This window comes from Vanellus vanellus (assembly GCF_965231255.1).
Source record: "Vanellus vanellus genome assembly, chromosome: 7".
NCBI lineage: Eukaryota > Metazoa > Chordata > Aves > Charadriiformes > Charadriidae > Vanellus > Vanellus vanellus.
The window spans coordinates 21,218,444-21,290,532 of record NC_138912.1 but is presented as its reverse complement, the minus strand read 5'-3'; the positions used below and the strand labels follow the sequence as shown (position 1 = coordinate 21,290,532).

The 72,089-nt window shown below is 39.3% G+C and overlaps 1 protein-coding gene across 1 annotated transcript; it reads right to left on the bottom strand.

The window, feature by feature from the left end:
* Positions 1 to 13,292: 13,292 nt before the first annotated feature.
* Positions 13,293 to 71,721, bottom strand: FRMPD2 (FERM and PDZ domain containing 2; the record flags this gene model as incomplete). The annotated part of the gene is made up of 43 exons (XM_082486287.1): positions 13,293 to 13,364; positions 14,203 to 14,265; positions 14,529 to 14,744; positions 16,241 to 16,575; positions 17,818 to 17,908; positions 19,661 to 19,809; positions 21,808 to 21,923; positions 24,353 to 24,435; positions 26,531 to 26,607; positions 28,444 to 28,615; positions 28,997 to 29,158; positions 30,688 to 30,752; positions 31,182 to 31,268; positions 33,174 to 33,211; positions 34,372 to 34,582; positions 35,674 to 35,848; positions 36,488 to 36,646; positions 37,558 to 37,846; positions 38,778 to 39,142; positions 40,346 to 40,444; positions 41,640 to 41,854; positions 42,927 to 43,074; positions 43,272 to 43,357; positions 43,838 to 43,931; positions 45,301 to 45,405; positions 45,995 to 46,230; positions 46,706 to 46,822; positions 46,951 to 47,058; positions 48,199 to 48,297; positions 49,299 to 49,402; positions 50,325 to 50,535; positions 53,091 to 53,247; positions 54,126 to 54,311; positions 56,547 to 56,699; positions 57,627 to 57,765; positions 57,862 to 58,012; positions 58,757 to 58,931; positions 59,602 to 59,673; positions 61,271 to 61,421; positions 64,637 to 64,721; positions 68,775 to 68,906; positions 70,702 to 70,828; positions 71,689 to 71,721. 43 exons carry the CDS (start codon positions 71,719 to 71,721, stop codon positions 13,293 to 13,295), a joined length of 6,108 nt encoding a protein of 2,035 aa, XP_082342413.1.
* Between the last annotated feature and the right edge of the window lie 368 nt (positions 71,722 to 72,089).

The following is a 72,089-nucleotide window of genomic DNA, read 5'->3' as shown; positions in this document are numbered from 1 at the left end:
TATTCCATTTGATCTGCATGAAGATGCATGTGAAAGAGTTTTTCCATTTTTTTTCTAGATCTTTTTAATCCTGTAAATATATGCACTATTGCCTTTGCTGTCATTTTTGCAGTTGTGCTTTTTGGATTTAGGTGTACAGCATTTGTGGAACTTCACAAGATAGAGGAACTAATAACCAACACATTTTTCTCCCACTGTCTTTTAAGTATTAGAACAGAATGTCCCCTGAAAAACAAAGGATTTCCTACATTTGCTAAGGGTTTTGTGAGGCCTTTGATAAAGGGAGAAGAGTCTGAAATGTTACCAATCAATCTTTTCTCCTTAATCCCTTTTTAGGATTTTTAATGGGAAAGAATTAGAAGGAGAAAATCAGTAAAATGATGGTCAAATTTTTCAGAAGTGATTGTGAAGGCTACACCAAAGATCCAACTACTACTGAGACTCCAAAATGTGGATACGTAGCACTTCCTGAAATTCAGCCCCTCTTGAAGAATGCTGAACTGGGACCTTAAAGTCACTGATAAGTTTAAACAATCACAGCCTGTTGCTGCAGTCTATTTGTCTTTTCATCCTTCAGTAAGAAAGGGTTAGGTTAGAGGACAAAGCAGGGTGGATTTTCAGGGTGAAATCCATCAAATCTAAAGCGGATATCCTCTTAGCTACTTAGGTTGCCTGCCTTGAGTGCCTCAGACCTCTGCCTCTGTTCCCATACCAGCTTGTCTTTGCAGTGATATCATGACATGTAGTACTACTGCTGGTAACCTTATTAGCAGAGCCAGTTGTCCAAAGACCTTCATATGGGAGGCTGCTTTCCATTGTATGAGCTCTGGCCCTATTGTTTATGACAGCACTAGGTGACCTAATTCACTCCAGTGGACCCATCACACATATCCTCACAGGTTGATTTTCCCCTCTGACGGGCCATTTTCACCATTCCTCCTGCTAGTACTCTACTAGCCCTAGCCTCGTGTTCATGCAAACACAAAACTACACACAGATGGGGCCCATACTGAAAGCTCACCTAGTTGTTGGATATTAACATGGGCATAGTGAGCACAGGGCATGAGCCTAAAGCTACTTGGACAGACTATATGGAGTCTTTGGAGTTTAATGTTAGGTAAGCCCATCATTTTAGCTTTCCCGACCAGCACTAGAGCAGGAAATAGGTCTGCTGGTACGGAGGTGTTCATGGTACTATTATGGTGCAGTGATAAGCTGTTAAATCCATACCCAGAGGGAAAGTCACGTTCACCACCATGCTAAACACGTGGCATCTTTGGGGGCAGAAAGATTCTCCTGCACAAAGCACAGACAGGAATGAAGACAGAATCCCCACTGACAAAATCTCTAGTAGCTATAAAGGGGCACTTAGTTGAATGTTTTTGATTCTGTTCTGTAGAGAGCAGTGTTACATACATGCATACTTGTGCACTCACACACAAACACACACGTTACTGTGTCTTAGGTTGAGGGATGAGCGGATGTCTTATTTTAGAGTAGATTATTCTGTGATTTGCCAGAGGGTTAGAACAAAGAAAAAAGGACATTACTCCAAGGAGTTAAAGAAAGGTGGGAATTTTCCCTTCCTGCCCTATTTCCTGCATAATTTGTTAGCAGCCTGCGTCTATCATCAGCCGGCTCCCGTGGCATTATAGGCTGATGGATGCATCCACACCAATGTACATGCCCTTCCCAATCCTGCCAATTTTCTCCCAAACCAGTAGAGACTGTGTGTGTTTATAATATGAGATGGACTGCTGTGGTGGGTTGGCCCTGGCTAGATGCCAGGTGCCGACCAAAGCCGCTCTATCACTCCCCTTCCTCAGCTGTACAGGTGAGAGAAAAATATAATGAAAAGCTGTGGGTTAAGATAAGGACAAGTGGTAACCTAGACTGTAGTAAGAAAGTTTATTGTCTGTTCTGAGTTCTGTGTGTGGATTGCTTTTTGAAGACTTCCCAGGGAGCTGACCTGTGTAATGAGTTTGAGGCAACTTATACTGAAGCTACAGAAAGCAGCAGCTTTGATAAAATTTTCTCTTCCCACCCAAGGCTGTAGTTGCTCCAGCTGGCTACAGACCATTGACCAGTGCAGTCCCAACCACCTGGAGGTAGCCTAGCTGCACTTTGGAATACTCAAGGGCTTTACAAAAATCTGAGAGTCAAGGTGCACAATCAGAAGTGGGGTGTGCAAACCTGTTGCCCGGCTAACTGAACAACTAAGAAGGGAGAACAGTTAGGAAGGAAGAAAAGTTTTATTTAATGGATTTTTTAAACATATTTACTTGTTGGTGTTGCTCTCAGCTTATTCTGTGTCCTTCTCATAACTCCAAGGGGATAACTGAGTTTCGCCAGATGCTTTGATAGAGCTCAAACCAGTGTTATTTAAGTCCCCAGGAGGACTCCTTCGATAATTGAACCTGACCTTTTGAGCCGCTGACAAAGTCTAGCAGAAGAGCATAACCCAGCAGCCACCCACACTCTTAGCTAGGGATCTAAGTGAATGTTGATGAGAAGGCAAGTAGGTGGAGAAGTCTACATGAGATTGAAAATCTCAGCAGGAGCTGGCACAGAGTGCTTTGGAAGGAGCTGCTGTTGCCTAGAGCCATGTTGCTCCGAAGGAGTTGAGCATTTGTATTGAGCTGAGAGGCGTGGTCATCCTACTGCTTCTGGCATCCCAGGCTTTGTCCAGATTCTGATTATGGAAACAGTTTTAGATCTTTTGATCTAAAATTGCCGTTAAGCAAAAGGAATGATGCTCAGTCTGTGCTAAGTGGCTCGAGTTAGGTGATACTAATAGAATTTCTAGCTGTGAAATAACTGCTTTGTTCCTACTTGCTGTTAAAATGATACATTAGCACTCTTTCCAGGGGACAGGCACATGCAACGGAAATAGCTCACAGTCATGTGAAATGTTTCCCTTAATGAAGCAGCACAAATTTCCTAATAATAGAGACAGATGCTCGCTAGTATACCCTAACTCACACACAGTGGTGGAGGGGAATGTGTAGTAACTGAAAAGTGCAAGCATGAAGCATATTTTATGCTTTGTATCATCTTTTCCTTGAGTACTTCCATGACACTTCACAAGCATTACCTGTGACTCATGCATCTCCTCTAAGACAGCAAAACCGTAGACAAAGAAAGTGAGGCATAATACTGTTAAGGAACTTGTCTTACAATGAATAATAGATATGATGAAGAGAGGAACCCAGGAATTCTGGAGGAATATGTGTAGTGCTATTCTAAGTTAAATAAATTAACTTCTTATTTCTTTTATCCACTGAAAGCTGAAATTCCCCAGGAGTCATTCAATTATTTCAGCTTAGGATTCCAAAAAGTCAGAAAGCACTGTCTGTATTGCTACTGAATACACAACTACCAGTTTTGTCTGATTTCAGTGGGTAAAATAGGTGTGAGGTAGAGGCAGGATAGTTTAGTGAGAACCCAGGGTTCAGTTCCTGCCTCTGGAACAATGGCAGCCTCTTTATCACCATGAGATTGTTATCAGTAGATGGTTCCTTTGATGACGTGGTGCTAAACATGCAGTAAAATATGGAGCCAGCTGAGTGAGGTTTGGGATTTACTTGCAAAGATTCAACAGGTTTGGATCTGTTGTTTCACCCAACATTTCCAAAAGTGTGTGAGCCAAGTTTCTGTCTGCTATAGATGTTCTACTGGTGTGTTACTGGTTGTGGCAAGACTGCGGGCCAGGTATGCTCTCTCCCGATGCTATAGCCCAAGTTCCTGCTTTATCAGCATTTTTACATATACAATAATGGCAGTTTCCTTGCACTCATGGTGGGGATTTGCTTTGGGAATACTAGTGTTGCTATAGCTACCTTTCCCTAATGTTTATTATTTCCCGTAGTGTCCTTGTCACTAATCCAAGGATGTTGGCATTAAGCAAGCTCACAGCATGTAATTTCTGCTTTGGGAGCTATTGGTAGGTGTAGTGAATAGGCCAAGAGGTCCTGCAGCTAGTGCTTCGCCTGGGTTAAATCTACTTCAGCCATGAAGGAAGTGATCAGGGAAATAGGAGCTTTTTCACAGCAGTGGATGGGAAAGGAACGCCTACAATCACTAGCGTGCCTTTCCAAGAGGGTTGAACAGGAAGGAGGAGAAGGATTTGTCATCTCTCAAGATAACAAATGCAGAGAAGGGAGGGAGCACAGGAAACTTCAGTTAATTACTAGGTTGTGTAATGAGCTGGGGTGCTGTACAGCTACTGTATAGACTCCATTGTGTCTGTCGCCTGGTTGGGGGTGTACTGCTCTCGGGCATTTTAGCTGGTTTTTGTTTTTTGGTTTTGAATGTTTTAATGAGCAAGCTAAATAGCTGTAAAATTCAGAGCAGGATCTCAAAAAGTTCACTGTCCCTCAGGCGTTCATGTGTATCTGGTGCTGTGCAGAAGGTACAATGATTTCTAAACAGCCACCTAGTTCCTATGAGAGGGAGCTATGTACAGAACTCAGTTAGACAAAGAAAGACACCAAAGAGTTAAGACTAGCTAAAAAGTGGAGCTGGTCATTGGCAGATCTTGCAGACTGACATCCAAGAGAGAACTCAAGACTCTGCATCTTCTCTTAAACTCTCATATTGGCTCCTCAGGCCTTGATCAGTGCATAAGTGGTATTAAAAGAGCAACTCTCTCATGCCAGTAGGCACCAAAAAACTGTATCTCCTAATTTCAGTAGATATGCAGCTGTTAGATGGAATCTTGTCCTCTCTGTGAATCAGTATTAGCATATTAAGGCCACTGAGATGATTAAAAATTGGAATGTCTGTCATATTCCAGGAGAAGCTGAGAGAGCTGTCATTGTTTAGCGTGGAGAAGAGAATGCTTGGGAGGGATCTTATCAATATGTACAAATTCCTAGATGGGAGGGAGTAAAGAAGTAAAGAAGGTGGAAACAGACTCCTATTAGTGGATGCAATAGGCATAAATTGAAATACAGAAAATTCCATTTAAACGTCAGAAAAAGCTTTTTTACTCTAAGGATGGTCAAATAGCAGAACAGGTTGCCTAGACAGGTAATGGACTCTCCATCCTTGGAGATATTCAAAACCCAACTGAACACAGTCCTGAGATGTAGATGACACTGCTCTGAGTTGGGAGGTTTAGACTAAATGCTCTCCAGAAGTTCCTTCCAATCTCAACTTTTCTGTGGTTTTGTTGTTCTGTGGTTCCATGTTGATTTTTCCATGCTATTGGGCCTGGAGAGGTGTGAAGTATGAAGTTCTGTTACTCCTCGTGTGCGTTAAATAATTGACCAAGACAAGAAAAATGACAGCTGTATGGCACTACAGAACACCCTTCTGGTTTCACAAGCTTCTTCCTAAACCTACAAAGCTACCTCAGTGCACCATTATGTGTGAATCACACTTTACTGTTGCACATATCTTTGTAAGTGCTGTGCCCTTCCATTACACACATTACTGGACATTTAAAAGATCAATAGTTGACTGTCACACTCAGTCTGCTTAGACTACAAGGGTGAGCTCTCTTTTCAGTGTAGACATCTCAGCTGGCATCTATTTTTTGTAGTATTGCAATAATATTCAGTCATCTTTGCAAGCAGTAGGCAGGCAATCTTTGTGTTTAGCCCAGCTTTGTGATTTAACAACTGTGAAAAATAACGTTGTCCTTCATGGTAACAGAGTTTTGCAACTGGAGGTGCCGTACCATTATAATTCCAGTAAGAAAGACACTCAGACTATGCAAAGTATCATTTAAAGTACTATTTATTAGTGCTAACACTGTGAAAGAAGAGAGGATAGTATGGGTAATCTTATATCCCTTCAGATGCAGGGAACTCCAAGTTGTGCAGCATCAAATAGGCATCTGATCTGCGTGCAGCACACCGTGCAGGCCCTGTCTGTGGAAGGGTTACCCTGTTTTGGTCATTTGAACTATTATATGATTTTCTCACAAGAAAACAACTCCATTCAGCATTTCTACTGTCTAACAGAAAGAAGTTCCCATGAGAACTTCTTGATACACCTTTAGGTAAAGGCAAGAACTCACAGGCGTTATTATCACCAGTAGCAAGTGGGAGCTGCCTACAGGCTTTCTGTTACAATTAGCTGGCTAAGTTTATTCTGTGGCTAAGAGATATTCACAGCACAACACAGGCCTGAGGACTAAGCTGTATGTGCAGCACAGCACGTACAGGTTAACTGTTATGTGGATCACATTCCTCTATGTGCAATGATCAGGATCATTACACTGAGATATGTGACTGTCCTGGTTTCAGCTGGGATAGAGTTAATTTTTTTCTAGTAGCTGCTGTGTTTTGCATTTAGTATGAGAAGAATGTTGATAACACATACTGTTTTAGTTTTTGCTAAGTGATGTTTACATCAGTCAAGGACTTTTTCAGCTTCCTGTAGAAGCTGAGAGGGATCATAGGACAAGCTAGCCAAAGGAGTACTCTGTACCATAGACGTCATGCTCAGTATATAAATGGGGGTTGGCAGGGGGGCAGGAATCCACAGTTGCTGCTTGGGACATGCTGGCCAACCCATCACCAGGTGGTAAGAGTGACTTGTGTTATATCACTTTAATTTGTATATTCTTTTACTGTTATTATTATTGTTGTTGTTATTGTTATTTTCCTCTTCCATTACTGTTCTATTAAACTGTCTTTATCTCAACCCATGAGGTTTTTTCCTTTCCCCTTCCTTTTCTCCCTCTCCCCTACTAGGGGCTGGGGGGAGAGAGTAGCTGCATCGTCCTAGTTGCTAGCCGAGGTTAAACCACAACAGTGACACTGTCTCCTGTCCTCATTCTGCAGATGAATTTGCAAGATACTTGACAAAATAAACCAGTTTACAGGGATTATTTTACACTAAACATACCCCAACCCAATTAGATTCAGCTGCTCACAGTGTTTCATAAAACCAGTTCTTGTAAAACTCCAGAAGGATTTCCCATTATTCCTAATTTTCAGTAAATGAACAAAGAGTGCTTCATTCCAAAAGCACCCCTGCTTTAAGGTCAAGAGCAAGTTTATTCATAAGGTAGGCTCTCGTCAGATTTGGGCAGATCCTGTCAGATTTCTAGATACCCTTTCCTGCAGCCGACTGAATACTTCATTACCATTATTTTAGGACCAGCAGCAGTATGGCTATATGGTTGTCAGCAGCGTGCAGCACCTGCCTGGCCAGACAGGCACTTGCCAGGCTGGAGCGAGAGCACTGCATCCTGACAAGCCCGTCTTGGTAACATTTTTGAATGAACCTCAGTGAAAGTTCATGGAGTGGTTCTGTACCAACAGCACGAGTGACTAATTGCCATAAATGCTGTTGCAGTAGTGATTTGCCCACAGATGGCAGTATTTGCAGTTCTTTTGCAGGACTAACGGTATTTGCATTTACTGTATTTGTTCCATCACAGAAGATTCTGTTGTTTAGTAACGCCATAAACTTCACCCAGAAAGACAGTTAGAAAAAACTTACTGACTCATCTCTCAAGCTTTCTAAGAAAATTAAAAGGAAGTGTGATTATTTTAGTACGAGTTGTAAAAATACAATTTGGTACTTTTTAAAGTCAATTATTCAAACTTGACAATGTTCTTTTAGACAATAGCACCCATTTGGCATGTGTGGATATTTTAAGGTATCTTATCATTGCAGATGGGATATTAGAGTACACAGACCCATCAGCATGAAACACAGAACTCAATGAAGATGTTAAAGAAAAGAATGGAGACAGTGGTTTCCCCCTACTCACGTGATTTTGTAACAATAGCTATGAGATGGTTGTCCTTGCTATATTTGCTTTCAAATTGAGATAAAATGGTAGATGTAAAAAACTTAGCAGCAGTCTCAATGGCAGTAAAACTGTCGCTTCCCCAGAGTAAGATGACAAGATGTGCTGTTCTGTGGACAGAACTACTGTCTGAATGAGGTTTTGTGCTACACTGTGAATCTGAGGACTAGCAGATGTTCACTTGTTTTGAGTGCTTGTTATGGCAGGCACTGTCTCTGACAAATGTGTCCTTTTTGTTTGCATTTGTATTGCAGCTTGTCCTGGGTGGTGACTAGGTGGTAGGATAACACGACTTAGAAATACAAGTAGTGATCTCAGTGCCGCTTCTGAAGTAAGCAGTGTGACCACAGGCATAGACTGAGGTTCTGTACCATAATAAATCTCTTGCATGTTAGGATGTGTGCAAGTTCCGGTCAGCCCACTTTACATGCTAAATAATATCTTATCAGAAATGGGCCAGAGCAGTAGGAGCCTGTTTGCTGACTGAGGAAAGATACTTCTGTGTGTAGGCACAGAATCAGAGCTTGTATCGTCTGAGTTTAGTTCCCAAGTTTTCCAAAACCTCTGTAGACCTTAGACAAATTACCAACCCCTGTCTCACTTCCCTATGACCGAAATGGGACAGTAGATCTTCCTTTCTTTCCAGTTTAGCCTGACTTGTCAAGTAGTTTGAGCTCTTTAAGGAGTTGGTTATCTCTTGTTCCAAATGAATGCACATCAATGAGCCCTGCTCTCCATGGGAGTTTTGCATGAATTAAGAACACAAAAGTGGGACTCTCATTTGTTCTACGTATGGGGGAACATGGTGTATGAGCTGCTGGATGTAACCAGATTCCCCTATACTTAAATGCTTCTTAACAGTCTTCTAGCTGTTTTCAGTTTATCTGCACTTTGAGCTCAGTGGCCCCATCTATAAAAATTACGAGTGTACCCCAGCAGTGCAGTGTAAATGAAGAAACTGAAGGACTCGAGGGGCAGGTCCAAAGTGGCAATGCTCATGCCACTGCAACCAACTGGGGAATAAACTGTGACAACCAGAGCAGCACCAAATGCCCCCTAGCCGCCTCTCAAGATGAGAACCAGATCAACCACCTCAAGTATGTGTATACCAATGCACACATGACAGGGAACAAACAGGAGGAACTGGAGCTCCGTGCCCAGTCGGAAAGCTGGGATATCATAGGAATAACTGAAACATGGTAGGACAACTCACATGACTGGAGGATTGTGATGGATGGCTATACGCTGTTTCGTAAAGACAGGCAGGGAAAAAGAGGAGGAGTAGTTGTGGTCTATGTTAAAGAGAACCTTGAATGTGTACAAGTCAACTACAGTGATTGTGGAAGCCCTATCAAATGCCTCTGGGTCAAGATCAGAGGGTTCGTCTCTTGGATTTCTCCAAGGCTTTCGGCATGGTTCTCTACAGCCTCATCTGAGAGAAACAGATGTGTTATGGTCCAGACAAGTGGTCTGTGCGATGGATGGGGAATGGGCTGACAGGCCGCACCTAGAGAGTGGTGGTAAATAGCTCCTTTTCAAACTGGCAACCTGTTACACATGTGGTCCCCCAAAAGTTGATACTGGGCTCAATGCTGTTTAATATCTTCATAAGTGATCTGGATGATGGGATCAGTTGTACCCTAACTAAGTTTAGTGATGACACCAAACTGAGTAGGGGAGTAGACGCATTGGAAGGGAAAGCCACCCTGTAGGAAGACCTGAATAGGCTGGAAGAGTGGACTAACAAGAACCTTATGAATTTCAACAAAGACAAGTGTAAGGTCTTGCATCTGGGAAAACATAATCCAGGAGTGCAGCACAGCCTGAGATCTACCCAGCTGGGGAGGAGGTCTGTGGAAAGGGATCTGGGGGCACTGGTGAACAACAAGCCTAACATGAGTGAACAGTGTGCTGCTGCGGCAAAGAATGCCAGCAGGATGCTGGGTTGCATCAACAAAGACATCACCAGCAGAGGTAAAGAAGTCATTATCCCACTTTACTCTGTGCTTGTCAGGCCACACCTGGAACACTGTGTTCAGTTTTGGTCCCAGCTATACAAAAAAGATGTGGCCAGGCTGGAGAGGGTCCAGAGAAGGGCTACAAAGATGATCAAAGGCCTGGGAAGCCTGCCATATAAGAAAAGGCTGAGAGAGTTGGGTTTATTCAGCCTTGAGAAAAGAAGGCTTAGGGGAGACCTTATCACCATATTCCAATATCTAAAGGATGGCTACAAAGAAGATGGAGACTCCCTTTTTGCAAGGAGTCACATGGAAAAGATGAGGGGTAACAGGTACAAGTTACTCCTGGGGAGATTCCGACTGGACACAAGAGGAAAATGTTTCACAATGAGAACACTCAGCCATTAGAATAATCTCCCCAGGGAAGCAATGTATTCCCCATCATTGGACACTTTTAAGATTCAACTGGACAGGGTGCTGGGCCATGTTGTCTAGACCGTGTTTTTGCCAAGAAAGGTTGGACCAGATGATCCTTGAGGTCCCCTCCAACCTGGTATCCTATGATTCTATGGTTCTGTAAGGAAACCTGTGAAGCACAGAGAATCCTGTATAAGTGGTTTGGCTTATTCAGGAAGTCTGCAGCAAAGCTGGAAATTGAATCCCTGAATCCTGCCTTTAAAGGGAAGCTGAGAACAGATGGTTCCTTGGCATCTCCAGAAGAGCATATACAGCAGCCACATCTGCTAAGAACTTTCTGGTGATGACTCATTGTTTCTTTCTCCAAACATGGTGTCTACTGTAGGAAGAAGCTGTGTCTATCATTTCAGTCCTTCCCTCCTCAAAATTTAATTGTTGTCTAGGCTGTCTGTCAGCAGTAGAGCTTATGAGTGGTACTAGTACTGAGGTGACCAGCCTTTAGCTTCAAACATGTGCAAGAACCCTTGCAAGTCTGCAGTTTTCTTAAAATGTTTTCAGACCATGGATTGAGAGACTTGCTCTGTGGGATCGCTGTGTGACTGTGACAGGTGGAGGGCCTGTCACCCAGCATGTGGTAAACTGTGTCTATCTGGCTCCGCTCAAAGTTGGTTTGGGAGGCGCTGAGATTTTCTGTGGGTGAAAGTTTCTTTGGTATATAACAGATTAGGAAATATCTGGAAGGGCAGTTCTGCTTTATCTTACTCTGCTAGCAGCCTTAGAGGACTACATCTGTGTAAAAGTGTATGTCTCATCCAAAACAAAGTTCAGTCTGAGTGAGGATGTCGTTAATGGGGATCATAACCATAGTATCTGTTTAAAAGCATATAATTATTATATTCCTAGAGGATAAGAACATGGGATATGGTAGAATGTCTCAAAGGGCAGTAATACCTGCTTCAGGGGAATGTATAAAAGGTACCATGATCACAAAATCTGCCTTTAGAGGAATTTTAAATATAAGCCCCTATTAATAGAAGATTATTTTCCCTGGAGCTCTTACTGGTTATTAGTTAAATATTACAGCTGCTTTTTCATAAAAAGGAATTGAAAGGAAACACAATTCAGTGTTTTCAGAAATCTTTTTAATATCCCTGTAAAACAGGAAGAACTGTCAAACAGCAAACACTTCTGTCAAACAGCTGCAAAGGTGATGCACAAATGTGGAGGAACAAATAGTGCCATGAAGATTGCCTTCTAAATCCAGAGTTCTTGTTCTAAACCACAGAAAAAACACCTTTGCTTTAAGTACAGGAATATTTTCACTGAGAAGCTTTTTCAAGTTGTTGTGGTAAAAAAAGTGAATTGTGCATTTGTGTGCAGTGTAGTGCATTCATTGCGTAGCAGTACATGTGCAGTAAATAAAATCAAAGTGAAAGGCCAAATACCAAACGAAGGTAACAAAGTTATGAACAAAAATTTGGCTGATGACACTTGACAAAACTGTGCAAATAATCCTTTATATGCAACGTAAAGATAGTAAATGCAGAATGTATGGAGAGTAATGCTTCTGGGAAGGCTCAAATTCAATAACTTTAAGACAAAACATTGAATTCTATTTATGTTTATACCAATATAAGTCCAGGGTTACTCCACTAATTTGGCATTACTCTGGATCTCTATGGATCAATATGTTTGAAATTAGCATCTGGCTCACATCATAAATTTCATTTCTCTTTTTTCCTGACTTCCAGCAGACTATTGGAAGGCAGAAAGAAAAAATGGCCCTTGGCCTTAATTGTAGTTGCATTACAGTGGCTTTTTCTAAAAGTCATACTTTCAATTTGTATTTAATCCCTCATTCTTTCTGAACCATAAACCTCTCATTCTTAATGAAAATAAACAGCTATTTTATTGTCTTGTTTGTACTGCAGTTTTATATTCAAATGCCTCTTAACATTTTCTCTTTCCTGAAATCAAAGAAGTTTTAAAAATATATACAATTCAGATAAATAAATGCTGTTACATTTTCCTATGTTTACAAGTTACTCTTTCAACACACATCTAGCAACTTCACTTCCATATACATCACCTTCTAGATAAAGGACTTAGAAATAGCACTATGGAAACAAGTACAATCTTACAAACTTGAACAGCAGATTTCTGCTCAAATCCACTCAAACTCACACTAACAGAAATACATTTTACAAGAGAAATAAACTGTACAGAGTTATTTATTCTAATGTAAAGATGTGATTCAGCCCCTACTGAAACCAGTGGGACTTCCCATAGATTGGTTCACATTCTAGATATGAATTACAAGATAGTTCATCAATGGAAAGGATCGGGGAAAGATGAAATGTATATGTGTGCCACAATGCACACACAGTCATTTCATCCAGCTTAGTATTGCATTCCTTTTTACATGGATGCAGAATGAAAGAATACTGATGCTATCTACAGCTGTTCATATTGCTGGGAAAAAATAATATTCCATCCAATTATTAGAATTCTCTTCATACTTTGAAGAGAACCAACCAGGCTTTAAAGGCATCCTATTTTTCTATCAGTTTCTTGATTTAAGATGTCTAGTGATGGTGGTATAAATTCCTGGGCTGGAGCGATGACTGGAAATGGTTCTACATTGTTCAAGCAACCAAAGGTAAACAAATTGAGTCCTTCCACACAAAAGCATAACTACTGTAGAAAATACTGATTTGCAGTCCAGAAGCCAATAGTGCAGAACAACATGTAAGGACAGCTAATCTTCCACCAACACCATCAGAATCTTAGATCTTTGTAGTTACCCTCTGGAAAGAAAAGCTAATTCCAAAGGCTGCTATGCCCTTGTCACAGCCCCAAAATATTTTCCTAACAATTAATACGTTATTACACAGAACACGCAAATTGTCCATGGCAATTTAACAGCAGTGTTGCAGTGCTGGCTGGCTGTTTCTCCAAACTGTGAGCAAGGATTTAAATGACTTCCCTAAGACATGTCAAGCAAGGTTTTGAAATGCCTTAGAAATCAGAGTGATCTAAAAAAGCATGTAATACAACACTTGTCTGTGCTGGCTTGACATCTCTTTAAAGCAATTTCTGGGTGGTCTCTGGAGTCCAAGGGAAATAATGACAGAGTCGTATTGCAGTCAGTAGGAATCCATTGCTTGAAGGTTCTGAAGGACTTCCAGCACAACTTCATAACAGAATAAATACTCATCCTGTATGCAGAGACACCAATGTGAAACACCTGGTTACATTAAACATAAATTCTAGGCAAAGAAGTGCTGTTTATAACACCAGGATCTTTGCAACATGAATACAAAAACTTAGCTATTTAAGAGCATCCTTGTTCTTTTTGTTCCATCACTTGTAAAAATTCAGGAGCATTTTCTTATTCAATGCAGTACCTGTATGCATGTGCTCAAGTCCCATTTAGGTCAGTGAAGGTTATCTATTTTAATCACATGCTCAGTCACTACCCTGAAGATAAAGGTATCAAAGCGTGTGTTAAAATATTTGCCAATAGGAAGAACTTATCCTAGTCTTGTCATGCTTTTCTTCCCACTACCTGGTTGCTCTAAATTGAGTTAGCTGTATCTTGTCTTTTCCTGTGTGAAAACTCTTTTCAGGGGTAGGTTTAACTCAGCAGTAGAAGGGTTTACTGAGGTGATGATAACTCAGCAACAGCAAGAATTCAACAGAAGGCTGCAATTTCGAAGAGTAGAGTTTATGGTATCTCACCAGGTTTGTTGTTGATCCATGCTTTTCTTTTTGCTTAAGAAAGGGGGGGGGGGGGGGGGACACGGACACGGGGAAGACGGGACACTGACACTGGCGTCTGTACTATATTGGTGCTTTGCTTTTATTTCAATGAGTTAGTAAGGGCCAGACCTTTCATATTTAAATCTAGACACCACTTGCCTGGAAGACTGTTATTTTCCTCAAATGAGAAGGCTAAAATTATGCTTTAAGCCCCAGATTTATAAAAGCGTGTGTATATGTACCACTAACTGAGGCTTTTAAAAATCATAATCTAGTTGAATATTGAGAACTTACCTTAGTTTGGATCATGCCAAAACGCTGAGCTCTCAAATCTCTCACTATCTGCTTGATGTTGAACTATCAGAAGAGAACAGTTTTTTATTGACATGCAAGTTATAAAGAAAGATTTAAGCATGTTCAGATGGGGAAGCTGTGACTCAGTTCTTTTACAAACGGTATATTTTTAGTTATTATCTTTCTTGTTCAAAACAATAAAAGCTGGGTTTATTCCATTTTGTTAGGGTGAATTCTACCAGGAATTACTCTGGTCTAAGATAACCCCACGTTGTTGACATCCATACCAGTTTGTAATACTTAACAATGATCTATTTGATACTTACATGTAAATCTTTTTCTATATAGCTGAGCAGAATTTCAACACACAGCAAAACTCCACTTTTTCCAATGCCAGTGCTGCAGTGAGCAACAATAGGTCCTGTACTGTGAGCTTTTCTCATGTAAGAAATAAAATTTACAAGGTGCTCAGCCAGTTTGGGAGTATTGTGGTCTAGCCAAGTGGTAAACTGCAAATGACTTATAATGCGCTTCTCTTCTGTCTGGAACAGAAAGACCAGAAATGTTAAAAATGATCAGTCCTAAGCCAGATATTCAAGGAATTCCACTGATAAATTTTCCTTCAGCCTCATTCTTAGTCAATTTTTTGTCTATCCTACAATTCTGCAGATTTTTGTACTTGATCCTATTAAGGATTCTTTTAGGTTTTCAGAAATGCACTCAGAAGACACAGGCCTAGGAAATCTACTTCATATAATTTTGATGAGACGCTGAAGTTACTCTGTTGCCCCAAAAGGATATAGTTATCATATTTGTTGGGTAGAAAGGAAAAGCAAAACCATTTGTTAAATTGGAACATTCCAGTACAGTTTTCTAAAATTGTTTTTGTAACTGAACTAAGCCATACTAATCAAAGAGTAGTAATATGATAGCCACAATAGTAAGATTGCAAATGCTATTCTGGCTATCAGACAGATTAGATACCGTAACATACAAGCCAAATCAACTAAAAAAATGCTTACGAGAATATTCATAATGTAGATTTAAAAAAGAGTATTATTAATTGAGTGGTCCTGAGACAGTACTTCTTGTTGCCAGCTTGCCAAAGCACGTCAAGCTGAATGCAAAAGAACTACCTGGATTCTTACCATCAGAAGAATTTGAATTCATGTCTGGATTTCTGCTGAAGTAAACCTGTGGCTTTCTGTAGTAATTTGATACTGGTCGAAGACAAACATTGCAAAAATAACATGTTCATTGAAACAATCACATATAATGGCCCATCTTCCCATCCTAATAATCTTTTGGGAAGACTCATATCAAATGCTTTACTGTGCTTCACACTCAGGGACATAAGGTGAATTGTGTTTTCTTCATATAAAGATATTGTTTTCATGATGGAAAAAGACACCAAGTTAGTCCAGCGCAAGTACAAATTTTTTAATTATTCCATTAATTAATATGTCCTGCAAAAGTTTTTGCAAAGCCTTACTTAATATTGAGGCAAGACTGATGGACTTATAGTTGCCCTGATTTCCATGTTCTTACACCTGGATTCTGTATTTGTTAGTTTTCTAAAAATTAGCTCCTGTATTTGTAGTTTCGTGTGTATTCATGTCTTTTCATGAATGAAAGAAGTATCATTTGTTCTAAATTCTAGGATTAAAACCACCTTCTTCCCCTCTTTCCTTCCAGCTACCATTACAGAATATGAATCCATTCTGGCAGCCCTTTGATTTGATGAGAACAATAAGCAATTCTTCAAAACGCTGAACACAACAGCTTTATGACCATTAAAGGACTAATTTTTGGAAATTCTTGTCCAAATGTATGTAACATTGGATCCATTACTTGCGCAGTGAGCAAAGAAGTAGCATCTCATTAACCCTAATTTCATGTCTGTTATTCAGATTTTTACATTCCTAAAAAATACTTAGCAAATATTACAGAGGAAGCAAACAATAATACTAGTAGTTACTTACGTAAAATATGTAATCAATTTCATCATATATGGAAGTATTAAGTATACTTAACTTACCTCCTTGTTGATAATTTCTATTGTTCTAATTATGAAGTACTCCAGAATCTGGTAATTGTCTAGCCTGAGATGGAAATTAGCCAAGTCCATAGAGTCATGGGGAGGTTCAGGCCAGTATCGGTGACATTTGACTTGCCCTAGCTCCACTTCTTTTGTCATCATGGCAATCACATCTGATTCACTCTCCCAGACCATTTGCCAGAAATCAGCCGTAGTGGATGGCAGAGGCCCTTGGGTTATAATATAGAAATGTTCCTCTTCTCCAACTTCCATTCTAATGTAACTTGCATTAATGTAGCCATTCTTTTCTCCCAGAGGAACTCGTGTCTTATCATCTGTATGGAAACAGAAAGTTGCTATTTCAGCTGTAGATCTGAAACAGAGTTCTACCGTCTCTGGCACTCAGGAGATGGGGAACCTCAGCCTCTAGCAGCAAAGTGCCTCTGGATTTTAGAATAAATTTGGCTAGTAGCACTAATATTAATCACTGCTAATAGGAATTCCCACAGATAAGTTTTATGGTTCACTGCAGCTTTATTTCTCTTAAGATACTTGTGTAACACTCTGACAAACCTTCTAATTGCCATAGAATTATTTGGCAGCAATTCAAAATAGTGTATCCAACACTGCTTTTAATGTATGGCACAGGAGCATTATCACTGGGTATTGCTGTTATAAAACAGAAAACTTCTGAGAATGTATACTGTATCATTGATACAGAGAGGTAACTGTGCTACAAATTTTGCATGTGTTGTCCTGCTGCTGCAGTTTAGAAAGATATCAAGGGTCCAGAAAGTGTTCTCCCTCTGTCATGATACCTCTTGGGGAATCACTGAGCAGTATATTATTTTATGGAAATTCTTGTAACAGCAAGTTCAGCTCTTGGACTCAAATCTTCCTTCTAAAATGAGTTCTCGTGAGTGATGAAACTTTTCTGACTCAGGTCAGAGCTGAGCAGCTGAAAGCTCTGGTTGGGCATTATGCTTTCAAATACTTCTGAAAGAATCTTTATCTTTCCAAGACCTACATAACGTTGTGATTTCCACTGTACTTTTCAGAATTCCACTGTTTTCACAAGCAGTAGATGTAACTGTACATTTAAATACATTTAAAGAACTGCTATTATAGTTCAAGGTACACACGCCCACAAAAATGCAGATCAATATCTCTGAGAAAGAGGGAAGAAAACACCAAAACAGCTGGCCCCCTACCAGAGCAAGTCCTGCCTTGTGGAAGATGATACTTCAGAAGATTACATATTGTGCAATGCAGACATCCTTGCGTGAACTCTGCATCTTTTAGAAAAATCAGAGAATCATAGAATGGTTCGAGTTGGAAGAGACCTTAAAGATCACCTAGTTCCAACCCCCCTGCCATGGGCAGGGACACCTTCCACTAGACCAGGTTGCTCAAAGTCCCATCCAGCCTGGCCTTGAACACTCAACACATTTCATTATTAGTGGAGCTCTCTGTGACTAAGGATGTGGTGGGATTTGCACCTCCTGCACCTCAGTTATAACTGTTTTTCTGTTGTCTTTGTTCACTGAATGTATGTTCTCATTAATGTGCACACTTACATGGAAGGATATCTCGGTATCTGTTTTTATCCTGGTTTTCTGGTGCTTTGCCAGTTCTGCAGTCATCTATTGGTTTCACATGTTCTAAAGCCTAGATCAAAGAGAAATAGTCAATCCATGTTGTTCACATCCTTTATAGAGAAGCTTTACAGAGTCAGTGTGAGCAAACTTTACTGCTATATGTGACCCAAGACTGGCAAATAGACTTCTTACAGCAGAGAATCAGTACATCATTCTCTAAACTTCTAGGCAAGGAATTCAAATTGCTTTGCATTTCCTTCAGCCTGCACAAAATTTCTGGGGTTTTCAAGTGAGATTTCCAACCCATATCCTCAGCTCTTGTCATTACAAATCCCTGTTGTATATTGCTGTAAAATAGATGTTTGGAATAGTGCCTTAGCCAAATGTCAGCATTCATAATTGATAACATACTGACTAAAGCACCAACTATTGCACTGTTAACAGGTAGTGAACATCAGTGAACACTTTTCAGTGATGGATAAATTGATGGATATAGGGAACAGCATCAATGATGTTAAGTGCAAATCATATGGTCTTTAAGTACTTCACAGCAGATTTAGGGGGACAGAATGCAGTGTAGCTGGAAGCAGGATTATGCAAGTTAATTTCATTTACAGTTTTAAGTTACCTTCACTTTTCTTTAGTTTTTTACCTCTTTGGTATGCATTGCACAATGTTCAGCCATCACGTTATGCCACTATACAGTGTATATGGACAGAAATACATGTGACAGTTCTTTAACATTTTCATCAGTGTCCTGGCTTGAGGTAGACCAAACCATGACAATCAGTTATTGCAGCTTTTACTCAGGTAAAATATCCATTGGCTTTGGTAATCAGTGCTTTCCCTATTAGATATTTATGTTTTCTGTGCAGATGTGCGACGCAGCTCATAGTATGCTATGCCTACATCAGTAATGGACTGGAATGAATGGAAATTAATAAATGCCCTTGAGCCTTCACAGAAAGTCAGCAAATCCTATACACTTGAGCCTGTGGGATTTTGTACCCAGAAAGTCAGAGATATAAAGGCAAGTGAAAGAAACTGATAACGTTGTAATTACTATGGAAAAGTGGTAGCAATCTATTTCACTGGTGATGAGTACATCCTTTAAAGGAAATTCCAGTACTGTACTGAAGAGTTATTAAATAATCTGTTCTTTGGCAATTTGCTGATAACTGAGTGCTCTGTTTATATCCTGAAACAAGAGAATTTATATGCTTTCTAATTTTACACTTTTTCATGATGTATATGCCATCAGATGTAAGTATGTATTTTCATTATCTGTGGAGGTATGTTACTTTTTCTTTTTAATTTCTTGAAGTTCCTGACCTTAATAGCTTCTTGTGGCAATAAGTTCCATGGAATACTGGAGCATTATGTGAAACGTTTTCCTTTCATCAACTAAGTGTTTCAATACTAGTGAATCCCTAGCAGCATGGATTTCTTGCTTTAATGCGGCCTCTAGAATAGTTCTTAGGCAGATGTTCAGCAGAGCTGAGGGGGTAATAGAAAGAGGTCAGTCTAAGAAAAAGTGATTCATACTCTACTTTTGTGTATTATTTATTTTTCATTCCATGTAGGCAGTATCTTTCAACAGGGAACAATGTAAGCCTGACCTGCGTGGAAAGAGAGAGTCAAATACTGTAGCATCACTCAAACAGCAGAGTAGAAGCCTCATTCTGGCTGGAATAATTGTCTGAGAAAGTTGAGTCAGTAAAGATGTACAAGTCAATGTCCCATACAGTATGCAGAAGGCTGCTAAAAGTAACTTTCTTAGCTCTGCTAAACGCTCAGATCTTAAAAATGGATCACACTTTACCATAAACTCCTTTAACACCTCTTGATTCTCAATCCGCAATTGAAGACCTCGAATAAGACCTGTGACACCAGTCCTTGCACCTACTTCAGCGAGTGATGGTTTAAGGTTGATTAGCTGAGCCAGTTCATCTCCAGAAGCAAAGGTTCTGCCTACATATCAACAAAAAAAAAAACCAAAGGAGTTTGTAATTATTATTATTCCTAGTGCAAAGTCTTGAATTCAAATACTAGGTGGCTGCAGTACTGAAGTACATTTTGATCCTTATACTGCGGAAGTGAAATGTGAAAAAATATTTTTGACTTATGTTCACAGCAGAAAGAATAAGGCAGCACCATAGATACAACCAGCACCTCATTTCATGTAATTTGGAAGCAGATCCAACTGTTGCAACTTATTGTCTCATACAGTCTCTAAATAGTCTGTACCAAATAAACTGTTCTTACAGAATTGTAAAATTTAATGCTGGCTTATATTGGTATAGGAGACTGTGGTCACATCTTCACAGGGAATCATCTTCATGTTTCCAACACTTTCCTGAAAATTAGTATTGCCACATGCTACTTCTAGGAATAATCACTGCAAATTCTTCCTTCCTGAAATAAGAAAATATCTTCTGTTCTTTTCATCTTACCTCACACTCTGCTTCAAGAACAAGATGTGAAATATCTTTGATGCATGAAAATCAGGGTTCAGTTTTACTAATTAGCTCATCCTGAAATATAGGTTCTGATCCAAAACTTGAAGATTAAGAAGATGGATAAACATTTATATCTCCAGAAATGTCACTGCTCTACTGGAGCAATTGAAAAACTTTTGTTACCATGTAGAGTAAACCCAGTAGCTTGTTTGGTAAAAAATATTGGATTGAGGCAGAGGAATTACGGAATTTCTACTTTAAGTCATAGGCTACTGTTTGCAAAGAATAACATGCCAGCTGTCTCAAAGACAGCTTAATTTCCTATATGAACAACTAGGCAGATTCTTTCTGTAAAGTGTCTTGTGATATCAGAGGGGCTTTAGCACCTGAGCTGTGAAAGTGCTCCAATATGTGTTTCAGTACATCAGTTCTAGAGGTTTTAATGAAGTTATTACACGAAGTGAAATTCGGTGATTCTGGGAACCAAGTCTTGAGATAGAATGTGGACCTTCATTCTACTTTTTTGTGTAAGCGTTTTATTTACTTTTTTTGAGGAGTTGTATGGGAACAGTAAGGGAGAGAGGAGAATGATTTCAAAAACCTATTGCATCCAGTAATAACAAGCAAATTTTGTAGTATGTTCCTGGAATTGGTTCCATTAGTTCTCAAAGCCTTCTTTGTCATTGTCTTTCATATATGAAAAAGGCCTTCTATTATATCCAGTCTGTTTACTGTATCCCTTGTAAGATAATCCATCTATTTTTATGTTATTCATTTTCATTTTATTTATTTTGGGACAAACTTAGAATTTTGATTTTTTAATTATGCACTGGGAAGCTCCCACAAAATTGCTTCTAATCCAATTTGCAGTGTTCATTTGTTTTGTTCAGCTACTGAGACAGTGTCATTTCTTTGCACTATCCAATAGTGCATAATTTAAACAAATGTCATGATGTTGCTCAAATTAATTCAAAAATTTTCTTTTCCTCATATTTGCTCAGTTTGTAATTGACTATAATCAAGGTATTCAGAGATTTTCCTTTGGGGAAGGTCATGATATGTAACATTACCAAAAAAAAAAAAAAAATCCCAACAAAAATCCAACACAAAAGACACACAAAAAAATCACAAAAATAAAAAGTTGCTCATCCTTTTGAAACTGGAGTTCCAAAGCAGAGGTGCTCAGAGCAATGGCAATGGGTGATGGCCAGCAGAGCTGCCCTCCCTGGGTTCAGTTAACTACATTCAGACTCATGTTCCTTCCCTCTAGCAGTTCTCCAAAAGAGTTGGAGAGCTGCTGATATAGGTCTTCTTCTTGTGGATGTTGCAAAGGTTTAATAGCCTTCATATGTATCAACAGTAAAAATTGTGTCCTGAGTGCCCTGGTCTTTGAGACACAAAGACCAAATTCTTAGCTTGTATACAAGGGATTAGTGTTGTTCTTGTTGTACATATATAGAGGAGCTGGCCTATAATGTTAGAGAAACAAGAGAAGTTTTTGCGTGGTTACTTCTAGGTAGAAAGGAAATCCTGTGGGGCATATCGTCATCTTCATTGTTCCAGCTGTCTGACTCAGACTGCTGACTCTCTCTTCTGCAGCCTTCATATTCTGCATGTTTCTGTGACCTGTAAAACAGGATTAGTTGAATGGTCTTATGGAAGTGGCAGAAACTTTGGTAATGCGAACCGCACAAGGGTTTTGGTTTTCATCTATTTTTGATCACTTTTAACTTTCTGAAGTGAGTATTTTCAAGAATTAGTGTGAACACCGAAGAACATAAGTTCAAGGAATAATAATAGCATTTTGTCTGGCGTACTGTTTGCAAATATGGCTAGTGAAAAACACTATTATTTGTATGTGGTATTTTATTTTTTTAAAGAGATAAGAACAAACTTTGTATAAAAGCTGCCCCCAAAAATTATTTGAAGTAAGATTTGCCACAGTTATAAACAATTTCTCATGTATGACATTTTTCAGTTGTTAGGCAATCGTAGCTAAATAGGCTTTGCTTGTTACTGTTTCCTAAAGAATTTAGAAAATTTTAGAGCACTTAAGTATGATTTAGGTAGAAGATATGCCTGCAATCCAGAATACAACTGTAATGTGGGCAGAATGTGTCAAATATTCCTCTACTGGCTAACTCCCATACCCTCAGACTGAACATTTAACGATGTTAGTAGGCTTAAGCGTACCACAGTCTTACATTATCCTGTCCTATGTATGATCATTAGACATAATGTTAAAAATAGTAAAAGGTACACTTAAGACAGAGAATAAGATAATAAGTAGCAGCCTTGCAAATGTCTGTAACCATTGCAGTCTGTGCATGTTCACGTTTGTTATGGTTTGAGAGACCCATAACAATTTGTTGTCATTTAGACAATCATTCTATCACCTGATGACCCCTCCCCACCTGGGAAAGGGAAATTGGGAAAAACAAGAAAACCCTAGAGCTGAAGTATAAACAGATTTAATAGAATAAGATTAGATAATTAACATTAACAGCACTAAAGAACTGATATTGATCCTGACACCAATACAGAATATGCAAAGATTATACTCAGCCAATTGTATCAGTAGGAAGCTGTGCACTCCCAGCAGTGGACAGCTAATGTCGGACACTGCGAGCACTACGGCTTCAGGAGGAAGGAAAGGCCTCAGGGCTCCGGCACTGGGGCACGAAGTTCTCAGGATGGCAGCCATCAAGGGAGAGAGAGCGAACTTCGCAGCAAACTTTCTAATTTCTAATGAGCGTGACGTTGATGGTATGAAATAATCCTGTTGGCCAGCTTGGGTCAAGTGCCCGGGTCTCACTCCTCCTCATCCCTGCACCTGGCTAGCTCAAAAACACTGAGACCTTGAGACCCACACACCATAGCTGGCTGTAAAGTAAATATTTTCACAAATTCAGACACTGGAGTCTTCTAAAAGTGCAGTTTTCCCAAGCATTAGAAGAGAAATTAGTCCTGTGTCTCTCAAACCAGGACAACATTATACAAAGCTTTTGCAAATTGGAAATAGAAATACCAGAAAATACTGGTAGTAAAAAAATTCAGATAACAGGACAGGGTCCAGAAAACCATCCTACTTCCAAAACAACCAGAAAAGATAATTGTTATCCCTGTATGTGATAAGTTAATTTTGTATTATCCATAGATGCATTTATGCGTCTTACACACAGAGGAAGATAAATTAATAATAATCACACCTGAGTACCTGGTATATCACAAGATAATATTGTATTAGCAATGAGATAACAGCAAGTGGCACTGAGCCTATGTTCACATGGATGTTCGCACTTGCAGGTGCTCTCAGAGCTTCTTTCAAACTTTATCTCTACAAACAGGTAATTTAGGGAAGATTTTCATCCCTAATTGATGAGTCAAATACTGTTCTGACAAAAATTTAAGTTTTGATTGTAAATATTTAGTCCTTTTTTCCATTTATGTGAGTTATAAGTTACAAAGAAAATAATCATATTTCATATATTCTGCATCATTGCAATCGACAAAACTGCCCATGTCTTATCAACACTCCATTATTCTTTGATTTCCCATTGTACTGTAGAATTAAAATTTGAAGTAAAATTCTTCTCTTCTTGTACTACATACTTTCTTTGGAGTAACATCCTCAAATTCCCAGATGTCTGGAGTTCAACATCTCACTACAGCCATAGTAGTACAGGGTCCAGCCCAGACTGCAAGACCTGCTTGGAACACTTAGTAAAACCTGTGGGCACCCTGCCCACACCAACGTGATAGTGCTACCACTGTTCTCTCCCTTCCTCAGCTAGAAAGGCTAAAGCTAGCTTAGGCATGTCTGCACAAGCTGTTACATCTAGAAGCTTCCGTTTCATTTGTCTTAATAGTTGTGTGGAAGCTGTTTAGCAACTCTTACTGCAGATGGAGCTGCATTCCAATAGAACTATATTTGTATCATTTGTGCATTGTATCATGAGTGCATTTGCATACCATATTAGGACAGCTCTGGAAATGTAAGAATAAATTATCCATATTATTTATTTTCATAGTTTTACTGCATCTCAAATACTTACATGTCTGAAATATTACTGATGATATCATAGTCTTGTCCAGCCAGCTGACCTTGCTGAGGGGAATTGTGAATACTTTCTGGATCCTGCAGGTTTAAAATAAGAAAAAGCTGTGAAAAATCAGTACACAGAAACATCAAGAATATAGTTACTTTCATCAACATTCTTTCTTATATCTAACAAAAATATGTCCTTCATTCAAGAAGGAAAGGGAAAAAAGAATAGTTTCCACTCTTAGAAGGAAGTATGTAACTTTGATTCAGCATTGCAGTATCTACTAGGAGTAAAAGGCCACATCAGCTGTATTTGTGAGTTTCACAACAATACACTCTTCAGATATCTCTACAACTTAGCATGACTAAACTTCGAAAAGGTTCATGTTAGTTATATCATCTCTGATCTCATAAAAAAAATGCAATCACAAGAATCATGAGTCACACACTGCTCTTCACCTCCCAGCTCCTGGCATCAGAAAGCACCACTGTCTGAGATGGAATTGTTGGCAATAATTTCCTTTTCTTATCTCAGACACAATGATGCCAGCTGTTGGAAGCAGAGTGCAGCTGCTCTACTGAAGAAGCACTCAACTGACAGAAAAGGCAGACCTTTGATCACCCTCCATATGCAGTAGAAGCAATAATATTGTTGGCTGGGTTTCCATCCTAGAGAATGATAACTGTGTCCTGCACTTAAATAATGATGCAGGACATCTGGATTTAGTATGCGGAAGTGGCTCCTTCTCAGTTGTAACGCTTGATAGATAATTATTTACATTTTAGTTCAGAGTAGTGTTTCTTCTTCCTTCCCTGCTTAATATTCCAGATGCACTCAGAAACCACTCTGGCATGTTAAATGGTATAAACTACTGAATGCCCCACAGAATCTTAACAGTATCTGCCACTTATATCTTATTTTATTACTTTTGTGCTTGTATTTCCCCATTAGAACAGGGGAACTCCTGGCTGCCTATTTAACCATTAATTCATTTATCCAGTTTCTGCCCCTACTGACTACACTGACTGGAGAATGCTATATGGATTTTTGTTTTCTATTTGCCAAGGAAAGGCATTTTACTGCTGCTTTTTTGTATCTGGGTTGGTGGTTTTTTTTCAGTAGCTTGTAATTTTCAAAGTCTACATCTTTGGATGGCAGCTGTGCTCTATAAAGTAAAGCATAAATAGTTTCTATTCATAGGAGACAGCTAAAGGCAACCTGGAAATAATGAAGAAAAGAGAGTTAATGGAACCAATTCAGCAAAAAATGTTAGCATGTGCTTAAAGTTAGGCATGTGCTGTGCTGAACTAGATAGATTTAACCACATGCTTAAAACTAAATTTGTGCCTTAATGCCTTGCTAAACCAGGGATCTAATAAGGAACCTGTAACCTTAGTACTATCTCCTACTTCTCATTGATATTATTTCTCTTGTGTACTTCTTTGTCTTTTCATAGACATGACCTTGTTTTGATATTACATTTCACCAATTTCTAACAGTTTAGTTCCAACACCCATTCCAACATTTACATAAAACTTCCTCAAGAAAATTCCTCTTCAAGGTTTTCTCAGCTTATTCATGTCAAGGATTTCTTCCATTTCTCTTTTTCTAGTTTGATTATATTGGTTGAGGCAGGGGTTGGGATTTTTGTTTGTTCTGGAGGATAAGACAACCTGTATTTCTCACATTTTCTGAGGAGAGGTTTTACAGTTGTAAACTTAGAAATAATAGATGCTGTAAAATTTGATGTGGAATGTCTTGCAAGACTTACTAAGATTCAAAAACATAACCACTTTTGAAGATGTTTGGGTGCCTTGGAGTTATGAATATTAATGGAGGACAGTTGAATAGAAATCTTTTAAAGTATATTGTTTTAAAATACTGAATGTTAAAATTAATAAATCATTCATTCCAATATTATAAAGCACCAGAACTAGACTTGCATATGCAACCTTCCTTCCCCCCGCCCTTTTAGCATATATATTATACTAATCATATGCTCTTATCACAGTGGAATCCCCTGACTCATTCCAATGTTAGCAGTTCCAGTCATTGCAGCACCCTTCCCTCACGTTAGTCTTTTTTCATTAAGAAGGTGTGGTTCTTTCCTGCATTGCAGCAAACCCATTTTGTAAATAAACATATGAGTACATTGCCTGATAACTTCTTGCCGGATTCAGATTTTACCTTGGTGCATATCTGGTTGGATTCTTCTTCCTTGAAAGTGAAACCAGCCTGAGCTTGCAGGCTTCCTGCAGCACTGTCTGAATACCAGAAAACAAAATCAAATTAAAATGCCTATGAAGCATGAAATTATAGATCCATTTCTTTTGTGCCACCCACACCAGAGGACTTTGATCTTGGAGGAGGCTCCGAGATACACTGCCAGAAACTGGCATGGAATAGCCCTTTCATGGGTGCTCTGAGAGGGTTAGCACAGCGCAAATGCAATATACCACCAGCATAATTCAGGTTGCCAGAAGATACACTGAAGCAGACCCCTGTATCAGTAGCAGTTCTAAAAAACCTGAAACAGAATTTAAATCCACCTTCCCTAATCCAGCCCATTACTTTGCAGTGCTAAGGGACAAATATAAATAAATTTTGCTGCTAGTGCTTCTATAATATCATTGGGGTTTGCTGGTCCAGGAACACAGTTTAAACTTTCCAGCAACTGCGTAATTCACCAATCTCATGTGAGATGCAAATAAATGTCCCCACACCTAGTTCCTTGAATTTGCAGAGCTGGAGAAAAGGCTAGTCTTGCTGAAGGGAATGGGAATATTTCTGTAGCCCTTAAAAGAGCAAGAGCTCTGATCAGCCTTTTTATAGCTGGCCATCATTCCATTTTTTTTCATCGTTAAACCCCAAAATTAAACTAGAATAGAGATGGGGCAGCAAACATCCTCCTTCCAGGTTGGTGCCGAGCACAGCTTTCTCATCCTTATGGAAAAACTTTCCTCTTGAAACACACAGGGTAGCTTCCAATAAGTGAAGCAGTGTCTAGTGCTTGTGACACAGGCTAGGAGTTAAAGAGGATTAGGTTCAGTCTAACAAATACTGAAAAAATTGAGATCCTCAAACCCTAGAGGCAGTTGCTGCCTAACAGCACAATTGCCTAAAATACCTATGCAGGTAAGTTTGCATCAGTTAAACAGACTACATACATAAATGTTTGCATAAATGTCTAAAACCCCCAGTGAGCTCTGCGTCTCTTCCTAGTCAGCTGGGGAGAACGCAAATGTCAATGGCAGTGGCTTCTTGCCTGAGAAGATTTGAAACAAAGCCTCCAATTTGCAACCAGCAGACCAGAAGGTATATTAAGGAAGAATTCTATATTCTTCCCACAGAAGTTTCTCCACATTATAGGAAACATTTAAATGTTAAAAAAAGAGGAAAGTTGAGGAATATAAACCCATAATCTATTTTTAACAGTATGCCCTTGCTTCCACACCCAGCTTTAATTAGTATTTAAATTTTGAGTATTCAGTGGAGCAGAGCCCACAGCACAAGTTTCTTTCATTAGAGTAATCAGCCCTTTAAGTACTGCCCTATGCAGGTGGGTGTGCTCTCAAATTACTAGCAATCAACCCGGGAGCAGAGGCTTCTGGATTTAAACATGAACGAGCACAGAAGGGAGAGTGGCTGCCTGACAGGCAGAACAGGAGGTGTGGTGCTTCCAAGAGATAAGGTAGGTGTGCTAGGATGTGAAATTTGCGGGAAGTGTATTTCAGTAGCTGGGTCAATAATTGGTTGTGATTCCATCAGTGAGTTGTATAAAATTGGGTAAAATCAGACCAGGAACCTTCTTGACTTAAGAACATGAGCTGAGTTAAAGCATCTTTGAGGGTCTTGTAGCTTTGCTTCTGCTATTCCTAGACTTAAAAATCACACTTGGCCATTCCTTCCCTGTGGTCCTATGTCCTGAGTAGCTTAGCCAGAGCTGCAGATCAGGGTGAAGAATGTATTTGTGTCTACAGTTATGAATCAGGACTAACTGTAAAATTAGTAATATCGAACTGTTTTGCTAATAGGGAAGTTGAATTCAGGCAACACATAACCCTACTTCTGTTGTACACTGAGTGGATGTAGCTGCTTACCCAGTTCCGCTCTTGTGTTTGTGGGGGAAGGCCGACTGTTGCTCTGGTTGCCTGAATAAGCCCAATGCAAAGCCATGCTTCGGCAGACAGTGAGTTGAACAGTGCCTCGAGCTTTGCGCAGCAAATCTATAACTGCTTGGCGTGGTAGGCCTGACACAGAAGTCTCATTCACCTGAAAAATACAATAATACATACTTTCAGATTCCTGTTACAGAGAGCTTTTTTTAATTGCACATCCTAGCACTGAGCAATCTTTACATAACTTCATAAATTCCAGTGGTTGTTCTGGGTCTGCTTCTCTGCTGGAGGTACAACTCCAGCAGTAGAGAGGCCCAGTCCCCCAGGAAGGTGAGCTCTAGGCAAAGGGGGGGGTGGGGGGGTGGAGCGCAGAACAGCCCTCTGATCCCAAGGAGCTGAGGGACGCCGTCTTCTATATGTTACTGTGCCAAGCAGCCTCAGATTTCCAATCTGCACAACCTTTATACTGAACAGAATACTTGTTATAAAATAACTAGAGAAAATGTAGGCCAAAACATCGAAGAATAAGCATTACCTTAAGTAGGATGTCACCGATTTGAAGCCTCCCATCTAGGTCTGCAATGCTGTCTGGGCTGATGGCTTTTATTAGGATAGCCCTGCCATTTCGTCCACCTACCAGTGCAAATCCTAGGCTTCCATTTTCTGCTTTTTCCAGCTCTATCTTAAAAATGAAGTCCTACAATAGAAAAGGATGGGGCCTAAAGTAGAGTTTATTCAGGGCTGGTTTTGTTGTATTTTTAATACCAAGGAATCCCATTATGTTTCATAGTCCTCACTGGCTGATACGGATTACGGGATGTATTCTTCTCTTGAATAGGTGTATAGAATTTCCAGTGATTAACATAGCAGCTGCATGTATGTATCAGAATGAAAACAGTACATACTTATTTCCATAATCTTTTTTAATAATTGTTGGAGGGGAAAGAGCCTCTTAGGAGCAGGGAAACATGTACTTTTGTATTCCTTTTATAATGCATCAAATACATCACCTCTATTGACAATCAAGTCACTCTTGTCTCCAGCATGACAGTAATGCAGTAAATACTCCATTCTTCTATTGTTCTGTAATGAAAATCTTAACCTTGTAACCCCAATCTACCCATCTGTTTGGCTTTAGCACTTCATTCAGTTTTGAAATCAGCTGCTTTTTTAGGGTCAAGTATTATGTCAGAAATAGCAGCAACCTAGAAATGTTTATGACTGGAACTAGTCATGCTGCAAATGTTGCAAATATCATCCTCAGAAATTATTTTAGCAAGTTGAACAGATAAACCATCATGGATTAAATAGTGCAGAAGGAGCAGTAATAGTGATGACAATCAAAACTGAGAAAATTGTTCCAATTTTTCTGCAAGGTTGGAGGTCTAATTTTAACAAGAGACAGCCCTTCTTTGCAAACCACAATCAAGAGAAAGCTAGTAAATCTATTCCCATGAAACATCTGACCCAATGTAGGTAATTTCAATTCCAAGTAACATTATTTTCCAATTGTCTGCACAAATAGAAGTGATGTTTGCACTTGTAAGAATTTTGAAGCATTGTATGTTGAGCATGGAAATTACTTATTTTTTTCAAAGAACATACGTGTGTTTTAGATATTCATCATTTCAAAAATAGTATTAGTCTTGCCAAATACAAACTGTTATGGTTTATGTCAATGCTGTATAATACTCTAAAGGTTTGGAGTAGTTTTACCCTCTTTTCAAATGCCCCTTCTAAGAATTTCAGAAAAAAACACATTAATCTCATGTTTCAATAATTGTTGTGGAAAAAGCTTCCCAGTTACAATTACACTTATTTTCCCCAGAATCTCATGCTGTGACATTCTGTATCTTTTTCCTGTGCTACTTTCTTTCTAAGCAAAGGATTAATCTTTTAAGCTGTTAAGAGTACTATGAAGACCTAATGGAGGGTCTATGTCATATGAGATGTGCTTATTTTACCAAGCTGGTAAAATAGTGGTATTATACATTGATAAATAGCAATAGAAGAGTCTGACCCCAGGACGTGCTCAGTGCATTCTAGTCCATGCATGCTGAAGCAATTCAACGTTTCACAGGTCACTCTCCAAAAGCATTATATTCATGTCTTCATGGAAACCGGAGAGGAAGCAAATACATTAAATGCCACTATTGAAAAAATATCACTCCATATAGCTCACTTCGCTTGATGGACCATCTCACACTTGATAAAATTGTCACTTACCTTACATTCTGGAGAATCGGGAGTGTTTTGCTGAGCACCACAGTTTGTTTCCTCCAAATGTTTCTCTGTGAAAAAGCAACATTTACACAGTTGTACTGATAAAATGTTCTATAGCATAACACTCAAAATCATATTCAGAGACATTATAGAACATTTTATATTTGACATGTAAAACACACAAAAAATTTCTGTGGACTTGTGTGTGCTTACACTCCTGAACTGTGAACTGAGCCTTCTGTGCCTTATCCCGGTAGTCTTTTTATCTCCCAGTGAGCAGGTTCCAAAACAAGCTTGAAAAGCTGCATGTTACAGGGTCAGAGACACCAGATGGACAACAGGTAATGTATGTGTTCTCTGAAACTGAGGGAGGCAGTTTTGTTTATGAAGAATTAATTTTTCTCAGGTGCTGCCAGTACCACCTACAGACTTACTCTCTTTCAAAGAGAGGGCACAACATTTCACAAACCATAATTGAAAAATGCAAAGTTCCTTACCATGTTGATGCAGCAGATGCTGTTCTTGGGAATTCGGGTTTTCATTTGAGAAAGAAACACTGGCTTTCTCTGTCTCGGCATGTGGCCCTAAAAGCATACATGTGGGTTTGTTCTGACAGGCCTTCTGCTAACCTTCATATACACGAGGGAATGTAAACTCTGTGCTTAAATTATTAAACAAAGCATCAATATCCGGTATTGATACTATATGAGGCAGTTTGAGACACAGCACTGCTTAAGTTTGCCAATTTGCACAGTGATATAAACAACTCTGTCATGTGTTGCAGAGATGTTGCATCTCAGTCATTGCTATTGTTAAAATTGTAACAACAATCAGAGATCAGACTGAGACATTCTAGACATGTGGCAATGATCAGGCAGAGGAAGAAGCAGGGTGTGTTAGTGTCTGCAGACATGGATATGTAAGAAGGCAATGTGCATTTCTTGACTCTTCTGCCTCTACCCACCCCCCTAGTTTTGGGGTTTTGCTTTATCATATCTTGGTGATCTTAGTTGTAGTCCACAAAGTACTCTTAATCTATGAATTATAGAAAATTGCGTGTTCTGTTGTTAAAAACAAACAAAAAAACCCAAATGAACCGAGCTTAAAAACCTCCCTGTTGCTTTTGCAATTTTAGTATGCATTTTTGCAACCAAGAGATTCTATAAAATGAAGGCTTGCTTTCTTAATAGCAAATTATTGTAGATTTATAAATAAATTTATTTATAAATAAATTGTAGATTTATAAATAAATCTACAAGACATCATAGCAAACAGAATACCAAATTACTATAGGGAAGAATCTTGTTTTGTAAGAGATGCAGCTAACTGTACCATTGTAGAGGTCATAAATCTGTATCAGAGGTGGATCAGATCTGGTAACCTATTTTGAAGGCGTCTCGAGAAATCTTGGAATCTGCAGAGCTCATGGAGCAAGGATGTGTAAGCAAGGTCCTACCAGCATTTACCATGCTTTAGTTATACCACAGTAACTGAGAGTACAAATAGCTTTATCTGTGTCTTGTAGTAAATTCAAAGAAGCTTGGTTTTCTGTAAGTGAAATAAGCTGCTTCCACTTATAAAAACAAACACACGGCTAGTTGTTGTAGAGCAGGAAATCTGAAACTAGCTTGACTTGGAATAATTTTTTCAGGTAGCCATATGCCAGTACTCAGATGAGTGTAGGCATATGAGTAATTCTGGTCCAGGATTACTTTTTCAGGTCATCTTTGCAAGATTAAAAAAAAAAATCGGATATCCAGTCAGGTAAATGAAACTGTGGGTTAGGCCTGACTTAACACTCCAGCCAAATGTACGCTGGGAAGTACTACTTGCATAGCCAAGACACTTTCTATGCCGTGACATAGACATGATACCTGTCTCTCCACCTGATGGTGCAGATGCAGCCTCTGCTTGCTGAGACTCCTTCTACTGCTAGAGCAATTCTGGTCAAGTCTTTGTAGTGCAGGTGATTACTGAACTTTTGTGTCAGTTACAGTATTAAATATTGACCCCCGATAGGAATGTTCTTATATTAAGTAAGGGGCATTATATTGGTGCTGCCTGCTTTGTATTTTCTATAGATTTATTGATAACAGTTTAAAAAGTTGGTCTAGATGATGAAGTAGTAGCTCATATTAAATAGTGGCTCAAAAAGTGCTGGAAAACCCCTTAGAGAATAGTGTCAATCAAAACATGTTGAAATATGACCACATAAAACTCCCATTTAATAACAACAAATTAAAAAAAATAGAAACTGTCTATGCAAAATGCAATAAATGGGGTTTTACAGATTACTATACATTTTATTTCTATCTTTAAAGAGCTATCAAATTTTCTTCAGACCCTTAGAATGGCCATAACAGAAATACTCAATGCCAAGTTATAGGCTGTTAATAACTTTTAAAATGCAATTAATCAATACCTTGTGCTTATTTCCAAAATCAGAAGCAAGTTTTGAACTAAAACCCAAAGATATTAGCCTTACTTACTATTTTCCTGCTCTATAGGAACCACTGGATTGCCATTTCTGGGGGCAGAAAAAGTGAAATATGTGAGCCATTAAGAGCTGCATGCTTTGTAAAGCACATATGAAAAATATTTTTAGAAGGTTGTCTAAATTGTAGTTATACTTCTATGATTTTTGTTAATGGTGCTTTCCTCAAAAGCATTTGTATCAATATATAAAATATTTTATTATATCTAACAACAGCGAAGCATTTTATTTAAATTGGTGGGAGAAAGAAAGAACGTGTTAAACCATCTGTGGTACACTTTGAATTCAACTTCCATTCCCCCTCTATAAAGTGGGAATGATCTTTTGTAATTTCCTTTGCTCTATTTCAGTTTGTTTCCCTATATTGTAAATTCTTACGATCAGGGCGTGTTGCCTACTATCTGCAAGAAGTATAACAGGGCTGCAGTTTCATCTGCTAGATCAGTGCAAGTTAATAAAACATTAGTAAAAGTTTGAACTATGTTAAGACAGCTGTGAGAGACATACTATCACTCACTCTAGTTATGCAACTTAGTTATTCACATACTTTGGGGTTACTATTTGACTGTTCCTCTGAGATCTTTGAAAGCTATTTCTATATCAGTCCAGCATCTATGCTGGCACTGTATCAGTCTGTAGAACCAATAAATCTAAAGTGCAGCTAAGAACTGATGAGGGAAATTCTTAACTGGAGGTTATTGATCAAGCCTGGGCTGACTTTGTTGCATGCCACAGATTAAATGCTGCATTTTTAATACCTTTTTAAAACATTTGTCTGTTGGAAGTAACTCTGAGTTTTCCTATCCGAGGTAGTTTCTTGCCTGTAGTTGCGAATCTGAGATTGTACAGAAAAGCTTGGCACTAGTGGTGGAAATATAAAGATTCTCCCCAGAGACTAGGATATCTGAAAATGGTGGCCAGCCTCCCAGTTAAAGGATTCACATTTGTGTTGGATCATGAAGTTTGAAGAGTTTGCATTTGTGTTGTATGACTCTACTTGTACTCACTGTGTTAGTTGTAATTACAAGAGTTAAGATATCTTATGGATGTTATGTATCAGGTCAGAGCTTTCAGACCTTTGAGGTAAAGCATTTTTCTTGTAGTTTGTCTTGTTTCTGTTGTTTGACTTGCTGATGTAAAATTTAGAAACCTGCTTCAAAATTAGGATTGAGATTGAGTATGCTCGAATTTACCTTGTGGCTTTGATTTGGACATTCTGGGTGGCAGCTTCACACACTCTCACTGCATCATCCAGGCTAATGCCCTCAGTCCACAGTCCACAGATGTAAACAATCTGATCTCGTGGCTGCAAACTGCCTTCCACACTGGCAGGAGAGCCAGGCACTATCTCTAGCACATAAATACCTTGTAACTTGCTTCCAGCTCCTCCTGTTAGCTTCAAGCCTAGAATAATGCAGAGAAAGCATCTTTTGTGGCAGCATGTTTTGAATGTCACTGTCAGTGACATACAGCCTAATGGAATAGATGCGTGTCATTGAAAGATTGGCTGAACAAATCACTGACATTGTAAATAATAGTCTTGTCCCAGTGAGATGGGGTGTAAGAGCTGGACTGGGAGAGTGAAATGCAATTCGATGTTTAAAAAGTATGGGAAAGACTTAAATGGTATAGTCCACTTCTGTGTTTCAGCTATTCCAGAGTGCTTTATGTCACCTTATGTTGAACAGTTATTTGAATAAGACAGCTGCATAGCAGTGTCTCCCTCATTGGAGCGCTTAAGTGCCTTGCAGCCTTTAGAGTGCCATAGGGAAAGGAGGCATATGACAACTAAGGAGCTACCTGCACAGTGCAAAACTGAATTGTGCAGCGATATTCAAGCAATCTGAACAAGCTAGTTTCTGAACTGGAAACAGAATGCTATACCTGGGCAAATATAAGTATACTGTATCCTACATCCACAGTTTTATCTCTGTGCAGTACTCGCCACATTCTGCAGAAATACCAAGATACGCTGTGGGCATTTCTTTTATCATTTGTATGGTACAATGGAGCTAAAGCCTTGTGTCTGTGGTAAATCAAGGATGTGAGTGGAGATCTTTTGACTAGCAAACTATTGCCTTAACCAGTGGCTCGTCCTTCTTAAACTTTGCCTTTTTCTTTTTCTTTCCCTCCAAATAGATCTTTGTGTATCTCGGCAGGTAGTAGACATTATTATCTAATTACCAACAACTTCTGTATATCAGTAACCTAAAAATATGAGACTGGAGATCTGCCAGAAACTTCAGCTGAAAGGGTGATAATACAAAGATCAGTTTTCCACCTATCTTCATTAGTCTAATAACAGATATTAGTCTTCCCTTTAAGGCCTTGCCCAAAATAAAGTTTGCTGTTTCTTGGCCATGTGTGATGGAGCAGAGCATAAAGGTGTCAAGGTCACTCAGGATCATATTGATCCAAGGCTGCAGTAGCTTATGATTGTCTCAAGATTGCTGTAATCCCTGTCCAAAATAGCATGCATAGTATTTACTACACACCTAGCTGTCCATTGGCACCTTTTGTCAGAGTAATTTCAGGAATCTCATCCAGCCTAAAAGAGGGACGTGGATCACTGTCAGCACGACCAACCACAAGGTGCAGATCAGGAGGAGAGCTTTGCAGTAAAGTCAGGGCTTCGTTGCATGGTAAAGATGTGACATCAGTTCCATTCACCTAAATGACAAACCATTAAAATGATGTCATGGATCTCATTGACCATCATGTACTTCTACCTCCACTCTGAATTTTGCATATGAACTTAAATTTGTTTTCACTTTCATGTTACTGCTTTACTGTGGTATTTAATGTCAGTGATTGCAGTAAGGTTTCTTTTTTGATCTTTTATTTTTCTGAATGCAGAGCTTTCAGAAAAATAGCTCTTTTTTTGCTTGAAACTCAAGGTCTTGTAGCAAAAAACAAGGAAGACAGTCTAATGCAACAAACTGAAGATGAACCAGGATGAAAACAGGCTTTATTAATACATTACAAAGGACGTAATTTCTGCATCCTTTGTATGTCACCTATCTTATTACATTAATTCAGTTTATGTCATTTAATTTGGAAGCCATTTAATACCTCAGTAGTCTTGCATTGCTGATAGAGGATTCATGTTATTTGCCTGGTCATACAATCTATTCAGTCTGAAATTTGTCCTACTGAAGTCACCAGAATTACATTTATTATATGACTCACTTGCACTTGCATGCCTAAATATGTGATAAACAGGACCCTACGAAAGGAAGAATGCTGAAGCTAAATGACATTGATCTGAAAGTACTTTCTCCTCTGTATAAACTCAAAGAATTACTGTACCATAATGATTCTGTCTCCCCTTTTTAGTCTTCCATCAGACAGGGCAGGCTCATTCAAGACTTCATCAACATACAGGCAGTTGTCCACTTTGTTAAGAACTACAGAGAATCCATAACTATTGTTCTGTGACTTTGTCAAAGTCACAAAGACCTCTGTTTCCTGTTAAAACAAGCACAAGATATGTTTCATGTAGGCTTTTCTGTTGCTTCATTAACATCTCCCATTATGTTTTATATGTAGATCAGAATCAGATCCTCAGATTGTAGAAATAAGAGCAAACATAAGGGTTTCTCTGATCTCTCACTGCCTTGTTCTAGAATTAATTTTACTTCTTTTTACCTAGTGGACCTTCATGGTGATTGATTGATAGGGCCTAATAAGGCAGAGAATGCCTTCAGGGACTGGAATTTTGGCATTTGAGAAGTGTAAAGAAAGGCTCGGAGTACTCTGAGTTGACAACCATTATAGGGTGCAGAGATTATCATTGTTATTGATATTGCTGTCCCATTGAAGGAAATGGCTGGAGCTAAATTTTGTCCTCGGTACTCTCAAATTAGTAGGAATTCAGAGCTCATTAGTGTCAGAAGGAATGCAAGATGTTCAGCATTTGGCAGGACTGAGCCTTATATTTTGAATAGTAATTAGCACAAGGATCATACTTCCTTATCAGGACATTACAGTAGTATCGCTGTAACAAACTGATTTTCAACATGGGTTTAAAACACGACAGAAAAAAAACAAGTAGTGAACTCCAATTAATTTCAGAGACTACTAGAGTGCTTTTAGGCCTTTGTACACTGGGAATAATGCTGCAGAACGCTGGAAAGTTGAAGAAATAGTAAGATGGCAAGACCAAAGAGAGGGCCTTAAGGCAACTGGTAAAGAATTCTGGAGAGCTGGGCATAGCAAAAGGTCTGCTTTACTTGAAGATTGTGGACATTCAGGGAAGTAAAAAAAAAAAAAAAAAAAAATGCAGAAATAGCATAGATAATGAGTTAAAATTAGTGTTTAAGAATGTTGTGTTCTGAAAGCCGTTTCTTTTCCCTTGTCATATTCTACCTGTCACATACCCTGGTGCAATCTTTTTCCTTCTCTTCCTCTAGTTCCTCGAAGTCTTCCCATTCATTGTCACTGTCATGTGTCTCTCTAGCAGGTAGGGATGATGAGAAGGCACTACAAACACGTGTTTGTGGGGTCACCATGGTTGTGGAGAGTGTCTCAGAGCTTCCTCCCCGTGAAAGTGAGGTCACAGACGTTGAGCTGATAGTGAGATACTCTTCATCAATAGGGGTTAGAGAGAGTGTTTCAGGCATACATTTTGTGTTTGATAGGTCATCATCACTCTTATTAAATATGTGGCTGGAAAATAAAAAGATTGCAGTGCTGGGGTTTTCCTCCATATGCTTTATTAGATGGCCACCGAAAAGTCTACAGCTTATACATGACCTTATTTTAATTTTAAATGAAGTACTAGTTACGGTATTAAATTGCTGTCTGGGTCCTCCAGTGTTACTATAAAAATAAGTAATCAATATTTTGCAAAGATACTTAAAAGATTGAAAAGCCTGCAGAATTTGAAAACAGCCTTTGCAAAATCTTGCATTTTTTAAGGCATTAATTAGTACTTTGTTTGCTTCTTGAAAAGAATAATCAGACAATTCCTAGACCATTAATTATTTCATCTGCCATATACCACTTACCAGATAAGCTAATTAAGTTGTTTGCATATTACAATACTACTACAATTTTCATATTTACATTTTCTTGAAAAAGGAATGCCAGCCCCATTCCTGGCTCCTATAGGTCCTTCCTTAGTAACTAGAGCACAGACCAGAAACATGAAATATAAAATGATTCCTGTGTCGCCATTAAAAAAAAATACAAGTCCTGCCTTCTCTTTGTAAGCTTGCTTTTACTCTTATGCTTGCCTTGAAACGTAAGAGTTGTCCTACAGAAATCAAGATTTGTTCAATTTCTTGAATTAAAATTATTGATTTTATTCCACTATATTGGAGACACAGTATTCAGTACTTTTGGTTACAGTAGTGCAGCACTCATACAACTGTCTTGCAATGCAGACTTACGCAAAAAACTAATAAGATGAAAGTAAACAGACAGGAGATTAGGATAGTCAGAATAAGATGGTAAAAAAAAAAAAAAAACCAAAAACAACCTTCAGTAATCAGCAGTGATTAGAAGCAGATAGCCCTGTACTTAAACCTAAGCAATTCACTTTCAAAATTCTAAGGGCTGAAGGGAAGGCTGCAGAGCAGATTTCGGTATTCCCTACCTTTTGGCCCATCCAAATTCACATGGTGAGTAGCAGTTCTGCTTCATTTCTTCCTCTAGGGAGTGCAAGACTTCAGAACTGGCAGCTTCTTGATGAAACTTCCAAAGGTGTTTATAGAAACTTTCCCTGGGAGCCATCAGTTTCTCTATGGGCTTCTCTTGAAACTCAACTTCCTGGTCTTCATAAGTTGAGCTGTCCTCTTCAGGAGGCTCACTGAAATCTGCTGCCATTGGAGAATCCAGGCAGTCTTCAAGGTCTGGAGAGGTGCTACCTCCATCACTGGTAGACTGATCCATACTATTTCCTACCTCTGTACTTTCTGGCATTTCTGCTACAAATTCCTTAATTGGAGATGGTGCTGGAGTCTATCAAAATAACAGAAAGGTTAGTGTAACTCCTTTTTTACCTCCTGTCTTCTTTCCTTTAGGAACAAAATAATCTGAAGAAGCAATATCAATAAGCATCTGAATGTGAAAATATCAAATGGTAGCTGGAAGGGAGGGAAAAAATAGAGGGAGGGACTCTCTCACCAAATAACTGGTTTGTCTTTATGCTTATCTTTCACATTCTTCAGGAGTTTCAGCCAGGGAACTACTACACAAGTTCACTTTTCCTGATGAATTCTTTGCTAGAGGTGGCTACTTTTTATTTCTTTTCATATCATGCCTCAACTTGGTGTCTATACTATCTTCATTGTGTAGAAATGGCTTTTGGATTTGACTCCTGTGTGACTGACTGTAGAAATCGGGGAAGGTCACATTGCAGGAGAGCAACAGGAGTCAGTTTGTTATCTGGAGATGGTCCTGAGAGCTCTTGGAGAGCTGTGGGACAGGTGGGACAAATCCTGGTGGGACAGGAAGCTTGAGTGGGCCATTCTCAATGGAGCAAGAGTAATGTAAATGCCTGTTCATTATAAGAGTACTTGTGTATGTCTTCATGAGTTGTGTTCAAGAAGCAGGAATAATAATGCTAAATAATGCTAGCACACCTAACGGCACTGTTTTAGTCTCTGCAGTCTCTACTGGTTTTTTTTTTTGGTTTTTTTTCCTTCTCCCCTACAGATTCTGCTAGCTATCAATAAGAAGCTGAATAACCAGTTGAAACCATTGTTTGATTTATTTAAGTTTATTAAGAGGTAGCCTGGATAGGAAGTTCTTTATTTTCCTCTCGGCTTTTGGGAGTAATATAGCTAGCTTATGCCCATGAGTTATAATAGCTGCAGTTGAGAATATCTGCAGTTTCTGGCTGAGCACCTAGTAAAGCATTTTTAGATGTATCACTAGATCTGCTTCAGAATGTGCTGTTTCACTCCAATTAGAGTACTGCAATCCAAAAGTTATTGGACTGGCATAAACATGTTTCACATCTGTCGGTGTTCTATTATTTTGGTTTCTAAGGAAGAATCAGTTGAACTCTAGAGGTTGAGTTGAAGCTGGGAAAGGAAAGAAATTGAATAGAAAGCCTTGGAGAAAAGGGAAGGTTGCCTTGTTCAAGACTGGATAGAAAACGTAGTAGTGTGTTTTTCTGGGTTTACAGAAGCAAGTTTACTGAAAGAAGCTTTGCCTTACCGGGGCACTCTGCTCTATCTCTGGAAGAACACCTTTTGGTGGTCTGCAGAGTAGCAGTGTGACTTCTGAAGGAGCTCCTCTCAACAAGTGCAGGACTTCCTAAGCATGAAGAAGGAATATTAGATTTCTTATGGAATGGTCTGTAGTACATGTCACTTTACCAACTGGGATGGAGACAATTTTTATTGTGAATGCCAAATTCCTAGTATTTGTGCCTCTTGACAGTGTCTGGGGGCCAAAATTCATTACTGTATGGTTTAAAATAATTCTTTTCCTTTTCTTAAATAAAATGTTTTTTTTTTTTTCAGACAAATTCATTCAAAATGCATAGGGCAGGGATATATCTTCAGTCAACTATATTAGCATAGCTCTACAGACTGCCATATTGACATAACTAAAGGGAGACTTTGTCAAAGCCCCTCCTTGACATAACATCTATTCAGTGGCATTGAGCTTTCAGCTATAGTGGGAGATGAAATACTTAATCAGGGGAGGGGGCAATGCTCTAGGCCAAAACATCCTGTCTGCCCCTCTGTACAAACTGAGTAAAAAGGCTGTATGTCAGAGAGCAAGACAGTGCTGGAAAAGGACAGACTTCAGGTCAGAAAAAAACCAATGGAGTACAACTACAGCACCCCCCAGGTGTCTAGGACTTACAGCGCCTTGTCTTTTGCCCTAGCTATTTCATGATATGAATGACTTGTCAGTGGGAAAATTGCATGATTTCCTCATTTCTGTTTGTTACCAATCTTATCTATTCAATGCATATTCACATACAAAACTCTGGGATTTTTCATAAGGTGAAAAGATTATGTTGAAAAAATAAATCCATATGTAGTCCTTTTTTTACTGTTTAATTTCTTCGTGTGAGTATAGAATTTCTCATTCCAGGTAAAAACATAACACTGGATTTACCTCACCTGGCAGAGATTTGAATCTGGGACATGGTATTTAGCATGACATTATGAAGCACAAATGACCACAATGTTCCAATTATGTTTAACACCAATAAAGATTCCAACTAATTAACAATTGGTGTGCATCTAACAATAGACCTTGTGCATCAGTAGTAGAAAGTTATAAATTAAATAGTGGAAGAAGTTGTCTGTAAGAATTCTCTTAGGAAGGAGATTCTCCATAAGAATTCTAGAGAATGATCCTATGTAGAAATCAGATTCATTATATGCAAATTCCAACTCCCTCTGGTGATAATTAAGTTTAAAATCAGTTTCATCCCATTGTCTTTATTAACATGTTACCCATCCTGAGTACTAGTAATAGCACTGCCTGGTACCTGATACAAAATTCCTTGAACAGGTTTCCCATTCACAGCTAAAATGATGTCTCCAACTTCAATTTTGCCGTTCTCTTCAGCTGGCTGCCCTGGAAACAGTCTTTTGATCCTGAAAATAGCTCCTCCAAAGTGTTCACAAGCATCTCCTTCCATTTGCAGAACACTAAAGCCGAGGCCTCCAGAATTCTTTGTCAATTTGACTTCAAACATATTATCTGTTCAAAACAGGAATTGGAAAAAGAGTGGGAGCTGTGGCATATGTGCCCCCTAAGGAGCTGATGTAAATTATACCCTAAGCAGACCTTTTCCCTGTGAGCTGCAGAGGTAGATCTACTGACAATAATAGCAAAAGAAGGGTTTGGTGTTCCTTTAACTTATGTGAGCCCTTGAAATCACACAGGCAGAATGGGGAGAACTGGATTCTATGCCACTGTGTGTTCACAGAGTTTATGCCATCTGGTACAAGCCCATAAAGGAGGAAGCCTTTTTTACCAACATAAAAAGGTTCAAATGCTATCCTTCTCTGACATTCTTCTGTAAGCATTGAGTAGATCTGTTGCTGTATTCTGTAGCTGCCTGATGTTAGTTTGGATCCTGCACTAACCAGCATGAGGTAGAATCAGAGCTACTGCTCTTTCCAGACAAGAACAAGAGACCGGCCCTTTCCCAAATACCATACTTGCAGCTGAACCCCGTCCTGCTAGGGACAATGTAGAGGAGTAACCTCCCCATGGGAAAGTATGGTTCAGACTTGGTGTTTATGAGACAGCCTTACAGTAAAAGATACAGCATTTATTTGTTGGCTGAATTCAGTGAAAGAGGTCTCTGAATCTTCTGCTTTTAACAAGTGAAGTGATGGCAGTCTCCAGTCCTGGCCCTGGGGCAGCAGCTCACCCTAGATTCATCACTGACACAGCATCAGCAGTTGTGCTGGCGGTTCTCTCTGGGTAACAGACTGACAACATCAACACAGCTTCTTCCTGCTTGAGAGCGCTCCACAGTACAGGCAGGGATGTCCCCTGCCAGCCCTTATCTCATGAAGGCTGAGAGGTACACTATTTATGCCTGAGATAAATTTAGCTATATCTAGCAACTGTAATTCTAAGCACATCAGAAAGAATTTCCTCAGATTGATTTTTTTGGATAAAGCCATTAATATTGCACATTACATTTTTATTCTGTATACAGTTTTCCTTCCAACCCACATAAATTTCATAAAATTATTTTAATTCATTCCTTTCTTGCACATTGTAAGAATTCAACCTGGGTTCCTTTTTTGTTGCTCACCATCTGTCAAAAAGCAGTAGTCCTTGGTACCATCTGTGAAGGATGTTGCCACAGAAACAACTGCACATTGGTCCTCCTTTCTGTCATTAGCAGTCAGGTATGGCTCTGCCAATAGGTAGTTTCCCCTTTCTAGAACCAGCTTGGCAATCTAAAACGATGATGAATGGGTTCCAGTTACACAGTACATAGTGAGCCCTAAGTCTTTTTACTTTTCTTTTTAGGAGAACGCGTTTGGATGGGGTGAGGTGGGGGGATGTTTCTTTTGGCCCAGCTTTTCAACTGTACTTCATACTAAGTGCAGTTTATTCTGCTGGGTATCTTATTGAGCTCTGCTGTTGTACAAACCTGGCCAGATTTCTTAAGGTGTTCCACAGCCTGTTTGTGGGTGATGCCACAGAGGCTGATGCCATCTACTTCTAGCAGACGATCACCTGAGGCAAAAGAAAACAAACAAAAGGGTCAAGTTGCTTTGATGTTCAGGTTCAATGGGTTTAAACCTTGAGGCTACCTGCATTGCAATAAATCTTCATGCTTACGTGTGTCAAATTATGTTACTTTGTATGGAAGCAATACTGTTTGTTGTACAGCATTCTATAACTAGCACTTAAAACATAGCAGGTTATTCCATAAGTGAATGCAGTGACAGTATCTGGCTATCACAGCCAGACTGAAAGTAGATGTCAAAGTCACTCGCCTGATGTGCAGCTACAGAGAGTAACTGTACAGTGTTGGTATGAGGCTCCTGGTTTGTCAGTGGGATATCTACACATAGTACAAGGACAGTCTGAGGGTGATGGACTGCATATTATGTTTCACAGTTGTATGACCTCCAATCCCAAATGTGTTTTGTCATCCTTGTGGCAAGCATTCCACACTAACATTGAACCCAGTTTTATTGCCAGATGTGTTACCTATCTTTATTTGTCCATCCTTATCTGCTGGTCCCCTGGGAATAATTGACTTCACGTATATCCCACCGTGACGTACACTAGTGTTAATTCCACCCTGCAAAACATATGCACACAGATTACAGTAGAGTCTTCACATGTTCTTCCTGTGATAAAAATCAAAGCAACTTACACCTGCATTGGAAAGAAATTGCTTTGGGAATTACTTTTTTTTTTTTTTTTTTTTTTTTTTTTTTAAATACAGGAAAAAAAGCAAAGAGGATGTTACTGCAAAGTCCCATCTAGTTGTAATATATTTCCCTTGGCAGTAATCTCGTTTTGTCAGGAAAATTCAATGTGTTTCTATGTGGCTATATAAAAAACATTTAGTAAATATTCATAATTTTTTCCCTATGCTAACGTACAGATGGGGTTGCATCTTTCAGTCAGTCTCTAGCCCAGCTTCCAAACTATGCAACCTCCATTCAGCAATTATTAACCTTTCAGACAATATGTAAAGTAGGGACCTGAACTTGTGCAGCCACTTGAGAGCCTGCAGCTCGGAGGAATTCCAAATTAACCTAATAATCATCTTCTGTCCATCTACAACCCCTGGCCAAATGCAGATGGAAAAGCAGCCCTCAATTTCTTCTGCAGGCTATGAAATGACTGTTGCTTCCCACTCTGTTTCAGCAAGGACTGTAAAGACATCTCAGCCTGGAGGGGTAAATCCAACTTTGATAACCAGGACAAGGAATTATTATTCAAATGTGGCAGTTTTCACTGCTGCCTTCTTTGGTCCTCTAAATATACAGAGAACTGTATTTCCTTATATTAGGAAATGAAATTGGCTAGGATCCCTTCTCTGGCCTTCAGAGTAAAAGTCATGGCATACCTTAAGTCCACACAGCTAAACTTTCAGCCCCCTAGCATGGGATGGCTTCTCTTATGCTGCTTGTTGAGGCACAGGCCAAAGCCGTGTTGGGGGCTGTCAACAATTAAACGGGGCCTGTGGGCCACTGCTTGAGCCCGTGCCATGGTCCTGTGTTATCTGCTTTTACAGACACAGCCTTTGAGTTCCAGGAACTCCAGGAGAGCAGCACAACCAGTCACGACTTGGACAATTCTTTGAATCACTTCATGTTCTAGAGGCTCTGGCTATATTCCTCCCTGACCACACTCCACTTGCAAGTGGTAGGTTTTGTTCTCAGTTTGAGTGAGAATGATAAAGGGCTTTTGATGCCACAAGCTTTATGCCAGCACACTTCTTTCACAGATTCTGCAGGCAAGAACTGGGGAATGAGCAGAGACAGTACTTTGTGCTTTCTCTGTCAATCAATTAGACATTTAGGTTTGAAACATGCCATGGTAACAGTTTTTGTTATCAACCTATTTTCTGATTGTTCCACATAAATACACTTCCCTATGTGTTTCTTGGTCATGGAACAGTTTGGCAGACACACTGAAAGATTAACAGTAACACTTGCCGTCACACTGATTCCAAAAGTCCCCTCTTCTTTAACAAGCTCCACAGTATAGATTTCCTTTGAGTTGTTTTCAGGTGGAGATGGTAAGTGTGAAGAATCAACTTCCTGTCTCAAAAATATAAACACTAATGAGACTACAGCATCTCAATAAAAAAGGAGGGAAAAGGAAGAAAAAAAAAAAAAAAAAAAAAAGAGTTACCAGAAGATATAAAGGGTTTGATCCTGCTGTCACTGTAAGCCTGAAGTGGTATCATTTATATTCCTGACATTATTTCAAGCTTACACTAATGTTACTTAAAATATAATCTGTCTAAATGTGCATAAACTGAGTATAGATAGGGAAGCTGTCTAATAGTAGGAAATTAGACACAAAATGTTGCTATTCTGTGTCTGGTTGAAAACTTAAGAGACTTAAGTGAGAAAATAATTAAAATTCTGGACCTCCACTGGAAAAGGGAAATCTCTTAATAACATTTTGTGGAAGGGTTTCCCTATTTTTTTTTCACATATTCTAGACATATCTATCATTTTGACATTTCCAGTGTAATTTAACATGCAGCGTCTTCCAAGTTTTTCTTTCTACTTTCCCCATTTTTTTAATTTCTCTGTAACTTTCCGTTCTTAATATAGCTGGCAGGTTGTTAAGATGCATTCTGGGCTTAATATTACTGAACAGCATCAAAATCTCAGTTACCTCCACATGCGGGCTATCAGCTGAAGAAACTGGAATCGTAGGGCCCAATTTTGGTGCTAAACTCCATGAAAGAGCCTTCTCAAGTTCATCTATATTTACGTCCTCTTCTTTAGGGAGAGCTGTATGACAATCCTGAATCTTTTTTCTCCTACTGTCTACACAAGAGATCTCAGATCCACTAGTGCTGTTTCCTCTTGATAAATTCTTTTCTTCATTTAATCCTTCTTCATACATGTCTGTAAAGCCATACCAAAATAAAACATTGTTGAATGCAAACAGTAAGTAAACGTGAAGGCAAATATTATTATACCTCAGCACAGGAGGACAAAGTAATAACTTCCTACATCAACTGGTTTTGAAATCAGATCTATAAAATGAGTCAGTCACTGTAAAATGCAGTACTATTATAAGTGGGGAGGAACATATTTGCTTCATCACTGCAAAGGACCCTGACTCTGTATCAGAGAAAGAAATGCCAAAACTCCCTTGGTATTCAGCAATGCAGCCCATAATAGATTTTTTTCACACTGACTGTAGAACAGACATCACAGGATACCTACTAGAAGTTGACTATTTTCATTGCTAGCTTATGGTTATTATAACTGGCACCAAGTAGCAAGAAAGTACTACTACATCCCACTGCCTAATAAATACCAGTGTCCTGAGTTAACTCTTAGCATTCTATAGCCAGAAAAGCATTTGCCTTTATACCTTTGGGTTGAGAGATGATGAGCTCTACTTCATCAGGAGAGTTCTGTATGATTTTAACTGCAGTATTAAATGAAACTCCCTCAAGACTAATATTATTCACAGAGATGAGTCGTCCTCCTTAAACAAACAAAAAAAAAAAGGATAAAAACAAGACAAAGCAAATCTAAATAGGGAAATAAATCCAGAGTAGCTAGCTTTAAACCATGAAAGTATTTTAATTCTAATTAAAAACTAAGGACAGTGACCTGGTTTGATATTTCCAGCTCTGTCTGCAGGTCCCCCAGGGATAATTGAAGCGATAAAGATACCGAGGTCTAATTTTCCCACATTTTCTCCTCCAATAATTACAAAACCTGCAAAAATGAGATAGCATGAGAATGCATAGGCACTGGCAGTATTGGAAAAGACGAACTTTAAGAGCACAAAAGGGTCTTACTCCAATGGCACAAATTTTATATGTAGTTTGGAGAACGGGGAGCTCTGATCTACATGGCATCAAGGTCTGGACTTGAGAGATCTTTAAACTCATGTTATAATTAAAGTGTGCTGGTAACTTTGGTGACTATTTAAATATAATTTCTCAATAAGAATACTTTCCTGGCTTAGGACCTCTAAAGATTCCAGCTACTTTCTTACAAGAGTTGTAAACTATGTGGACCTTAGTATTGAACACCTGCAGGAGGAAAATGGTACAAAAGCTCATTAGATAAATTCAAACACTGTTCTACATCATGTAGTCTAGGGCCCCTGAGGTAGGCCATGTAAAATTCTAACGGATATGTAAGAGATATCTAAGAAAATTAAATCTATTGTTAAGTACTTCAATTTCACTATCCTATGTCTGAATATTTTGCCTATTGCAGAATACGTTTTTCTCACTGGTAGAATAGTTGGGTTTGAGATCAGGATATTCCACACAGACCTGCACCATTTAGAAATTTGACATTTAGGTGTATTAGTGGTCAGCTCCGAAACCTGATGGTCCTCTGAACTCATCCACGAGAACAGGATACAGTGCAATAGTGTATTATATTAAAAAAAAAAATGTTATGCAAATAAGAATCCAAAAGTCAGGAAATATTCATGTTAAGCACGTGTACATATTTTGCACCCCCACAGGTAATACCTGAAAGGTTTGCAGAACATAATCTCCCTCTGTATAAGTTCTAAGATAAATAAAATCACAGTACATGTATTTCAGATACAAAACTAGACCCTTGTTCCTTTCATTCTACTCTTAGCACTTGGTTCTCTTGACCTCTGTGGCCTTAGTTAATCCTCTGAAAAAATTGTGGTCTTGATTTATGTGCTTAGCCCTTTTCAGTCTCGGAAATTCTGTCCCCTTCACAAAGATTGGTAGCCTTATTCTATAAGAAGAATAAATTAGGTGAAGAAGGTTACAATCTTGCCCAGCTTGAGTCAGCAAGTATCAGTGTTAGCACCAGGATCTGCCAGTCCCAGTAACAAACATAATATTCATGTTCTTTACTTACCAAATCCATTCTTAGGGTCACGTTTTAGGCTGACACATATGATTTCTCTTTCTAGACCACTTAGCAAGACTTCCTTTTGGATGGCTGGTGATCCAGGTGCTGCAGAAACAAAACAGCTAGAATAAATGCAGATTAATGCAGGGAGACAGTAGATTCATATAGTATGCAAAACTGGGGCTTCAAAAATTAAAAATGTATTTTGTCCTTGTTTTCAACATTACCATTACTTTGAACCAATATAATTCAGAAAGGAAGCTCAAACAAGTGTTTGGAAATTTGCATTCTTTAGACAAGTATATGTACAGTAGCTGTGTAAGCTCTTCCTATAATGTTCCTTTCTGTAAGACTATGCCTTTATCTGCAATGTTTTTATTAAGATTAGGATATATAAAGAGAAAGGCATGTAGTGCCCATTGAACATAAAGGTGATGTGGACACAAAATCTCCTACGGGTTCCTTTGGAAACTCTACCCTTTGGCCCTGTAGGCCCTTTTGACTCTGTAGGTGCAATCCCATCAGCACTGATTGTGATGGTGACTTTTGTAATGTTAACACTACTTAATGTTGTGCAATTGCCACAGTGTGTTTAAAATACAGTTCTAATTTTAAAATGAACTCAACAAATAATAATAGCTTTGTATTCCATGTAGCTGCTCACTGTGTGCATGCAATATGGCTTCTGTTAGAAAATTAGGTGTCCAGCTCTTATTCCAGTTAGTGTCATGCAGATGCAAGAACAGAGGAAGGACCTGGAGCCTATGTTGTCTCATGCATAATTAATTGGGTTGATCTCAATTGCAAACCAAATTATGACCTCTGAGCGTAGGGATATTGCCCCATGCAAGAGTCCTGGGTGTACTGAACTAAGTCTCTGAAGAGCATTAGGCACGAGCGATAGAATAATTTTATCATGAAGTCCCTTACCACTGATCCTTTTGGAAAGCAGGAGTGAAAGGGAAGAAAACAGCTTGTCATGCTAAAGTCTGGGTTAATTCCCAGGACTAGAAGTGCAAAAGGTTATTCTTTAATCTGTAAGTAGAATATATTTTGGTCTCCTGCTATTGAAACAATAAATACGGAATTGTGATTATTGCACTCACCGCTGATTGTGTTCTGAGTTGAGTGGATAGAGAGGTAGTCATAACTCCTTTGCTTTCCGTTCAAATTGATGTGCGTTTCTGACTGGGATAGCCCTGATGTGGATCTGCACAGCAGGAAATGAAGACGGCATTACAATAACAAATCAGCAATGGTATTTAGCACTCTTCATTGTCATTAGTCTGTCAGAGAGTTGGGAACGCGCATGTTTATAGCCTTTCAATGAGTATTCTGATTTCTGGCCCACATTTCATTGTAGAGGAGAGGTAGTTTATCCTTGCCAGCATTTGCTTCCAAATAACAGCTGCCATTAGACCACTCACATCGACTGATTTCCCCCTGTGTTTTTCTCTGAGCTGAGTGCAGGCATCAGGGAAACGCAGCATAGCCTCAGCATGATTCATTTAGCCCTGCTCTCCATTTAGACAAAACCGCATCTGAAAGTTTTCCTGGTAATTCTTGTTCTTCTTGGCTCTGTTCTAACTCTTAGTATTCTAAAAGGCACTAGAATTCATCAAAGGCCTTGAGACTCTGTGCAGCTATAGTAACCGCCTACACTGGTGAATGTACCAATGCAAATGAAAAGGGAAAAGTTCTTACGCTGTTGTCTAAGATTTGCACATTTATACATGGAGGAATCAATTAGGTAAGACCTGCTCAAAACCAGCTTCCCTCGTGCATTCAGTTCACATACTGCCATTTCCAGAGAAGGTACACAGACATTAAAGATTTTACTTTTATTCTCCCTTATTTTTATCCTTTTCCATAACCCAATAAGTGGTTCATTCCCGAGCCTGGTACAAATTTAAATGTCATTCTTTTTTAAGTTCTTATCTGTTAGACTGTTAGCTTCCCACCCGTGTTTGCACTACTGCTGGCACCACGGACACCCAGGCCTTTTGGTGTGACCACAATAAAGACTGAAAAAAAAAAAAAAAGTCTGCTTCACAGTTTACTATAGAGCTTTGCAATGATATAGTCTATGACTGAGTATTTTTACACACATTTAGAGGGAAAAGCAAACCTACCTGCGGAGATTGCTTTTCTCTCTAGTCCTGTTGTTGGTTTCCACACTGAGGTTATCACAAGATTTGCTCATCATCCCAGCAGAAAGGTTTTCCAGGTTTGCTGCATAGAGCACATTCTCTGAACGAGACAGTCTCTGAATCAGGGCAAGGTGTTCACGCTGAGCTGCATATGCAGAATTTGATTTGTCTATTTCCACGAATTTACTTTCCTCTGAATAAAAAGGGAGAGCCGGGGAGGAAGGAAAGATGAATCCAGTGATATTATCCCATCTTTTTGAGCTCAAAGGTGCTTTCTGTCTAACCTTTTGAAAATTCCAGAAGAAGAGATTGACATCACTGATATATTTGTTCTGTTATCCTTGAAGATGTCTAGGTCTTGGAGTGAGGGGAAAGGGTTTCCAATCCATTTCTTTCATAGAAAGTATATGCTGTATTTAGATTCAATTTCTATGAATTATACTGCTAGTTCACTTTCCACAAAGACAAATGAAATGTACAACCCTGTATAATTTAAACCTGAATATCTCTGTAAAGTATATTTTGTAAACATTCGGTGTGTGAGAAATATCTGTCTCTCAGAGACTGAATTAGGCAGATTGGTAGTTTCCCATCCTTCACAGGCCCACCACTCCAATATACATATATCTGAGAAGACAGGAGCTCTACTAACACATGCTCTCTTAAGTTCAGAGAGGGCCCAAGGAGCTGGCTGTTTGCTCTGAGCGATTTGCACACGTGAAGTTGAGTACGGGACCATCTTGGTGGCAATGCTTGCTATCCAATTTTCCACTTCTGTGTGAAATCTACTACTTGCTTAACGATGTCTGGGCTCTGCTATATACAAATCTAACCTCTCAAAAGATTTTATTTCCCTGAAACAAGATAGTGCTGGAGGTGGCATTGTTAATTTATTTAGGTTCTCAGCTGGTGGGCTGGAGAGGGGGTTTGAAGGAGAGAGGGGCAGCAGGCAATTGGAGGCACGTTGGAAAGTAAAACAAGAACCCTGCTTGGTACAGGCTAGCACAAATATGGGCTTTAACTCTGCTTGTACATGACAGTTGACCTCCTGTGTGTTTTCTTAACAAATATTAGCCCGAATGCAGCTTTGTCTGCAGCATTAAACCTAGGCTCCCTCTTCCCTCAGTGACTTTGATCAGGGGCATTTGTTGAGGCATCAGAAGGCTTAACTGTCCACAGTATTAGTGCAGTCTGAGAGTTGCCATGGTGATTTCAAAGTAGGGGGTTGCTAGCAAGTTTTGAAGAGATGGTGACTTATATATCTGAACAGTGCAGCAGAAGGAAGAGTATCCCTCATGCAGAAAGAGCCTTATAATCTCTTAACAGCCTCACTGTGGTGGCAAGAGCAGCATTTTGAACTACTGTCTGTCACTGCCTTCACAAAGCCTTTTTTTCTGGGACAGCAAGCACACACCGAACCTCAGAACCTGAAGTCACACGGCTTGTGTAAGTCTGGCTTCTTTCAGTGATTTGGGGTGCTTGTAATCAGGACTTGGGTTATAATTTTCTTAGCTCTCAATCTTTTGTTCTCTCTACGTATATGGGATGTAGTAATTTTTATTAAGATATATATTACCACAAGCAAGTGTGACACAGGAGACTGTAAGATTCACTATTAGCACTTGTTTATATGCTGCAAATCACGGTCCCACTAAGTTATGTTTGAAGCTACAGGAGCCCAAGCAACAAAAGGTGTCTTGAACCTAAATATCATCCTAGTGCCTTTTTCCGGGATAACGAATTTGTGCAGGTGGAATTTCACTTTTCATGAAATAATTTTAGTGGGAAAGAAGCAATATATCAATCGTCCTGTTATATCCCATGATATAATTTGTTGCCAACAGTTTTACAGTTTTACTAGATAAAGGAATATCCCAGCAGATGAGGCATGACGCTTGATTCTCCTGCTATGACTCACCAGACCAAATACTCAGTGGTTGTAAATTGTCATTCATCTGATCAAGGCAATGGATGAGTCCTCAGCTAGTGAAAACTCATGTTGCTCCACTGAAGTCAAGAGTGATGACAGTTGCCAGCTTAGGCTATTATTTCTTATGTGCCTCAGTTTCCCCATAACGATCCTCACCCAGCTTTACAGAACATGCTGGAAATTGTGGCTGAGAAGTGCTGTGTAACTGCCATGGCTTGAGCAGTACCTCATCTTAGAAACTATGGAATATCTGAAGTCTAAGGAGGTATTAGTCCTATCTTCCACAGACATTGCAAAATCTAAGATAAGAGCAGCGAGCAGCTACATAGTCGAGTGGGTATGACTGATGTACCTTTGGTTTAGTTGTTTTGTCCTGGGACTGAACCAAAGGGCTGAACACCTGTCTTATGCAAAGACGACAAGATAACTAAATTCAGCTCCAGCATATCTGGGCGCTACTGTAGTTACTCTTTGTGTGGAACATTTCTCAGGTTACATTTGGGGTAAGTCTGATACGTTTCTTCAGAATTCTCAGCAGGTTTCCTGAAGGGAAGTGTAATCATGCTTTTTTTAAAAATCTGAGTTTAGCTACATGGTTATTATCATCAGAGAACCCCTCTCCGCCTCCTGCACATGCCCACTCGCATGCACGTGCTAAATTAGACTTACACACCTTTAACATTATTTTCCAGTCTGTAAACGAGAAACTGAAGCACAGTGAAACTGATGTGGCTGATTCTCAGCTTCACTGAATGCACCTTTCCTAAAACCGAACCTTGTCCTATGGCCTGAATAACGAAAGTGCATTTATACCTCACCTGATGAAGTTTGCCGAAGTTGCCTAGAATTCATTTGTGCATTGAATTTGTGCTGGGCAGAGCAGAGATCCAGTAGATATTTACATGTCTTTGCTGTATCGGTAATGAAGGTGTGTTTCTTGCCACTGAAGCTGCTTTCAATCATGAATTTTTTTCTCTAAAGGGAAAAAAAAAAAGCACAGCTTGCTTCATATATCAGTCATTACACTGAGGCACTGAAAGTGCATTTGTATAATCTTGTTGGTTTGACCTGTTGTATTTTTGCCTGGCTGCATGCCTTTTGGGTTCAGTAAATGTCTACAGTAAATTCAACAGTTGTTAGTGAGGTGTCTGTCACTGGGATCATAACTGCCCTATGATGAAATTTAAGAGGCTTTGGACATCGACTGCATTGAAAGCAGGTTGATAGATCTGGCAAAATTTGGCTCTACAGATATTAAAATGATTAAACCAATTTAATGTGAAAATTAAAATATCTGCAAGGGGCAGAAGGGACATTTTGGGAGAGCGAACAGGCAGGGAAATGTGTGATGCAGGTTGACACCTACTCTGTATCCTGGCAGATTGATATATCTCTGATGGTAGAATACCATTTAGAAGGGGTCACGCTCTCGTCAGCAATACCAGTTTGTTAACAGACATAAAGATACTAAGAGATGACGTGATCCCATGACCTGATGTAGGTAGGAAAACCAAAGAAAAGAGAGCGAGAAGTAAAGACGAGACAGGAATGAATACGGAATATGCCATAAAGAGGTTGGACATAGTCTCTGTAGTAGCCAACACCAGCTTACTCAGTTTCATAGTAATTTGACTCCAGCATTGGCAAAAAAACTTCAGAACTAAACCTCACTAAGAACTGGATATCTTGGTATCCACATCCAGATCCATCTTTGATTTTAGACTGTTTTCAACAAGGACTTGCCTTTACAGAATGAGTCTAATTCTGGCTCTGAATGCAATAAATGTATCAAAGTGACAGGCAGAAGGGGAGTGAAGTAGTAGAGTGAAGAGATTTACTTGGTTACAACTCACATGAGCTGAAATTCTCTCTGTTTCACGCCACTGGAATCTTAAACTGGCAATTCTTGTGTGATTTTTCACCTCATACACAATGATGCCTTTGGCACAGATTCCCAGGATGATGTCCCCTCCTGCTCCTTTTTTTTCTTGGGACACACGATAGAATAACACTCCATATTCAGGAAGTTGCTGAGTCACCTTGTATAGAGAGAAAGCGCGTTTACCGTGCATTATTCAAAAAGAGGAATGAGAAGAAAAGGTGGGTACATGGGAGAGGAAATGGTTTTGAGTGCCTTTACTGAATATTCTTTCACTCTGTCAAGAAACCTTTGAAAACCCTTACTAAATTTTCATACCTACTGCCTCACAGAATCATCACCTTACTTTGGTATGTCATAGAGCCATTACATGCATTCATTTTCCATGTGTACAATTGAAGTAACACTTTACCACACACCTCATTTCAAGAGGTAGGAGGATTATGTAGGTTCCTGCACAATAATCTAAACATTGCATGGCACTGACGTACTCAGCATTATTACAGCTACTTGGCACTTGTGTGCATTTCTGAATAGAAATCCATGCAGGGTTAACGCTGCTTGATTGCTGTTAGACCTTGTTTCTTTCCATTTTCTTTCCTGTGACTTTGTTTCCCTGAGCAAACCCAGGAACCACGAGGTACAGCAAACATGATGATCTTAGTAAAACTGCTAATACTTTGGTGCCAGGGCTACTCTGACATTGTTATGGGCTTCTGTGGTTTCCTTTCTACAATAGCGATGACCAACTGGAACTCTTAACTGCAGTGACACCACAGCTCCCGGCCTGCAGTAAACTCACTCGGGTGCATACGCTCATTCCTTCGTGGCTATCATCTTTTAAAATCAGACATTATAAATTTCCCTTGCCAAGAACCTTAAGTTATAGTTTGCTAAATAGTACCTCAAAGTATCTCACCTAAACATAGTGGTGAGTTTTGAGGGAATTTCACTGCCCCAGAATTCCCTTCTTTGCCAGAATTTATAGTAACGGATCTTCAGTGTCGCTTCTTTCTTGCACAGTGCTCGTTGCTGGGTGAAAAGTTAGGCAGGATTATACCTCAAGGGACTGAGGAGTCATCTCCTGCCCTTGCCATCTAACTGTGTAGAAGAAACTCTGAGGAACTCACCCAAAGGTTCTGGGTGTTGTTGCTTGTCTTTCTACCTCCTGCACTCGTCCACAAAATGTTAAAATGTGACTCAGACCCTTTACAGGACTATGAAATATGAGGAGGGGTTTCCACCCTCTTTTGTGATCTGCAGATCAATATGAGTTTATTCTAAAACTTTTTTTTTTTTCTGGGAAGCTAATGTAGAATCCCCAAATGACTTTTTTAACTTTTAATAGAGATTTCCAGTGACAAAAAAAAAAAAACACTTTAAGAAGATCTGTTTTTCAAAAAGTATCCAGAGCACAAATGTTCCAGTCCTGAAAACTGGGGCATCTATAATCACTAGCTGAATCGGGGTTTTAATTTTTAATCCCTTTCATATTTAGAATTTGCGTGTTCTTGCCATGGGGGCTATCTTTCTCACTTTGTATGATGTGTTGGCTCCTTCTACAGACTTATTCATTGAAACAGATACTAACAAAGCTGCTTTTCTTCATTGGATTTGGCACGCATGATGGGACTGTCATTAAAGCTAAGCTTCGATCTATTTCTTCAATTCCACTGACAGCGTTAGATGAGGAACTGACATAATTAAACAGCAACTGAACTAAAATGATGCTATAAATAAAAGCATGTAGCACTGCAGCAAAATCACTACTGATATTTATCCATTATCTAATCCCTGATATTTTTCATTTGATGGAAAGCAGAGAAGTTTAGTGGAGAAGGAGAAATTAGGGGGGAAAAATTTAAAACCCACATCATCATGACATTCTAGAGCCCTAGAGAAATAGTCATGTGAGAAAATAAATAATAACTCCTTCCTCACTTCAGGGTTCACAGGTATTTTTAAACAAATAATCACTATGCGTTTAGAAACTGGCTGAACAGTTGTTGTAGTTTCAGAAGTCAAGAAAGTCATTATTCCCATGTTTTATAATCATTTCTAATACATTCAGTAGGTGTTTTTAAAATCATCTGGAATCCGGACATGTTGGTAACATGCTGAAAATTTGCATCAACCTTTAGGATATTGAAAATGCCCTGAAATGTGCATTAACTATCAATGAAAGGAAACGTACCATGTAAATGTGATGTAAGTTATTTAGAGTGACAGTATCTGCAGCAGAATGAAATTATGAGGTTTTGGTTGACTATTCAAATTTGTTCACGTTATCTAAAATCTACTGTATTAGGCAAGAAGGAAATCATAGGCAATTGTAAATAGAGAGGAGCTTTCTCTCTCAAAATAAATAAATAATGTTTGGGCTATGGCAAGTTACCTTTAAAAATTCTAGTTCAGCCTCATCCTCAAATAGGGAATGATTCATACGATGTAATTTAGCAAGCTCTCGCTGTACATACGCCAGGGTCATTTTCTCTATTCGGCTTGCTGGAATGTAGTCTTCAACACGAAAATAGCTCTTGCCATGCATCTTTAGGGAAAAAAAACCAAAACAAAACAAAAAAACAAAAAACAAAACAGAGAGGACCCTTTTGTTCTTTCTTGACTTTTCTTATTCGGTGCATTTCCATTTTCAGGGTGACCCATATGCTGAAGCCACCCTGTTGCCATTTCCTAAATGAAGACAGGGAACAGCAGGCAGTGTCCTGCCAGCCAGCTGTACCTCTGGCACCTGTGCTCAGCCAGGTGCTCAAAGCACACACTACTTCTCATTTGGGAGAGCAGAAAAGAGGTGGGCCTACGGGCATGCCTGCAGTCTTACACTTCGACCTGACAGCTACAGCTGCATCAGTAAAACCTACAACGGGGGACCCAATGCTGGGATGGATCTGACCAGATGGGTCAGACCACTCAGTTCAGTTAATAGAGCTACACTGACTTATGTAACTGAAGATATGGCAGAGAACATAAATGGGTATGTTCTATACACTTCAAAACTAGGATAACTAGATGGCAGATATGCCATCAATGACCTTCCTGTCTTTGCAGCTTGTGGATCTGAGCCTACACACAAAATAGCTGTGAATTCTGCAGTGTTTATTTATTTTTCTTTTCCATGTTTTCTAATCTCTTTAAGCCCCTCTGTACAAACAAGCTGTGCCTATGTTGGAAACTTTCTACAGATTTTCTGGAGTTTCTGGGCTATGTTATCAATTATGAAGGACCAAGAGCCTTTCATCGTTCTGCCATATTTCCTGCCAAATTAGCCTGGCTCATTACTGCTCCTTAATCAGGCAAATGTTGTAATTTTTTAAATTAAATCTGAAATGTGATTACTGAAGGACTTAGCTGAAATTATGGGCTATTCACATTTCTTCTTTCAACTCTATGTGACAAACAAAAGCTGCAAAAGCTGTTGAGAGAGACCTCTGAGAAATACTGTATTATTTATCCACACCTCAGAAGCATAATTGCCAAGCTCTGCCTGTAAAGCCAAAGCGCCGAGTTTCAGGGCCGTCTCGTCATTGCAATATAATCGCTCCTCCAAAATATCTTTACGAAGCTGCAGGTAAAACTGATGCCTTGTCAAGCCATGCCTGGAACAGAAAAGGATTTAGGAACACAGGAGGAGCCTTGAACAATCACCCTAAATGCTATCATTTTTCCTGCAGTCAGCAGAACCATGCACTTACTGGATAACATTGAAGTGGTTGACAAAGAATTTTATCCTTAGAAAGAGTGTGAAATTAATGATAGAGGTTTTCTTCTTGGGTTGGTCATTCCAGCCATCTGGGGCTACTTTGTAGAGTTTGGTCTCCTCATCCAAAAAGAAGAATTCTTTACCTGAAATGAGAATTTTGGCTTCTGTGGTAAGTCTGGAGATACTTCAGTAGCTCATAGTTCTGCTGTCTTCATTCAGTGCATCGCTAGCAATAAAAAATAAAATGGATCATGGATGTCAGTTGAGATTTACTTCTCTGTGTCACGGCTTAATGTATTACTCCTTTGATGGAGAATTTAGGATAACTGTGTAATTTAGGAGCACAATTGTTAGATGCTGGATTGGTGTGGTATCTATGGAATCACTCAAGAATTGATGGGACTTGCATTCTGCTCACCATTCAGGTTCTGCACCCCATTGTAATCCTCGTGCCCTACACACGAGGTATGCTTCTTCCTAGTCCCTCAACCCCGCTTGCCATCAGAAATGGGCAAGGAAGACGTGGGTCCTGTAGATTAAATAGCTGAGCCTGTACTCCAACTTACATCTAGGAATAAAGACAGTCAGCATTCCTCAGTACAGTTCTTCTTGGAATTTCTGCTGGAGCTTTATGGCTCAGTATTATTCCAGTGCAAGGCTGGGACACAGCCTTTTCTGAATGGGAATACCAGCCAGTAACAGTATGGCTGTATTGATGGACATGCTTTACATCAGTACAGTTTAAACCAACTTACCTTACTTTTGCTTAAGCTTTGGATCTGCTTTCATCTGAGGATCTTAAAGGATCTTACTGGAATTCATTAGTAAAGTGACTACAGAGGCATTGAGGGAGAGAACTGTTACTGTAGTTAGCTGTGTCTCGTTACCTTTCAGGTAAGCCAAGCCAAAGTAGAAATGTTCCACCAAGTTTGCATATGCCACCACAGTGTTGAAAACATCTCTTGCCTTGGACTTGATGTCACATTGCACCTCAAGGCACTGCCCATTGAGTAGAATCACATTGAGATCCCTTTGGGACAAATAGGATTTCCCTTTTTTAGTCTAAGAACATGTAACAAAAAATGAAGAATGAGTTCCAAGTACAAGCAATGCAAGTTCCACAGCATTTTACTACTGAGGCCTCTTAGACTCCTGCCTCTGCATAAACTGATGGATTTGGTCACAACACTATGCTATTCCCTGCCTTCTTTCTCAAATTAATGTCCCAAACATTTCTAATTTTATAAAACCCAGGGAATCCCAACAAAACAGCTGAGCATACTCAGACTCTACAATCACCAGGGTTATTCTAGATTTGAGGGTAATTCAAGATTTTCTTTGCTCTCATTTTTACTGCTGCATGCTGTCAGCCTTTTACCTTATCTTTTGAAACATGGAGGGTGTGCCTGCAAACTGGAGGAGTCCAGTACATTGGCACTAGATGTCACGTTGCATATTTGCTGTATACTCTTCATCTCAAAAGTCTTGTGCTAAAGTGAGCATTCTTAGCTGAGAAGGATAAATTAAGCTGTTTTCACACCAACAGAAATAACTGCATAGCACTGAGAATTAAATGACCTCCTTTCAAGTTGCAGTACCTCTGCCGGAACCCTAACTTGGTTTGGGAGGAGGACATGGCAAGAATACTGGGTTGGGACTCAGGTGCAACTTACCAAGAGCCCCAACTAAAGGGTCACTAGATTAGTTATAAATTCTTAACGTTCATACTTACCACAATTGATCCAGGCAGCTGTAAGGTCACTGGTGGTTCACTAGACAAAATAATAAATTCTGGACCTGAAAACTGTAATTGAGGCAATTTAGAAATTTAATAAATGTCTCCTTAATGTAATGAAGATCCTAAACACCAGTACCAATGAAACCCATTTCTGTTGATCTGTATGCTGCAGCTAATTGACTTCAGTGTCTAATAAGGTGCAAATGCTGCTTGAAGACACCTCTCTGTTTGGGGTCTCTCCTGTGTGGACTCTCTGTGCTCTAATTAGGGGTAAGCCTTTTCTTCTGTAAAGGCACTTAACCAAGATCCATTTCCTATGTAAGGCACCTGTTTTCATGACACTTACAGAAACTTTATTTCTTCTAAGAACTTTTCCCATTTGATTCCCAAGTTGCTCTGAGGACAGTCACATGTACACATATGCATAGACACCACTGTGATTTCATAAGCCTAGCTTCCACAGGGAACCAGGCTAAAATGCTGATCTGCTTTCTTTCCTGTAATGAAGGTTGACTGATATTTCTTAGGAGCAGACCTTGTATTCTTTTGCTTTACCTTCAACAAACTTTAACAGCACAAGATGCTTTTTTTCCTTGCTGAGCATGCACCTCACAGAATTTTGCATATTGGGTTTTTTTCAGGTTCATCTATGCTTTTACATCCTTGAAGCAGACAGAAATAACTAAATGTCTGCCAGTGGTAAGATGTGGATCCTTCCAGCCATTATCCACGACTTAGAACTTTTAGCTATTTAGATGGTTTTTCTGAGAAAATTTAGGATTGTTTCATGATACTGGTATTGTCCTGCCAACAGACAATGCAGTTTTGTATCACATATAAAGAGGGACTAGCACTTTGTTGTGGCAGTTGCCAGACTCCTGAGGAACCCAATTAGTATCCCAGCAAAAATCGTATTAACAAAATTTAAAACTATATTTATATATAAAAAGATAATTTTCCAAAGTATCTAACTGAAACTCTTGCTCAAAGTTCTGCCACTGGTCAGTCTTGAGCTTGTGAACTGGGAACAGGTGAAAGAACTCCCCAGACTGGAAACTGTCCCTTCTACTTCCACAACAGAAAGCTCCATGGGCAGCAGCATTGTGGAGTTTTTTGCAATTCTGTTATTTCTGGATTTTTGTCATCTGACTGCCAAAGAAACATTATCCTTCCCATTTAACAGAGTCCTACAACAAGTCAGCAGCTAGAAAGAGACCCTTAGGTGAACGGTTGGTTTGGCGCACTTACTGCCAGCCTATGCTTTCTGCCCAGGCATGCATGTAAAAAAAAAAATCAAGTCCTTTGAACACCGTTGACCAGCACTGTTTGGGTTCAGTCTCTCTGTAATGTTTTTGCTTTCTGAAGTGGTTGATGAAAACAGTCCATATGGTGTTTGATGCTTGCAGAAATCACACATGTAGATCAGAGGGTTCAATTATAAGCTTTTGCTTAGACTTTACGGACAAGAGCTTTCACTGCCTTCAGTTCTGGGTTATCGCAACTAGATCGTGCCTAATTTGGAGTCTGTCGATTTAGAATACTCATCTAATGAAATGACTCAATAGCTAATATGCACATCACCGTTGAATGACACCTGGATGCGAGGTTTCTCTTTAGTGATATTTACAGTTTGAAATCAGCTTATAAGTTTTTCATTAATCACCTTTTCCTTCCTGTGGAACAAACATTTTTGTGATGCAGCAGCTGCTGTGTAGTCCTTTGTAGACACAGAGAAGGTGGAACCTAAACTTAGCAGGTTCTGTCTGCTGTTCTTCTGAGTTCCACCAGGGATTTCTTCTACAGCACTGACTGACCTTCAAAGGAAATTTCATAGTGAGCGATATATATAGCATACAAACAAAACAACACAGACTTGAGGACAAAAAGCTTAAGGTATATTGACTGGCAGAACATTATGAAATCCAGAGCAATGTCAGTTATAAGTTGTTAAATGTTTCGTTACAGAAAAAGAAAAATAATTTAGCAGGGATGATGCCCTTTACAAATAAATCTAAACTATGCTTTAATTCAGTAGCAGTCTTTTTTTTTTTTTTTTTCTTTTCTTCATTTGGCGAGACAGATCTAACTGGTTTAAGTCTGGTGAAGCCAACAGGCAAAGAATTTAGCCCCATGCCTTTCTGGGAATTCTACAGGATGAAGTCAATTCCTCATTTCTTCTTTTCTGAAGCAAAAAAGCTTCAGAAAACCATAACATTTGTCATTACATCACTCAGAATTTTCCAGGAATGGAAACTAATTTAATTTAATACAAATTCATTAGAATAAATTAATGTCTTGTGGAACTGAGGGAATTTTCAATTTAATTAAGAGAAAGATATGTGAAAGATAAGAAAGCTGTCTTTATACTATACTTTTAACCCGTAAAGTAATGGTGTTTTCCACACAAGCAGACATATGTGTGCTTAGAATAAACTTAAAATATAATATTTAGTCTTATCGATAAGGAAAGAATGATTATATGGTATAGAAGGAAAGGTTTTGTTGAGGTGGGTGTTTGCTAATTATATTTTTAACAAATGCCAAAGTCACATGGAAGTTTTTTGTTATCCCAATGTTTTATCCTTTTCTTTTGCATGTTGCTTCAAGGAACTATTCAGGGAGTTTCCAAAGGTTTTTAACAAAGTTACTGGAGTAGCTGCTGATCTCTTCTCCCTGGTATGCAGTGACAGGACACATGGGAATTGTTCAAAGCTGCATCAGGGGAGGTTCAGACTTGATATTAGGAAGCATTTCTTTACTGAGAGGGTGGTCAAACACTAGAACAGGATTCCTAGAGAGGTGGTGGTTGATATCCCAAGCCTCTCAGTGTTTAAGAGGCATGTGGACAATGCCCTTGATAACGTGCTTTAATTTGGTCAGCCCTGACATAGTCAGGCAGTTGGACTAGATCATTGTTGCAGGTCTTTTCCAACTGAACTGTTCTGTTCCATTCTTTTCTATTCTATTCCATTCCATTCTAATTTGCATTCCTCTGTCTATAAAGATATCTAGATATTTTTGTTTCTATCAACACAACCTCATAAAAATTAACATTTAACTAAGAAGTATGCCTAAATAGGACTTGAAGTGACTTTTGTGTGTATAAAAATACTATTAGCTCAAAACCCAAGATGCTGTATTGAGAAGACTTGCTTTTCCTGTGGAAAACACTTCCTGTTATTAGTACTGCGAGGTGAGAGATGCCAGACTTGAGCTGTGTCTTCTTTATATATAGGCCATAGCCCTGCATATACTTACAAGATTAAGTTTGTGAGGTGTAAGTTATGTCAGTTGGATTGCTTACAGAAGCGAGCATGATGATATTAGTAAGCTTTATAGATAGTAAACCCATCACTAGGTTTTGTGTTGGTTGGCCTCCTACATGGGAAATTGCTGGTTTCCAAACTAATTATTTCAACTCCACTGTTATCATGGTACTTACAATAGGATGGTGACCTCGGTAGGAATTCAATTGCAGATGCTTACAACCAATAGTGGGGTTTACAGTCCCTAAAGTTCTATGGGAAACAGCTTGCTGGAAATTTGGAGAAGAGAGTTCACCTTTCAGCAGAGGAGGGGAACATTTTCTTGGCAGCATGCTTTTAGATCAAGGATATCAAGATGATACCCGGGTTGGTAGTCAGAGGCATGGCAATTGCTCCAAAATACTCAGTAAATAAATCTTGTTACTGATGTCATTGCTAGGTGTGTGATACACATATAGATATCTGTATACATATATATGTATGTGTATGTAGTTAGACAGGTAGACAGAGACTTCTTTCTTTACAAAAGCTGCCACTGTCCTGCAGCCTGGTTGTAGTTCTTTCTTATTGCAGGTTTAGAGGTGTACTGGGGTGTCTCACATCGCTCAGATTATCGTGGCTGATTTATCAGGAAGTTCAAACTGTTTACTTGGGATACGTTTAATTGGGAGTTGATCTAAATGGAGCATTTCCTGTGGGCCTGAATAACTCATGTCATGGTTAAAAGAAGAAACTCCTGTTTAACTGGGTCAAGAACTTAATTTAAATGGGATGTCTGTAGGGATTACATGGTGCTTATCTATGGGATTCTGGTCTTTGTGGAGCCTAGAGGCTAACAGTACTCACATTTCTTCTTCATTTGGAAACAGCCATGATTACAGCTGCACTATGCTAACAACCAGTCTAGAAAACTCTTGTTTGGCAGCAGAGGCATTTCTCTGGCTTTTGAAAAGGAGTTAGTTTCAGTTGTACAATTCTCAGCTTTCCTTGTCTATGTCTACAGGGCTGCTGTACCTGCCATGGCTGAAATGAGGTTAATCCTCATGACAGAGCAGAGATCTTTACTGCTTGTGTCCCTGGGTTACCTATAACTTTTCAGTAAAGTGGCTGTGCAGGGCTGGATGTGGCTGACACAAATGAGACAAATCAATCTAAGAACTGAGATAAAAATGCAAATAATCAACTGAAATTGATGGATCATGTACATTGTCTGTCACAACCACTCCAGAACACATCAGGCCTCTGCTAATGTGACAGCAAGGCAAGACGGGATCAGGAATGTAGAGAAATACAGACTCTGCAGAATGCTTTGCCAGTGAAAGCAATGACTGTTCATACCTTCTTAACAATTTTTTCCCTTCCACACTCTCTGTGGAGCTGCTTCCCAGTTGTTTCAGTCACAGCAAGATATTGCTGCTTACCTGTCTGATTCTGATGGAGACACACTAGGGGCAGCTGTTCGGGGAGGCCAGTGACATCTGGCAGGACACAGTGGTACACAGTAAAGGAGGAAAACTCCAATGTGCTTGTTTTGTGTGGATTGTTCAGGGCCCAAGCTCCATTTCGCTACAGCATTTGGACTGTTTCACTTGGAGCCAAATCGAGTCTAAGTACACTTTAAGTCTACATAAACAGTATCTATTATCAAAACAGGTTCAGATGGTGATCCAAGCTTTTTCCAATAATGACATTGCCACACCAGTTGTCTGCTTCATGTGGTAATAAAACAGCTTGTGTCTTTTAGGAATATGAGTTTTGATTACCTGTTTATGAAGAGCTTGTAGCTGCTTTGTGTCCTTGACCCACTAAGGGTGGGGTCCCATGACCTGTGCGTCTGTGGAACTCTCCCTGAAATTAATGAAAGAAATTTCACAGTTGAAGCAATTGTAGCAGTACTCAGCATCAGATCTTGGTACAATTACAACATGGAGGAAATTTAGACTGGCTGCTTCCTCTCTTGTGTCCTTGCTTGGGCATGATAAATAGCTATTTGATACGGCTAAGTGAATACTACACCAGCAGTATTCCCAGTTCTCTAGTTATTGTTACTTCCTCTTCATAACCCTTCATGTGAACGTAACTTGGAAAAGAACTGTGTAGGTAAAATGGCTGTTATTTCCATATGTATGGGGTTGCTTTATGAAACAGTTTTTGGTCTTCAGAAATTACCCCTAGTATTCTTTATTCTTCTATTTCCAGGCATAAAATCGGGGGGAGGCATGAAACTTCTCTGGCTTAATCAGAGTAGGATATAAAATCACTGAAATGAAAACTGTTTGTAAGTATTCCACTGGTTATTTGCTACATTAAATATATTGTAAATGTATGTACATCATAAGAATCTGGTGGGAATATAGGATGTTTTGTGAGTCATTAGCAAATAAGATTTGTATAATTTTTCACCTTCAGTCATTTCTGCTGTTACAGAAAGGATAGGCATTACTATGTCCAAATACATTGAAGGTTGAAATTTAGAGGTAGAACCATAAAGGGTTATGCAAGTGGTAGTTTCATGAACATTTCTTCTAGCAGCAGATATGTTTTAAATCCTTTAGGGAAAGGTAGGAAGGTTGAATTTTTCTTCACTTAGATCATTTCATTGATCTTATTTGAAGAATTGCATCTCAAAATATTACATAGGCAGAATGATAGAGGTGATAAGGTGAGCTATGTGGAAGTAATCATTTAGGTCAGCTTTTTCTCCAGATAAAATATCCATGAAATACACCCTGAGACCTCAGTCTAAATTCCAACACGAAAACATGACATTTAATTCTCATGTACCAAGCACCGATTGCAATTTTAAAAACTAGAAAAATCTACAGTCACTTTGCTAAAATATGCATAAACATGTTTTTTCAAGTTGCAGATGGTAGTGACAAAATGTGAGATTTGAGATAAGCCAAATACTCAGGGCTAGTTACCAAAGTTAAGATTCAGTCCCGTATTCTGAAACTACATGCTTTTCAATGAGAAAGCCTTGCAAAATTCTGTGCTTACACTATAGGTTTCACATAATTGTATAAATATACTTTGACAAGCACATAAAATTCCCCTTAGTCTTTCTGTCTCAGCTGTTATGGCAGTGGGACAAGTTGGCCAGTTTTAGTGTCCAGACTGCTGTGCTTTGATCACAAATCCAACACGTTCCTCATGTTTAAGTAACATGAGGCTCTCAAAGATGATGATCCTGTAGATGATTAATTTATTACATGTTAAATGAGCTTCTAAAGCACAGTCTGGATAGAGATATTGATCTCCCTTGATAATGGTGCTCTACTAGATGGTTATATTTCTTCTCAGATAAGAATGCATTTTTCTAATACATTATCTTATGAAAGAATGTCTGCAGCAAACAAGCTCTCACATTCTGTGTTTTCTCCTGTAATTTTAGAGTTTTGTCTTACAAAATCCTGAGTGTGAACAGCTCCCAGTGTTTCACTGGAGACTGAGACACACCCAAATTCACTGGAAAGAGCTTTTGTCAAGTTTATTACCAAAATTTTTTAATAAGCATCTTACAAAACAGGCTTCTGAATTTACCTTCACTATGTGCCACTAGGTATGTGACTGACCTGTACGCGTCACATAGGGAGCAGCTGCAATCTCAGGTTTTTATTGCTGCTGCTGTTGATTGCAATTCTGGAGCTTCAGAAAAGCACCTTTCAGGAGGAGACTATTAATGGCAGTTGTATAAGTAACCCCACCTTCCCCATCCTTGGGGCTAAGGACTTGGGGCTGAGAGGCTATTATTACATGGTGCTTTTTTTCCCCAGGATGTATTCATGTATTCACTTTCTCTCTGTGAATTATCTCCTGGCAGACTTGTGATAATGCAGTGGGCACCCGTTTTTTTTTTTTTGCCATCTTTCTAGGGAAAGAAAGTCCCTTGAGATCATGTTCTATGCCTTTTATTTTTGCCTAGTAAATTTTAAATCTTTCAAATTTGGAAGTGTGTGAGTAATATGTTCCTATGAATTTCATGACAATCAGGAGCTGGATATCATAAACCCAAATTAATGTTCCCCAGTGAGAAAAAGCAAGGACTACTCAGCAATTTTCTGTTATTTATGGCATCAGTGAACTAAGCAGTTGGTGTGCATACCTTGTTGCAATGTAACTGATGTAGTGGATATTAGTGTTACTGCCTTAGGGAAGAAATTTCTGGGATATGAAAAACCACACATGCTTACAGAACTGTGGAATGGAGAATAGAAACAGGCAGGAGACTGAGAATGGGGACCTGGAGCTGGCATGGTAAGTTTGGTTTTTTAGGAGACACTGATGGCATTTGGCAAGAGGAACATTTTGCTCTTGGGCAGTGTGAACACCCTGTCTATGTGTCCCTAGCTCAGATTCCAATTTAAGCATGAAGATACACGTGCACAGCAGTACTTCCCTTCCTGATTAATTCCCTTTGCTTCATAGTAACCCCCTAATCTGTGATTTAAGTGGCTTGGGAAGGACCCTGACTGATGTCTACCACAGTGACTCCACTGTGAATGGATCACCTCCCAGTTTCTTTCACACTGTCCCTGCCATAAAAGGATTGAAAGTGGAGCTAAAATTCCAACTGTAATAACTCCAGACAAAGTAAATCAGAAGAGCAGCGTTGCAATCTGGCATTTAGCACAATGAAAACAACACACTGAGCAGGAAATACACAATGGCTTTAGAACAAAAATGAAAAGAAAACAAAGGGCTGTTTAGTTGGTTTTTTTCCTCTAGATTTCAGAATTAGTCCCTTGGTTTTTGAATGGGCTTGAAGAAACATTAATCCCCACCATTCAAGTCAGGTATTATTCTACTCCTGCCCATTTCTGCACAGAGGGACCTGGGACTTCTGGTGGACAAGGTGACCATGAGCCAGCAACGTGCCCTTGTGGCCAAGAGGGCCAATGGTATCCTGGGGTGCATTAAAAAGAGCGTGGCCAGCTGGTCCAGGGAGGTCATCCTCCCTCTCCACTCTGCCCTGGTGAGGCCACATCTGGAGTACTGTGACAGACAAAGAACTACTGGAGAAAGTCCAGCAGAGGGCTACGAAGATGATCAAGGGAATGGAGCACCTCTCTTATGAGGAAAGGCTGGGAGACCTGGGTCTCTTTCGCCAGGAGAAGAGAAGACTGAGAGGGGATCCTGTCAATGCTTATCAATATCTAAAGGGTGGGTGTCAAGAGGATGGGGCCAGACTCTTTTCAGTAGAGCCCAGTGACAGGAGAAGGGGCAACAGGCACAGCCAGAACACAGGAAGTTCCATCTGAACATAAGGAAAAACTTCTTTCCTTTGAGGGTGGCAGAGCACTGGAACAGGCTGCCCAGAGAGGTTGTGGAGTCTCCTTCTCTGGAGATATTCAAAACCCGCCTGGACACATTCCTGTGCAACCTGCTTTAGTTGAACCTGCTTTGGCAGGGTGGTTGGACTAGATGATCTCCAGAGGCCCCTTCCAACCCCTGCCATTCTGTGATTCTGTGATTATTCATAGATTCAACTGATTTCAGCGCTGCCATCTTGACATTGTCCATCATATGCATTTGTGGGGTAGTTCCACCATTTCTCATCTGTTTCAAGACCCCATGGGCTAGAAACATGCTGGTCAGGCTTTGTCTGTGATCTGCTGAACAGTATCACCTGGCAAAGGGGGCATAAAGCAAGAAAGAGGTGATGGGGCTGCATCATAACCAGGGAATGTATAGTTTTACAGTAGGACACAAGTAGAAAGGAATCCAATATTAAAAGGATCTTTCTTCTCTGCAGCTTAGCACAAATATACCTCCCTAGTCACATAACCACAAGTGCATTGGAGTACCGATCACCTGACCATACCTGGGTAGTCTCACATTTCAGAGGACAAAAGAGTTAAGAACATAATTCATAAACATAATCTTTCAGGAAAATCTTACCTCTCCTCTGTCCTCGGTTAGACAGTATCAAAGATGTACTTTCAGAAATACTATTAGAGTCGCTGTAGTCCACAGAGAGTTGTCTGTAATCTTCTGTTGACCGACTATAATTCATTAACCTGGATCCTTTGTCTGGAAACAGAAAGGAAATATGGTGAATCATATACTTCAATGATAAATCATTTTATCTGCATGGTAACGTAGATAACATTTGGCTTTACTAATTTTTGTATAGTACATGTCTGTCTTCTAACCCTGACTTCACATCCTTAAGGACCAAGGAAAGCTTGGTAACCTCATTCTATAACTTTCATAATCTTTTTCTGACCCAAAATAGTTCTCAGTTCTCCTCAACCATTCCAAATAAAACAAATCTAATATATTAATTCTATTCTACATGTTTAACTGAAAGGTTGCAAAGTACAGGTAACCTCCAAAGTTCCCTTTCCTTATATTCTGAGTCCCCAGCCCTTCAGCTATGAAGTATTCTTTCTGTGTGCAAGATGGACAGTGCCCAGACACAATGCACTACCAGAGTTGGCTGCAGAAATTCCATTAAAGGGTCATCCTAAGTAATTAGGAAATACATACTTCTGTTGCACCCTAACTTTACTTTGGTTGCATTGTGTCGTGTCCTTTTCCAGAATCTCTGAAGATGATAATTTTTAATTAAAAAAAAAAAGAAATGGAATGCTGCCTTGCAAAGTGTGATTCAAACGTTCTCAATGTAATCCACATCCTGATTCACTGAAGTCCTTCAGCAAGTGTAAGCCACATGACCTGAATCCCTAGAAAACACAGAGATCACCCCAGATACATAATTACTAGAACCAGTAGAAGGAAAATGGCAGGAATTTGTGGGTAATAGAGGGTTGAAGATGGGACCATCCATTTTGGCAGCAGCAGAGTTTTCACCAGCTTATGCAAGTGTGAATCTATAAGCCATTTCTAAATGAGCGAGTAAGCCAGTATGATTTGAGGGGTGGTTCGTCTGTATTTTCTCAAAAGAATCTCCTTTTCTTATGACCAATAATACCTAATAGAAATGTTCCACGGGTATTTAAGTGTGTGTTTAAATCTAGCTGAAGTTAATGGAACATATATGTAATTTCATGAATAGGAATTGGATTGTTCATATGTCTAATGTTGAGCATATCCCAAAAAATGCCTGCATATTGTAGGCCAACCTTTGCCTTGCCCCAAAATCAGGTATTTCTGTTGAAGTGACCAGTACAACATAGAGACTAGAAAAAAGAACTATCTGAACCTGAAGTCCACATTTAGTTACAGTTGCAGAATTACTCTGAGGGATAATAAAATCTTGATTGTAGTCAAATGAAATGTGAAATTAGTATATGCTGGTTTATTTATATAGTGCGCAAGATTTGGCCTTATGTCTTGAAATCACTCCAGCAATCCATGTGTGAATTTATAAAACATTTTTTGAATAGAAAAAATGGAACTAAAATCAGAAAGAAACCACAAATCTTTGCTTGAATAATCAAATAAGAAAGATGAATATATATTCCTTAATGGCAACAGGATAACTTCACAGAATCCCACTCTTTACCTTTGAAAATACACTTCAGTATACAAAGCACAAAAGCAGTTTTGAAAGTATTTTTTTATATGCACAGGTTTTATGCAAAGTGCTTTAAGAGTAGAATCTGTACAAGCTGATTTGTTATCATTGCTTCACAGCCCTCAGACTACTATCCTTTGAGGAAATAAGGAACAGAAACCTTGCTGACTTGCCTCAGAGTCTTTCCATTATGAAGTCATTTATATGTAAAGCAATAAATATCCTCTCCAACACTACATGTAATCACTACAGCATGAAATTAAACAATTCACCAAGCTTGGGAAAGACTCAGAAAAGGCTGGCTGTATCCTTATTAGATAGTTCAGATTATAAATCTTTCTTTACCTTGGTGAAAATTCATCTGGGAGGACAGCGGTGAGGTGTCCGATATTTTCTCATGCAGTCTTTTCCTTATCACGTGACTTCTGTTAAGCTGAGAGGCTGCGCTGTCTTCGGTGGCTGCCCGCTCCACCTAGAAGATAGTTGTACTGCAAGTCAATGTCATATGATATGTGGACTTCAGACTTTCATGCTGAAGTGATCCTTGCCCTCTGCTTGTCAGAGGCTGCTGATTTGTTTGGTATAAGCAACTTCATCTGCTCAGACACAAAGCAGGATTGAGTTTTGATGGCTTCATGCTCTCACACCACCTGTGGTTAAGAAGGGACACCCTCTCTCACAGTGGGAAATAGAGTAATAGAGAGTGCAAGGGAAAAGGTCATTTCAGAATGTTAAGGAATACTGGTTGAAAACAGAAAAAAAATATTTGCAGTGTGTTTTCTTCCAGATTCATTCAGCTTGTCAACAAAAATTTTTTGATATTTCAAATCTTGAGAAAAACCTCAGGCATGCACTTATTGAAGACTTCATGTGGGTCTGGCTTGATTGCACGTCAAATGTTCAGTTCCACTCAAGGACGATGAATGAAATTCTCAGTATGATGTAAATGTAATGTCTTTGAATTTCACAAAGAAAGTCTGAAACCAGAGTGGCAATGGGGAAATCTTTTCTCTTGTGTAAAGTCCGCTCCTTTGGCCAATATGAAGTCTCTAAAGGTTATGATATTTTCAGTATTAACCAAAGAAATGAAGATACTGTAAGCACAAAAGCTGGATTTGTGTCATTTCCCAAGAGTGTAAGAGTGGTGTGAGAGATGGCTTCATTGCCTCCTTTGCTTGTACACGTGCCCACTGAATTTTCTGCTTAGAAGTCTAGAACCAAATCTCACTTTCTTAATTCATCCGAGCATTAATTTCAGGCAATTGCTCACCTGTATCCCATGTTCACATCTCTCAATTATGAAAAGATTATTAGTATGAGTGTAGTACCTACCTCACTGACGTTTCCCACAGCAAACTGGACCATTTTCTTTATGTAGACATTTGCAGGTAAGGGAGCAGATTCCTTCTGATGTGCCTCACATCCTTCCAGAATTGATTCAAGAGAAAGTCTTTTATGTGGCAGATCTTCACATAGTGTCAGCAAGAGCGTGTGTAGTTGGTCACTCAGCTGGAGGGACTGAGTTAAAATGGAGGTACTGTTAAATAACATCTCCCAGTGGTCTGAAATCCTGTGTAAACTGGGACCAGGAATTTCTATAAGCCTTTCACCCTGGTTGAGAAATGGGCACTGAATTCCTTTAGACTTTGTGAAAATTCCGGACAGGCAGCATAACAGCACTAAATGGAGCCTTTGATGGGATCCAGGATAGCCTTGGAGGGAACAGGCATCTA